Genomic DNA, 58,057 nt, shown 5'->3' on the forward strand with positions numbered 1-58,057 from the left:
GGTGTAAGTACCACACTATAGCCAGTATAACAGTAAACTTTATATATATTGACGGTGTATGTACCACACTATAGCCAGTCTAACAGTAAAGTTTATATATATTGACGGTGTAAGTACCACACTATAGCCAGTCTAACAATAAAGTTTATATGTATTGACGGTGTAAGTACCACACTATAGCTAGTCCTAACAGTAAAGTTTATATATATTGACGGTGTATGTACCACACTACAGCCAGTCAAACAGTAAAGTTGATATATATTGACGGTGTATGTACCACACTATAGCCAGTCTAACAGTAAACTTTATATATATTGACGGTGTAAGTACCACACTATAGCCAGTCTAACAGTAAAGTTGATATATATTGACGGTGTAAGTACCACACTATAGCCAGTCTAACAGTAAAGTTTATATATATTGACGGTGTAAGTACCACACTATAGCCAGTCTAACAGTAAAGTTGATATATATTGACGGTGTAAGTACCACACTACAGCCAGTCTAACAGTAAAGTTTATATATATTGACGGTGTAAGTACCACACTATAGCCAGTCTAACAGTAAAGTTGATATATATTGACGGTGTATGTACCACACTACAGCCAGTCAAACAGTAAAGTTGATATATATTGACGGTGTAAGTACCACACTATAGCCAGTCAAACAGTAAAGTTTATATATATTGACGGTGTAAGTACCACACTATAGCTAGTCTAACAATAAAGTTTATATATATTGACGGTGTAAGTACCACACTATAGCTAGTCTAACAATAAAGTTTATATATATTGACGGTGTAAGTACCACACTATAGCCAGTCTAACAATAAAGTTTATATACATTGACGGTGTAAGTACCACACTATAGCCAGTCAAACAGTAAAGTTTATATATATTGACGGTGTAAGTACCACATTATAGCCAGTCTAACAGTAAAGTTTATATATATTGACGGTGTAAGTACCACACTATAGCCAGTCTAACAGTAAAGTTTATATATATTGACGGTGTAAGTACCACACTATAGCCAGTCCTAACAGTAAAGTTTATATATGTAAGTACCACACTATAGCCAGTCTAACAGTAAAGTTATATATATTTGACGGTGTTTATATATATTGAAGTACCACACTATAGCCAGTCTAACAGTAAAGTTTATATATATTGACGGTGTAAGTACCACACTATAGCCAGTATAACAGTAAACTTTATATATATTGACGGTGTATGTACCACACTATAGCCAGTCTAACAGTAAAGTTTATATATATTGACGGTGTAAGTACCACACTATAGCCAGTCTAACAGTAAAGTTTATATATATTGACAGTACCACACTATAGCCAGTTTAAAGTTTATATATATTGACGGTGTAATTACCACACTATAGCCAGTCACAACAGTAAAGTTTATATATATTGACGGTGTAAGTACCACACTATAGCCAGTCTAACAGTAAAGTTTATATATATTGACGGTGTAAGTACCACACTATAGCCAGTCTAACAGTAAAGTTTATATATATTGACGGTGTAAGTACCACACTATAGCCAGTCTAACAGTAAAGTATATATATTGACGGTGTAAGTACCACACTATAGCCAGTCTAACAGTAAAGTTTATATATATTGACGGTGTAAGTACCACACTATAGCCAGTCTAACAGTAAAGTTTATATATATTGACGGTGTAAGTACCACACTATAGCCAGTCTAACAGTAAAGTTTATATATATTGACGGTGTAAGTACCACACTATAGCCAGTCTAACAGTAAAGTTTATATATATTGACGGTGTGTACCACACTATAGCCAGTCCAAACATAAGTACCACACTATAGCCAGTCAAACAGTAAAGTTTATATATATTGACGGTGTAAGTACCACACTATAGCCAGTCACAACAGTAAAGTTTATATATATTGACGGTGTAAGTACCACACTATAGCCAGTCCTAACAGTAAAGTTTATATATATTGACGGTGTATGTACCACACTATAGCCAGTCTAACAGTAAAGTTTATATATATTGACGGTGTAAGTACCACACTATAGCCAGTCTAACAGTAAAGTTGATATATATTGACGGTGTAAGTACCACATTATAGCCAGTAACAGTAAAGTTTATATATATTGAGTGTAAGTACCACACTATAGCCAGTATAACAGTAAAGTTTATACGGTGTAAGTATAGCCAGTCTAACAGTAAAGTTTATATATATTGACGGTGTAAGTACCACACTATAGCCAGTCTAACAGTAAAGTTATATATATATATTGACAGTAAAGTGATATATGTACCACACTATAGCCAGTCTAACAGTAAAGTTTATATATATTGACGGTGTAAGTACCACACTATAGTAGTAACAATAAAGTTTATATATATTACAGTACCACACTATAGCCAGTCTAACAGTAAAGTTTATATATATTGACGGTGTAAGTACCACACTATAGCCAGTCTAACAGTAAAGTTTATATATATTGACGGTGTAAGTACCACACTATAGCCAGTCTAACAGTAAAGTTTAAATATATTATATATATAGCCAGTCTAACAGTAAAGTTTATATATATTGACGGTGTAAGTACCACACTATAGCCAGTCCTAACAGTAAAGTTTATATATATTGACGGTACAAATAACATACAGTGGTCAGTGTTACATGTAATGATTGATATATATTGACTGTACAAATAACATACAGTGGTCAGTGTTACATGTAATGATTGATATATATTGACTGTACAAATAACATACAGTGGTCAGTGTTACATGTAATGATTGATATATATTGACTGTACAAATAACATACAGTGGTCAGTGTTACATGTAATGATTGATATATATTGACTGTACAAATAACATACAGTGGTCAGTGTTACATGTAATGATTGATATATATTGACAAATAACATACAGTGGTCAGTGTTACATGTAATGATTGATATATATTGACTGTACAAATAACATACAGTGGTCAGTGTTACATGTAATGATTGATATATATTGACTGTACAAATAACATACAGTGGTCAGTGTTACATGTAATGATTGATATATATTGACTGTACAAATAACATACAGTGGTCAGTGTTACATGTAATGATTGATATATATTGACTGTACAAATAACATACAGTGGTCAGTGTTACATGTAATGATTGATATATATTGACTGTACAAATAACATACAGTGGTCAGTGTTACATGTAATGATTGATATATATTGACTGTACAAATAACATACAGTGGTCAGTGTTACATGTAATGATTGATATATATTGACTGTACAAATAACATACAGTGGTCAGTGTTACATGTAATGATTGATATATATTGACTGTACAAATAACATACAGTGGTCAGTGTTACATGTAATGATTGATATATATTGACTGTACAAATAACATACAGTGGTCAGTGTTACATGTAATGATTGATATATATTGACTGTACAAATAACATACAGTGGTCAGTGTTACATGTAATGATTGATATATATTGACTGTACAAATAACATACAGTGGTCAGTGTTACATGTAATGATTGATATATATTGACTGTACAAATAACATACAGTGGTCAGTGTTACATGTAATGATTGATATATATTGACTGTACAAATAACATACAGTGGTCAGTGTTACATGTAATGATTGATATATATTGACTGTACAAATAACATACAGTGGTCAGTGTTACATGTAATGATTGATATATATTGACTGTACAAATAACATACAGTGGTCAGTGTTACATGTAATGATTGATATATATTGATATATATTGTTACATGTAATGATTGATATATATTGACTGTACAAATAACATACAGTGGTCAGTGTTACATGTAATGATTGATATATATTGACTGTACAAATAACATACAGTGGTCAGTGTTACATGTAATGATTGATATATATTGACTGTACAAATAACATACAGTGGTCAGTGTTACATGTAATGATTGATATATATTGACTGTACATAATAACATACAGTGGTCAGTGTTACATGTAATGATTGATATATATTGACTGTACAAATAACATACAGTGGTCAGTGTTACATGTAATGATTGATATATATTGACTGTACAAATAACATACAGTGGTCAGTGTTACATGTAATGATTGATATATATTGACTGTACAAATAACATACAGTGGTCAGTGTTACATGTAATGATTGATATATATTGACTGTACAAATAACATACAGTGGTCAGTGTTACATGTAATGATTGATATATATTGACTGTACAAATAACATACAGTGGTCAGTGTTACATGTAATGATTGATATATATTGACTGTACAAATAACAAATAACATACAGATATATATTGGTACAAATAACATACAGTGGTCAGTGTTACATGTAATGATTGATATATATTGACTGTACAAATAACATACAGTGGTCAGTGTTACATGTAATGATTGATATATATTGACTGTACAAATAACATACAGTGGTCAGTGTTACATGTAATGATTGATATATATTGACTGTACAAATAACATACAGTGGTCAGTGTTACATGTAATGATTGATATATATTGACTGTACAAATAACATACAGTGGTCAGTGTTACATGTAATGATTGATATATATTGACTGTACAAATAACATACAGTGGTCAGTGTTACATGTAATGATTGATATATATTGACTGTACAAATAACATACAGTGGTCAGTGTTACATGTAATGATTGCTCTCTATTGACTTTACAAATAACATACAGTGGTCAGTGTTACATGTAATGATTGATATATATTGACTGTACAAATAACATACAGTGGTCAGTGTTACATGTAATGATTGATATATATTGACTGTACAAATAACATACAGTGGTCAGTGTTACATGTAATGATTGATATATATTGACTGTACAAAAAACATACAGTGGTCAGTGTTACAGGTAATGATTGATATAGAGTAATAGTATATGGTATAGGTATTATATAGTCTTTGGGTATATTTTGATTCCGCTTGAAATGCTGCTTGAATGAAATAACAGCGATTTTTTTTTCACAAAGATACACAAACAAAAGACATGCGTCACATTGCTTGTTTGTCTCCAATAGTTACAGCTATTTGAACAGTTCATCGGTAAACATCGCTTTTATACATTGAAACAATTCGTTCCTCGCCGCTGTTTGTCACTACAGCTGTTAAACTGAATTCATGTAGCACCAACGAGAGGCATAGTTAATCACAAGCGTATTTTCAGTATCTGAATGTGCTTGTCTTTATTCTGGGTAATTTTCCATACGTGATCGAGTACAAGTGTCCCGGTCTTATGAATATAACTCGAATAGAAAATAAGAAATAGTTCTTCAAGTCTTGTACGGTATTCTCAAATTCTGGTTACCTAACTGTATCTGAACAGTCAATACTTAAGTGAAGCCAGTTATGTCTGTAAAGGTTTATATATATTGACAATATACGTACTTTAATGAAGCCAGTCTGATCTGTACAGATTTATATATGTTGACGGTACCATACTGTGGCCAGTCTGATCTGTAAAGATTTATATATATTGACGGTACCATACTGTGGCCAGTCTGATCTGTACAGATTTATATATATTGACGGTACCATATTGTGGCCAGTCTGATCTGTAAAGATTTATATATATTGACGGTACCATACTGTGGCCAGTCTGATCTGTACAGATTTATATATATTGACGGCACCATACTGTGGCCAGTCTGATCTGTACAGATTTATATATATTGACGGTACCATACTGTGGCCAGTCTGATCTGTACAGATTTATATATATTGACGGCACCATACTGTGGCCAGTTAGATCTGTACAGATTTATATATATTGACGGTACCATACTGTGGCCAGTCTGATCTGTACAGATTTATATATATTGACGGTACCATACTGTGGCCAGTCTGATCTGTAAAGATTTATATATATTGACGGTACCATACTGTGGCCAGTTAGATCTGTACAGATTTATATATATTGACGGTACCATACTGTGGCCAGTCTGATCTGTACAGATTTATATATATTGACGTTACCATACTGTGGCCAGTCTGATCTGTACAGATTTATATATATTGACGGTACCATACTGTGGCCAGTCTGATCTGTACAGATTTATATATATTGACGGTACCATACTGTGGCCAGTCTGATCTGTACAGATTTATATATATTGACGGTACCATATTGTGGCCAGTCTGATCTGTACAGATTTATATATATTGACGGTACCATACTGTGGCCAGTCTGATCTGTAAAGATTTATATATATTGACGGTACCATATTGTGGCCAGTCTGATCTGTACAGATTTATATATATTGACGGTACCATATTGTGGCCAGTCTGATCTGTACAGATTTATATATATTGACCGTACCATACTGTGGCTAGTCTGATCTGTACAGATTTATATATATTGACGGTACCATACTGTGGCCAGTCTGATCTGTACAGATTTATATATATTGACGGCACCATACTGTGGCCAGTTAGATCTGTACAGATTTATATATATTGACGGTACCATACTGTGGCCAGTCTGATCTGTACAGATTTATATATATTGACGGTACCATACTGTGGCCAGTTAGATCTGTAAAGATTTATATATATTGACGGTACCATACTGTGGCCAGTTAGATCTGTACAGATTTATATATATTGACGGTACCATACTGTGGCCAGTTAGATCTGTACAGATTTATATATATTGACGGTACCATACTGTGGCCAGTTAGATCTGTACAGATTTATATATATTGACGGTACCATTCTGTGGCCAGTCTGATCTGTACAGATTTATATATATTGACGGTACCATATTGTGGCCAGTCTGATCTGTACAGATTTATGCATATGAACGGTAAATATATTGATATATATTTGGTATATGTATTATAGTCTTGAGTTCAGTTTGATGCGGCTTTTCCGTTGTTTGATATCGACATTTTAAAGAAAAAAAATCACAAAAGTATACAAACAATAGATATGCGTCACGTTGTTTACCTGTCTCCAACAGTTACAAGCATCAGCAGACTTCGTCGGTAAACACTTCATTCCTCACCGCTCTCTGTCCCCTACAGCTGTTAAAACGGAATTCATGTAGTACCAACGAGAGGCATTGTAAATCACATATATATTCTCAATATCTGAGCGTGCTTGTCTTTGTTCTGGATAATTTTCCATACGTGATCGAATACAAGTGTCCTGGTTTAATGGAATCTATTACTTGTTTAAAACATAGCTATGATGTCATTTATTGTCGTATTAGTACAACATAATGGACCGCGAGGTGTCCATCCTTAAACTCAGTCGTCCATTATGGTAATAATGGACAGCTGATTAGTAAATGCTGAGATAGAAGGTTAAAATGTTCTATCAAGGTAATATTTCATTTTAAAAAAAACAGATTAATGAGCATTTCATTAACTTCTATATTTCCCACTGATGTTTACACTGATGTTTACACTGCCAGCTTGTATATTTGGCATTTCACTAACTTCTATATTTTACACTGATGTTTACACTGATGTTTACACTGCCAGCTTGTACATTTGGCATTTCATTAACTTCTATATTTCACACTGATGTTTACACTGATGTTTACACTGCCAGCTTTCACGATGAACATTTCATTAATTTCTATATTTCACACTGATGTTTACACTAATGTTTACACTGCCAGCTTGCACGATGAACATTTCATTAACTTCTATATTTCACACTGATGTTTACACTGAAGTTTACACTGCCAGCTTGTATGTTTGGCATTTCATTAACTTCTATATTTTACACTGATGTTTACACTGATGTTTACACTAATGTTTACACTGCCAGCTTGCACGATGAACATTTCATTAACTTCTATATTTCACACTGATGTTTACACTGAAGTTTACACTGCCAGCTTGTATGTTTGGCATTTCATTAACTTCTATATTTTACACAGATGTTTACACTGATGTTTACACTAATGTTTACACTGCCAGCTTTCACGATGAACATTTCATTAACTTCTATATTTCACACTGATGTTTACACTAATGTTTACACTGCCAGCTTGCACGATGAACATTTCATTAACTTCTATATTTCACACTGATGTTTACACTGAAGTTTACACTGCCAGCTTGTATGTTTGGCATTTCATTAACTTCTATATTTTACACAGATGTTTACACTGATGTTTACACTAATGTTTACACTGCCAGCTTGCACGATGAACATTTCATTAACTTCTATATTTCACACTGATGTTTACACTGAAGTTTACACTGCCAGCTTGTATGTTTGGCATTTCATTAACTTCTATATTTTACACTGATGTTTACACTGATGTTTACACTAATGTTTAAACTGCCAGCTTTCACGATGAACATTTCATTAACTTCTATATTTCACACTGATGTTTACACTAATGTTTACACTGCCAGCTTGCACGATGAACATTTCATTAACTTCTATATTTCACACTGATGTTTACACTGAAGTTTACACTGCCAGCTTGTATGTTTGGCATTTCATTAACTTCTATATTTTACACTAATGTTTACACTGATGTTTGCACTAATGTTTACACTGATGTTTACAATGATGTTTACACTTCTTTGTTTTTCACTCTCATCACAGTTGGTTTGTATGCTTGTGTGTTGTGTTAGGTGTGTGTTGAGTATAATTGTGGGAGATTCTTGATTTCGGTATCGCAGGCATTGTTGTTGTGTTTGCTTTGACAGTTCTATATAATAAGTACCCGAATCCGCAAAACCAGTCCATGACCGTTATACCCAGCGATTTTTGTTTACTGGCAGTAGGAGTTTGTTTGTGTATTTCTCTTCATATTTAGTCATTTATTCTAACAAATACTTGAAAGAGCGTGTTGTTCTATGTATATGTATAGTTTCAGCAACGAGCATTCCGCTCGGAAACCCCCGGTGACACAACAGTCTTCGCTGTAAGTGTAGACTATCTTACCAATGTAAATGTAGGGGCGGGGCATAGAGGATAACACCACATACCTCATGAGGTGTCAGTATGCACCAATAAATGAGAGGATCAGTAGAAACCTCCCTGGTACAGTCTCCCTGGGTATCCTGGGATCCTGCCTATTAGGCGGTGTATTTCACAGGTAATCGAGTTGATATTAGCGCATGTAATCGTATAAATATAGTCATAATAATTCGATATTATTCAACATACATAGCCGAAATGTCCGTTGTCGAATTTCCGATGCTCTTCTTTTAAATACACAACAATTTACTATTCAATTTAAATACTTGTCCATACTTATTTCCCGATATCGATCAAAGCTTCTGCTAAATGTGCGTGTTATAATTATAGTTGTAGGTAACAATTATCTAAAAAAAAAAAAAAAAACAAAAAACACCTGATTAATGTATAGAAATTCATTACACAGTTGATCGGTCGTGTACATGCCATCTTGGAATGTCCCTTCCGAACCATTATACGTTTTTTTTTTGGAGAGAAAAATAAACGAAACGACGAAATGTCAAATATTAGTGTAATATCTGGTTCTTAATACTTGGGTTACTGAACAATCAACTCTGCAAATGGCGTCAAGGTATACAACTGCACTTTTATTACCTTCCGTCAGAAGAGCTAACGCTCAGGGTAGCACTAAATACTCGTACCGGATTGAACCATATATCACACTCCTCCCTCTTTAAAATTACAAGTTCAATATACAAATTAAACAAAAATTAATTACATTGTATTTTTGGTCTTTGGTCTTCTGAACTGAAAGAAACGATAATTCAACATTCACTGCAAATACTGTAATTACAAACGATCTCAATCACAAGCACTTATCACTGTCAATGATATGACTAACAGCCAACGAACAAGTTCAACTTTTGTGGGGCTGACGGTTCCTGGGTGGAATGAATGTTACTTGTCGACGGTTCCAGCCGAGGAGCTGGAAACGGTGCCACGACTGCTGAGGTGTCAGGTACAGAGATAGGCACCTTAGGTGTTTCAGGTTCCTTAGACAGTATTGGAGAACGCGAGAGTGTCTCTGGTAGTACCACCGGTGTATCCACTTGCGACACCACGGGCAAATCGTCAGATAACAGTTCCTCCCCTGACGCAAAGATATGGTCGACATGGGTGTAACGAATGTTTGGTCCTGCCCGCACGAGATAAGTAAGAGGACTTAACTGTCTCACTATCGTACCCGGAATCCACTTTTCCTGTCCACCACGGAAATTCCTCACACGCACTGTCTGTTTCGGTGAGAATGTTCGAACCCGAACTCGCCCTTTGTCATGTTGTCGTTTATGCTCAGCTTGCTTCCGCTGAACGCGACTTCCAGTGTCAGGTTTCAACAACGAGATAGGTGTGCGTAGCTGTCGTTGTAGAAATAATTCAGCTGGCGATACACCAGTAACAGTCGTTGGAGTCGATCGATACTTCAGTAAGAAGTTACTGAGCCTATGCTGAATTGTGTATTGTTCATTACCATCAAAAACATGCTTTTGGAGTGATTGTTTCAAGATCTGGACTGAGCGTTCCGCTGCTCCATTTGAAGCTGGGTGATAGGGGGTTACTAGGGTATGATTGACCCCGTTCCGTTTCATGAACTGTTCGAAGTCTGTTGACGTAAACTGGGGGCTATTATCAGAAACAACCTCTTCAGGTAGGCCATAAGAACTGAAGAGTGACTGTCCACAACCACAAGAAAGTATATCTTGTCTTTCTCTGCAAAGTCTATGTGGACACGCTGCCACACTAAAGTAGGCCACGACCAGGAGTGAAGGGGTGCCACCGGGGGCATTTCCTCGTAGTCTGACACGCATTACAGGCACTGACCACCGCATCGATGTTTTTATCCAGGCCAGGCCACCACAGATAACTCCGGGCTAGAGATTTCATCCTGCTCATTCCAATATGCTGTTCATGTAGTTGGGCAAGAATACGCTCTCGATAGGCTGGTGGGATGATTACGCGCAAACCCCACAGCACACAACCCTGCTCAGTAGACAGTTCGTTCCTGTGCTGATGAAATGGTTGCAGGTCGCGATCTGACACATAATTAGGCCAACCTCGCAGCGTATATTCAAGTACCTTCGACATTACTACATCGCACCTCGTCCCCTTTGCGACGTCCTCAGATGTCACTGGTAAGTCATCCAAGTGAGTGAAGTGGTATGCCTCCAATTCCTCCGACTTCCCGTCACTTTTGACGTATATCGTATTGATAGGCTGACAAGATAAGAGTCCATCGCTACATCCTAGCAGCAGCTAAAGTCGGGACGCTGTTCTTCGGGCCTAAGATTGTAACTAACGTCTGGTGATCCGTCACCAGGGTGAACTGACGCCCGTACAAATACTTGTGAAACTTCAGGACACCGAACACCAGACCCAACGCTTCCTTCTCCACCTGAGCGTAATTCTTTTCACTCGCGGATAAAGTTCGTGACGCGTATGCAGTAGGACGCTTCTCTCCGTTGTCACAAATGTGGGATATCCCAACTCCGACCCCATACGCAGATGCATCGCACGCTAGCCGTAGTGGCTTGTTCATGTCATAATTAACCAACACGCGATCACTTGACAACTGGTCCTTACACGACCGAAACGCGTACTCGGTCTGTAAGTTCCAGTTCTTGCAAAGGCTGCAACTTGGTCGACAGATTCGGCAAATACTGACCATAATAGTTCAAAAGTCCTAGAAATGACTTCAGTTCAGAAGCATTTGTCAGACTCGGCGCGTTCTTGATCGCTTCGATTTTCGCCTCAGTGGGATGGATCCACCATCTGACACATATACTCGACGGTGTCCTCCAGGAGCCTACACTTGTCCTCGCGTAGACGGACGATGTGCTCCTCGAGTCTGCGCAACACTTCACCTAAGATATTGATGTGTTCACTGTCGCTCGGTGCCGTGACCAGGATGTCGTCGATACGACACATGGTATGCGGTACTCCCTGCAATTTCTGATCCATTACTGACTGAAAGATAGCTGGGGCCGATGCTACACCGAACGGTTACCGATGATACCTGAATAATCCCAGGTGTGTGTTTATGGTTAAATACTTCTCTGAGGCCTCGTCTGATGTTAACTGATGGAACGCCTGCGATAGATCCAACTTCGTTAACTTCTGACCACCGACCAGCTGTGCAAATATGTCTTCCACATTCGGGTGTGGATACTGTTGTTCATCTAAGCACCTGTTTACAGTCACCTTGAAGTCGCCACAAAGGCGTATCGACTTATCGGCCTTGTACACAGTGACAATCAGGGTAGCCCAATCGCTTCGCTCGACTCGCGACACAATGCCTTCATTTTCAAGCCTATGAAGCTCCTTCTCTATGGCTTCCTTCAGGAAAAAAAGCACAGGCCTAGCCTTACTGAATGTGGGCTGTATATCCGACCGAACCTTAACTTGAGCCTTGAATTTCTGTATCGTTCTCAGACCTTTCTAAAACAGCTTGTCATGCTTGACCAACAGTTCCTTGACCGACGTATCAACGCGCTGCGACTGCATTGACTGGGTAACAGGAAATATACTTGGCCAATCGAGCTTGATGTAGCTTAGCCAGTTCCGACCTAACAACGATGGACGGTTGCCACATGCGACGCGCAACAACAAGTTGCGGCTCTGATTTCTGTATGTCACCGGAACGGTTACCTCACCGCGTAACGACACCTTCACGCCACCATAGCCTTTCAGCTTGACCGTGGGGTTTTGCAGAGCTAAATGAGAGAGATGATCTGTGTACACCTTCTCCAAGCAAATAGTTACCGCGGCTCCGATGTCAATTTCCATCTGAACCGGACAACCGTTCAAATCGAGGTTCACCTTATAGCCCTTGTCAACACTAGCGACATTATACAGGCCCTATAAGAACTCATTATCCTCGAGCTCCTCGCCTCAACATACTTAGTCTTACTAATATTAGTACCGCGTACAGGCCCTTTTGACCTTTTGGTTGGAAATTTTTCCCAATATGTCTCTTTCTGACACACAAAACACTTCGCATGCAGTAATTTACAGTCAGCGGGTGTATGTTTTCAACCACAGCGAAAACACCTTTTACCTGAGTCACTGTTGGTTCCCTCGGCCTTGTCCGAGTGTGAACTTTCAGTACCCGAGTACTTTGATTTCCGAGACTTGTACTTCTGACCTTTGTTCACAACATTGACTGACCCTATTGCCGGCTGCGACATTTCCTCAGTGTTCTTAGTCGCCATCTCCATGGCTAACGCGATTTCATTAGTCTTGGCTAGGTCTAAGTCTTTCTCGGCCAACAGTTTCTTTTGTATGACCTCACTCCAAGACACACAGTCTCTAACAACGTGAAGGTGTGCCTATTAAAGATACCTGGACACACAGTCTCTAACAACGTGAAGGTGTGCCTATTAAAGATACCTAGACACACAGTCCCTAACAACGTGAAGGTGTGCACTTTAACAACGTGAAGGTGTGAGTTACCTACACACACACAGTCCAGTCTCTAACAACGTGATAGTGTTCCTATTTGCGTTACCTAGACACAGTCTCCAAAAACGTGAAGGTGTGCCTATTTAAGTTACCGAGACACACAGTCTCTAACAACGTGAAGGTGTGCCTATTTAAGTTACCGAGACACACATTCTCTAACAAGGTGAAGGTGTGCCTATTTTAGTTGCTGAGACACACAGTCTCTAACAACGTGAAGGTGTGCCTATTAAAGATACCTAGACACACAGTCTCTAACAACGTGAAGGTGTGCCTTTTAGAGTTACCTAGACACACAGTCCCTAAAAACGTGAAGGTGTGCCTATTTGAGTTACATAGACACACAGTCTCTAACAACGTGAAGGTGTGCCTATTAAAGATACCTAGACACACAGTCTCTAACAACGTGAAGGTGTGCCTTTTTGAAGGTGTGCTTATTTGAGTTACCTAGACACACAGTCTAGACACAGTCTCCAAAAACTAACAACGTGAAGGTGTGCCTATTTAAGTTACCGAGACACACAGTCTCTAACAACGTGAAGGTGTGCCTATTTAAGTTACTGAGACACACAGTCTCTAACAACGTGAAGGTGTGCCTATTAAAGATACCTAGACACACAGTCTCTAACAACGTGAAGGTGTGCCTATTAAAGATACCTAGACACACAGTCTCTAACAACGTGAAGGTGTGCCTTTTAGAGTTACCTAGACACACAGTCCCTAAAAACGTGAAGGTGTGCTTATTTGAGTTACATAGACACACAGTCTCTAACAACGTGAAGGTGTGCCTATTTGAGTTACCTAGACACACAGTCCCTAACAACGTGAAGGTGTGCTTATTTGAGTTACATAGACACACAGTCTCTAACAACGTGAAGGTGTGCCTATTTGGAGGATTAATTTCTTAGATTATTTATTACTTCGTGCAAAGGTATTACAACTGTTCTACATTTAACAATATATAAGATACAATGTTGCTGGATTATATTGCGAAGAATTATGAGGAATTCTTTGCATGTTGAGGAACATCCCATGGCACTTTATTTGTAATTAACATTTTATGATAATACATGTAGCAAGTAAGTGAATTGCATATGTTTCTAACAACCAGACTCGGTTATGGTGTTAACGACAACAGGTAGCTTCGATTGAACACGTGTTGTTGGAACTTCTTTGCCTGTGAATTGATAGTTCTAGTCTGTATTTGATGAAAGAGATGACCAAGGTAGTACAGGGTGCTTACAGTGTGGCAGCACATGCCCAAAATGCGTTTGCATGTTGGACACTGACAGTGATAATCTATGTTAGGGTAATCCTTGTCAGCATTGAATATTATCCAAACATTGTATTTAGTCTTGGGTTTGTAACGGGAAAGTTTTTATCCTCGGGTGAGGCATCAGCGTGCTGGTGCACCCGTACCTGGAAATCACTATCATTGATCAGGTGGTCTGCAATGTACACGAAGGCTTGCTCTATGTTTATCTGCTGTTACTTCACGGCCATTAGATGGATTGAATATCGGACTACGGATCAGATTTAGTCAGGCTGCAGTTTTTCGAGCAAGCTGTTCAATTATTTGAATAGAATAATGGACAGATAGCCATTCTATAAAAAGCTTTCATCGTATGAATTGTCGGCGGTTACTTTCTTTTTTGTGCTTTGTCTCTGTTTGTTATTTCCGTGTCGTGACTTAGCTGATTCCTAGTATGAAGGCATGAGTGTTTCCAAACCAGATGATTTGATGAGGTCAAGAAGATTCCTGAACCCTCTGTCAACAACAATTTTATCGCTATCATTTAGATCATATTTGTAGGTTTGATACAAAGTCTTTTTTGTTATCTTGACATCGTTTTAATTGCCATATAATGGTTATGTTGTGTTAAGAACGAAGGGATCTGGAAGGACGAAACTCATTAACTAAGATAATTAAACTTTATTTGTCCGCAATAAGATGACCTTTGCTTTTCATACTTTTCCTGGCGTGCATACACGAGCCATTCAAGACAATTGAAGCTTTATTTCCATAGAAAGCCTTTGTGAAAGCTTTGCTTCTTTTTTTGTAGATTTTGTAAACCAAGGTATATATATGCGATGGCCTTGTTCATTGCAGAAGTAACCAGTTTAGGAAACCAATACAATCAATGCATTAAGCGACGCCCAGAATTTAACTCCAACAAGAGTAATGCGTGGAATGTGGACTAATTTGTTTGAAGGATGATGCCGGTTTTTAGCTCATGAATCTTATCATGTCATTAAGTGACCAAACCTGTACATGCCTTACAGTCCTCATGTTAGGGAGACACAAAGCCCGCGCTGGGTTTGCCAATTCAGACAATCACATTCAGCAGAACATTTATAACAGTTTCTGCTTTGTCACAGAAACGTTAATGGGGTACTTTTTGTTCATGTTAACTTGCACATTTGGAAGTAAGTAACACCATTGAGATTATTTGAGCATACAGTGGAGTCAGCAGGTCACCACAATTGAAATTGTAGTCAAAGAGTCAGACGTGCAGAGCGAAGTAGAGACAATAGATAGTAGGACACATAGTGAAAACAAATTGTGCATCGCCTGTGGGAGCTTTCACCACAGATGTATCCCCAGACGGAGGTGAGCATTTATTTATACAAGGTTAATCCGACTCCGACTGAGACCTCTCTGACACCAACTGGTTTTGGTTTCATGTCGTAGCTTTTAAAGTATTCGTAACATCATCATTGAATATTGATTGGTCTATACCTTCTGTAGTACCCCGTTCTCGAAATGTACACCCTGATCCAACACAAGTCATGTAACTGGCAAACCATATAGCCGGTCATTTTCGTGAGGATGATATTTTCTCGCGAAAATTACATTAACGTGACCGCGAAAATGCAATTCGTCAAATAATGAGACACGAGTGTATTAAATGCCCTTTCACATCCAGATTGCGAAAGTTAAATTCATCATATTATAATTTGATCTTTTCAAAGGAAAATCGCAAAAATTTTGAATCGTGGAAATTACTAGCTATCAATAACAGTTCGGCATAAAATGTGTTATTATGAATTATATTTACACATACACGGGTTGTCTATGCCTTCTTGTCAGCTCTGCCAATGTTTTAATTATTTCAATAACCTGGTTTTTTACATATATATAGTGTGGGCATTGGCAATGATGTCCTTTTGACTTTTAATAATACACGTGCCGGTGCAGTGAGGAATAACACCAAGTTTTAATCATATATGTAATCACGTAATATATGGTATGATTACAAATTGTTCATCAATGACCAATAATGTAGTTATTACTTAAGTCCCTATTAAACAAATAACACGAGAAATATAAAATCATTCAATGACAACCATTTAGAAATATATTTTATGTAATATTCAATTTCTCTGAAGAGTTTACTAAGGAGTAAAATATACTTCGTTTTAACAGAGATACATTAGACCTAACTACAGTATACTGTTTAGCGTTAATAGTATTTTCGGAGTATTAACGCTGAAAGTATAGCGTATACATATTATTTCACTTATTACAGTGTCTGCATGGTGATTATATAGCAGCTAGATGAAATAGAACGTTTGCAGTATTTATGAAATTTCACCTAACGAAGGCGGGATACATCCAAAAACATTTAGATGGAACTGTTGGCTTCATTCTCGTGACGTCATTTTGAATATGTTATTCTACTCCGATTTTTTGTTTCCTAACTTAACTATTGTAACGGGAAGAATCCATTACCCTTTGTGGCTTCTAAAACGATCCGAGATACACGAGCGATAATCTACGGGAAGTAATTAACACAGTATAATGATTCGGCCGAACGAGTTGTCTCCCATATTTACTGCTAATTTGTCCTATATTAACACCGTTCAAAAAGGGTAACTCTCTGTGTGCCGCTATAAATAGCATTCCAAGTGCAATATAGTTTCAGAAAGAAAAAAAAAAGAATAAGATATTCAAAGTGTCAAAATATATTATTATTATTATTATTATTATTATTATTATTATTATTTAGGTATTATCTATTATTATAATTATAATTAATATATATGGCTACCAGTTAGCATTTGCCTATCAGTTTTAGAAGTCCGTTCTGATATCCAAGAGTTACTGCCCCTTGTTTACACTCTGTCATAACCTGACAGCCGATGGCAAGAAAGAAAGAGAACTCGAGTCAACATGCAGAGATAAGGCTGAAGATAATAGCGATACGAAAATAGTTGTCAAAACCCTATTTTATTACAAACTGGTGTAAATATAGAAGCATTTGAAACAATTGTAAGTGTTGGACATGAATACATTGTAGCAATATATTTCATATTATATGCCTTAAATTATCATCGGAGCTAATGCTAATAATCTAACTGTGTAATTATGTATTGAGGGTAACCAACAAAATGAAGAATAACGATTTCCTGGTTGTGAAAATATAAACACGATATTTTTCGTTTACAGTAATTAAATAAATATTTATGTAATAATTTCATTTTTTCGTAAAATCACATGATCTGACCGCACGTGGACGTTTACGTAATTACTGAAGCTGTCTTAAGCTATCTCCCTTAAACAAAAGTTAAAACATAACTATGATGTCATTTATTGTTGTATTAGTCCATTACATAACACAATGGACCGCGAGGGGTCCATCCTTAAACTAAAACCATAATGGACAGCTGATTAGTAAATGCTGAGATAGAAGGTAAAAACTCCCAATCATTGATATACTGATGTTCACACTGATGTTAACGCTGATATTTACACTGATTTTCAGATATTTACACTGATGTTTACACTGCCAGCTTATATGTTGAGCTCAGTTCTTCCTTGTTTTTCACTCTCATCACATTTTTGCTTTTAACATTAGATCCACTGGTATTTCTATATATTACTGATACCTTCTTGTTGTTCGTCACTGGTGCCCTTTATCCAGGACGTAAATAGTTTGTACATTGGTCCTTTCTCTCTGTACTTGCCATTTGTTCCAACAGCCCACCGAATCTTACTCTCACTTTTCGCACACTTTACAGCTTCTACCATAATTTGTAAGTCGGATGTCTGCAATGGTTCCAGTGAACATGTAAAAGGTCATGATCATTAGCCTAGTAATGTCCGAAAAATTTTACTTTTCAGTCGAAAAAATTGGATGATACCTGTTTACCTCCGTGTCTAAAATATCACTTAGTATTCCTGCACTATCTGAACCGTTCCCTTTACCATCAGAATGATCTCTTCTTGTACATATTGAGCACCAAATACGAAGGCGGAATCGGAGGACATGTTGAAAATCTAAAAAATACACTAAAAAATGGCAGATGAGAACAGAAATAATATAATGATATCCCGCCTGAAAATCTGTATAACCTGTATAATATGTCTCATGGTTGAGTGAACATTTGTTGACCAGTACTGTGTGTATTTCATTTTATCATGCTTAGCACAAAATACTACCCATTATTTTCACAAAGATGTGCTATGTTTTAAGTAGGAGAAAAGCCGGAAACTGTGCATTCTGTGTCAGAAAGAACTAATCGTAGCCCGTAGGGTTTTTCTTTAGAAAATGTTTCATTTATATTGAATGTTATTAAATTACTTATGGTAAGTTTATCGAAATCGATATTTCCAGATACTATTAATCAGTATGGTTAATTATTGTCATGGTCATATTATCCCGTGAACTTCGGCAGGTTAATAAAATATTTTATCCACTTACATCCTATAGGTTTTTGTCGGTTACCATAATACCAAATTCATAAATAAAAATATATCAATACCCAGTTTTGACAGAAAAATTAAGAAATGGAGCAAAATTATTTTAAAAACTAAAATCGACTACAACTTCATCACCACAGAAAATCAACAAAATATGTTATTTCTGAATGTGTGACGGGTTTTCTATGAAAAGATTTTTGTGGCTATGGAATTGCTGCTATAGATAGTGCTTTCATTAGTTACTTTATTGATATCTATTTTAGATGGTAATTAGTATATACTATATTACCATAAAATGCATGGAAATTTCGTCCATCTTCAAGCATTCGCATTCGAGAAAGGCTGCTCTATACGAGTTACCTCCCTTCCTTCATAGCTACAGAATCAGGAACATTGATTTCGACGGGACTCCATCAGATCTCAATGTAACATGTAATGGGAATTTTTATCTTGTATTGAGTTCCAATGCGTTTACGTATATATCAATCATTTTATGGTAGTTTTATTGTTTAGTCAATCTATCCGGACACACCCGACTTATCTGACACACTTGGGAGACAACTGTCGTTTCATTTAAATGAAATCGTGTTGAAACCGAACTAACCATATCTTCACGAAAAATGTATTTGTTTAAATACACATAAAAGGGGAACATCTTTTGGCATTCTATCGGTTTTTTCATACTGGTCTGGGTTCATTCCCTTTGGTTGACAGAACATCACAATAATTCCAACTACGCCTGGTGTAAACATTAAAACATGGATGTTTTGAGTAGTTTCATATAATTACCTCTCATTCAGGTAATTATGTTCAGTGTAGGAAAATATATGGTCTTTCTAGTATAAGTCATGTGAAATGCAAGCTTAACTTGCTTATTGTCTAACGCAGGAAAGGAGTATTGGGGAATAGCGAATGTATTGGGTAAATTTCTGACAAATTCAATCCCCCGAAATCTAGATGGAGGCGCTCTTCATATAGTATTTACCAAACCAACAGAAATTGCACTCGTTACCATTCTCGACCTCTATCGACTGTCAAGGCTATCGCTTCAGTGGCATGGAGTGAAGCTAAGGGCAGGAACTCTGGGAGATCATAATGACTCGTTGACCGATCCAATATATTGTAATCAATACAGTTGTTCAGATACAGACGATGTAAATGGCAAATGTTTCAGTGTGCACCATCAGCAAACTTTATATTTCCGAAATCTGGATATTTGATCTTTTATTTAACTCTTAATACATTGCAATAATTTCAAACTGTCCAAGAAGTCCGTTAAATCGTCTTTACTGAACTCTAGGTCAGTTTATTCTCCATATAATTCTGCCAATTTATTTCTATTTCTTGAGCAGAAAGTATTTTTTGGTTCAAGTCCAATTTAGTTTAAAGTGAAAAAAAAAACAATTCAATTTTAACTTTAACCTGTTTAAGCAAGCTGTTCAAAATATGAATGTTTTTGATCACACAAAAAAACTGCTTATGATGAAAAGGCTTGAAACAACACTTTCCTTGTTCAGTTTTGTTTATTTTGTGGGATTAAACAAAATCGAAAATATAAATATGTTAATGTCATATGCAAAATACAACAAATTGAAGAAAACTTATTCCTACGATAAATGTATAGAAATAAAGAGAACAAAAACTGATTATCACAATTGAGTTTTAATGTCATAGAACCTTTAGTATATTAGACTAGCTGTCATCTCACACAGGAGACTGACCTAGAAGTTCTGGCAGTGTACACCAGTATCACAGTCACACCCTAGTCAGAGCAAAATGAACACTATCAAATGTAAAACAATTAACAATTGAAGGGAAAACCCTACATTTTTCCCCTTGCTTAATCACTGCTGCTAAACTCAAGTGACAAGGGAAGTAACCAGAGACCAGAATGCGAAAAAATATGCAAAATAAGCTGTATAATAGCTGGCCTTTTACGGCATCTGATTCAAGGAATGACTACAGGTGTTTTGTTTTCATAATTCACAGCTTTTTTTGGCACATACCTTTTTTATTAAAGTTACTATGCAAAATATATTATTCAACAAGGTGCATCGGATGGCTATCAACCAATCAGATGTGTGCGTTTGAAGACCAACAACCAATCAAATCTATTGCATATGATGGCCATCAATTAATTAGATGTGTGCATCTAACTCTTTCATTGATCGGATGGACGTGAGCATTGAAAGGCTGCAAGCCAACAATCGGATCTCCAGAAAGTGATCTAGTAGACCCCACATCAGGATTTCACACTGGAGGAAAGTTTATAAATATATATACAAAGGAATATGAAAATGGCAAGAACATTGAATCATTTCCACCTTATCTAGATTGTCCAATCATACTATCTCTCTGCACTAATGGTCTTATCCAGTCAGCTCATATATCTAGATTGAAGTAAATATTTTAACATCGGAGGTCAGTTTTCAGGCGTTGTATATCTGTGGTGTTGTTGCAGCAAACACATAACAGCAGCATCACACCTCACCATAACAATCTAGACAAAGGCATATTCAAAATTAAACCCATTTCCAAGGAGTTTTGGTCACACGTAACATTTTGACAGTCATTTTTGGGTCCTTTTATATTTTTACAAAATTCATTTCAATCTATAAAGCTTTCTCTGCCTTCATTACTTCCAAAATTCCATTCTTCATTTCCATGATGGCATCAAGCTCAGACAGACCCAGTCTTCTCTTGTTGGAGATATCATATACACCACCTACACTTTCTGTGTGCTCTCCATGGATTCCTGAAATTAATTACAATACACTAATTAATACTGTTTGGGATTAAATGTATGGCAATATGACTAGTCATTCCAAACATGCAGAAACCAGAATGTGACTGATGTTTTAATGTTATGTCTGATGTTTGGTCAAAAGGTGTTGCCATAGAAACCTTAAAATCTGACGTTTGGTTAAACAGTATTACCATATAAACCTGTAAATCAGATTCAGTTAAACAGTACGTACATAGAAAGCTGGCTTACATTAATGCTCAGTAGGGCTTTGTCAGTAGGGCTTTGTCAGTAGCACTGTGCAAACCCATTTCACAATTTGAAAATGATTGGAAAGTTTCATTCTATTTTAACTGTTTTCTTCTCTAATGCTTGTTCATTACACAGCCTAATCATTAATGTCAGGATCAGGCTGATGACATGTATAGACATCACATGACCAAATGGCATTTAATCTTAAATGTATTGCATTCTCGACAATATTTGTGGTAAAAAGGAAATGTTAACATTGGGTCAAAATTCTGCATACAGGAGGCCACAAGAATTTATTAGTCGGAGGGAATGAACCATCACTTTGCAGAGTTTGGTCCAAAACAGGATGGCACTCATCTTCGATACTCGGGGTTTACAATCATTTTCTCTCTCCGCACTCTTGGAACATGTCATGGCAAAGTTGAAGGCACAAGGAAAGTAAACTGATTGGTTCCAAGAGGAAAAAAGAGATCCCAGAGGGATCTTGGTGCCCACCATTGTTTGATCTTTAACTGTTCTTTGATAGTTGGATCTTTTCCATTCTTTTCTCTACTTTTCTGTTTTTGCTCTTAATAATTTTGCAGAAATAGCAATGATGATCTTTACTTGCAAAAACCAATTGGTTGCCTGGCAGCCATTCTATTTTTTTTTCTGATCAGTCCCAAAATCAAACAGACACAATTAGAGAGCAAACGGAACATACATATTAAATTTGAGACCCATTCAGTATTTCTTTAGAAATAGGGATAACAATCTTTACTCAGTAAAATCAAAGATGGCTGCCTGTTGTCCATTTTGTTTCTTCTGATCAGTCCCAAACTCAAACAAGCAAATCTAGTGATAAAGAGGAACCATTACATGAAATTTGAGAAAGACTTATGCAATCCAGAGATAGCCATAACAAACTTAATTGAAAAAATCCAATCTTTCAAAATCAAAATTCTAGATGGCTGCCTCAGCCTGTTGGTCATTTTGTTTTTCTGATCAGTACCAAAACCAAACAACCAGGGATCAAGGGAAGCATACACATGATATTTGAAAAATATCTATGCCGCAGTTCTCAAGATTTAGCGATAAACCTTCTAAGTCAAAATCCAAGATAGCAACCTGTTGGCCATTTTGTCTTTCTGATCAAACCATGATCAAATCTCAAGAAATAGTGATAACAAAAATTGCTTGGGACGGCAGAGTATGGATGTAGGGCAATTTTAAAAGCCCACCATCTGATGCTGGCGGGCTAAAAGAATGACCATCACAGATTGATACACTCCTTATGACAATTACAAAGCAGCAACACCCAACTTCGTTTGACGACATCAAAGGATCACAAGTAAACTTAATTTTTCCATGAGATGTTCCAGGGGAGCGAAAGTGACTAACATCTGGACTATGGAGGATGGATGGCAGTATGTGATGCAATACTTCATTTGACAAAGTAAGAGAGGTGGATCGAATAAAGTAGCTCTCCAAACATCCAAACCATAATCACATCAAAATAGCCAGTAAATAACACCTCACCTTGTAGACACAAGCCATTCTAAACAACTGTACAATTGGATTTATAAAAATCCTAAATCTTTATAATAGGATCGATAACAATCCTAAACCCGTGTTACTGGGTAGATAACAATCCTTAACCCGTGTGACTGGGTAGATAACAATCCTAAACCCGTGTTACTGGGTAGATAACAATCCTAAACCCGTGTGACTGGGTAGATAACAATCCTAAACCCGTGTTACTGGGTAGATAACAATCCTAAACCCGTGTGACTGGTTAGATAATCCTAAACCCGTGTGACTGGTTAGATAACAATCCTAAACCCGTGTTACTGGGTAGATAACAATCCTAAACCCGTGTGACTGGTTAGATAATCCTAAACCCGTGTGACTGGTTAGATAACAATCCTAAACCCGTGTGACTGGTTAGATAACAATCATAAACCCGTGTGACTGGTTAGATAACAATCCTAAACCCGTGTGACTGGGTAGATAACAATCCTAAACCCGTGTGACTGGGTAGATAACAATCCTAAACCCGTGTGACTGGGTAGATAACAATCCTAAACCCGTGTGACTGGTTAGATAACAATCCTAAACCTGTGTGACTGGTTAGATAACAATCCTAAACCCGTGTGACTGGGTAGATAACAATCCTAAACCCGTGTGACTGGTAGATAACAATCCTAAACCCGTGTGACTGGGTAGATAACAATCCTAAACCCGTGTGACTGGGTAGATAACAATCCTAAACCTGTGTGACTGGTTAGATAACAATCCTAAACCTGTGTGACTGGTTAGATAACAATCCTAAACCCGTGTGACTGGGTAGATAACAATCCTAAACCTGTGTGACTGGTTAGATAACAATCCTTAACCCATGTGACTGAGTAGATAACAATCCTAAACCCTTGTGACTGGGTAGATAACAATCCTAAATCCCTATGACTTGGTTGATAATACTAATACTTTTTCATCTAATATACTTTTCTCAGGGTGGATTGCGATCCGAAATCCCCATTGTACCATCTTTCAATATCTTACCTCTGGGTTGCAAGTTATATTCAGCGCAGATGTCTTCCAGTTTGCTCTTGTTTCCTTTGGTGGATGGAGCTGCAGCCAGCTTGGGAACTTTGATGTGGACGCTAGCCCTGCATGTGGTGCCAAGGTTGGTGGGACAGAAAGTCACATAGCCACACTTATCGTTGTGAGCAAATTTCAGTTTCTCACTAAGTTTGCCTAAAGCCTGAAACAAAATTGACACCATCTTAAATGAAGTTTAACAAGTAGAGTCTAAAATGAAAAGTTCTTGACGCCCAACTCTATGTTAGCAAATTCAAATTATTTAAAAAATTTAGACACCTGTTTTATAGGCTAGGAGCAGCAATATGTTTGTCAGAGATCTTGCATAGCAGCAAGGAATTCTAAAATAAATACTTGTTTAAATTGACATCACTATTTTTGTTATTGGTTGTAAGTGCTTTATGCATTTCCATTATGTTTCTATGCTATCTCCTTATTCAGTCATTTTCTGATGTCCAGTTTGGCCATAACATTACATAATAGTTATGAAAATGAGGCAGTTCATTTTGTAAACACGAACACAAGAAATGACAGCGACAGAAAGGAAACCGCAAGTAAAATCCTGTTTTTCAGCACCAGATTTTGTTATTGGTGTAGCAAATGTTATTTGACTCCAAGCCAATTCGGAAATGCAAAAAAAGTGACATGATTTGCCACCAATTGTTGCAACAGATTTAGGCAGGAAGTCATTTTAGTTTACAGGCAACAATAGGTATTGATAAAAAAATCAGCAAAAGTGTTTTACCTTTAACATGACCAACTGGAGTTGGTTTATGAAGTGAAACAAATTATTAAGAAATTCTTATGAATTTGTTGATGAAATTACATAATGTATAATATTTGATATCATCAACATTTCATGTCTTCAAGAATATCTAAAGCTTTATCACGAATTATTTGCAGCAGAACATGTCTAATTTCTATATACACAAATGTATATACTTTTACCATCAGCAGAAATTGACCAATATCATTAACCATGTTCAGAAAACTGCAGCAGGCCTTACTTTGACGAGCCTCTTGTACACAGCGCCGAGGTCACCACCCATCTGCATGGAGATGAAACGGAGATGGTCCTCCTCATTAATCCAGGTGAGGAACTTCTTGTCCTCACTGAAGTAGATACCACGACCAACTGGCCAGAAGTTGTATCCTCCAGCTTCTCTCAAGAACCTGCAATATCACAATCATAATGAAAATTTCAGGTCACATACACTCTTTCCCAGCCATCAAATTGTTACAATCATTTGATCAGTATACTGGATTGAGGTTACAAGTATATAACAAGTGCTTGTTGTACATATTTCTTTCTTTCTAGAAAGTTACAAAAATAAATTTGAAAAAGCTTCAGCAAGTATTAGAAAATAACTAAGGACAGCAAAAGAAATATATACAACAACCTTAAGTTTCAGTTACCCACGTCTACTACAATAAAATATATCAATCTTTTTTCTGTGCTCATGTGTTTTATTTACGATATCACCATTGTTGGGTGTATTATTCATACTTGTGGTAGTGTAGCACTAATTACGAGACAAAACTGAAAATTTCAGAAATATATGGAAATAGTTTAATTTACATGTAGTACATAACCAGTAAATAACTGCTCGATTATCTTAAGAGAGTAAACTGATATGAACACATGTAAAAATTCAATATAACAGAAATTATCGCTATTCACATAATAAATAACTGCTCGATTATCTTAAGAGAGTAAACTGATATGAACACATGTAAAAATTCAATATAACAGAAATTATCGCTATTCACATGTCAAGTCATTCATTCATTCATTGTCACTGTAACTTAGAGTTGATAAGACAGCTCTGTATTTTTTTAATACAGAAGGATCTGTGTTGTTGATTTGTTCGTGGTTATGTTGAATGTACCACCATAAATTCAAATGAGGGTTCAGCATGATGTTTATACAAGCATGAAGTAGTCTCAGTCAAAGGTCAATGTAACAGCCAATCAAAAGGTGTTTAGAGTTTAATCCACATATATATTTTGTTTACACTAACAGATATTGCCGTTTGTTCCTAGTTTAACAGTTACAAGGTAGTGGAGTCTGTATCATAAGGTGTTTTCATACCAAGAGAAAAACTTATTCTGACCTATCATCATTTTTGAAGAGGAAGTGATCAGCAATGAGTTGTTTCTCCTCCTCTTTGTTCATGGTCTCCAAGGAAAAGTATTTGCCTTTTAATTCACCTTCCAGAGTATTGAGAGCTTCAACAGTCATTTTCTCCATAGCCTTCCTTTGCTGTTAAACAAGAAATTTCATCTTTAACATCAGTACAAACAAGAAACAGTTTTAGAAGATTTCTTCATTCAAATTCTTATCATCATCAACATAATTTCTCTTGCAACATTCAAATTACGCCCCCTTATGACATATATATGAACAAGAGTGTGGTAATGTCATGATTTCAGCCTTGGCTATAACTTCCAAAAAGTTCATACTGAAATAAACATGTAGCCCTTATCAACAGTGATCAGTTTATTTCTTGGGGAAGCCTTGTGCTTAACAGTACCCGATTGATTTCATATTTGTTGACAATATATTGTTCCTGTAACATTGGAATCAGGGCCACCATGCTATCATTGGTTTAGTAGTTAGAGTTATTACTCTTAATACAGCACCATGCACAAGAAAACCTTCACTATTAGCCATGTTGTTTTCCTTATCAGTTTCAAAATCAAAAGGGTACAACTACCGACCTCGAGGAACCTGAATATGAAAATCCAAGATGGCCACCTGTCTCAGAGCTTCAAGAAATAACAATAACAAGAATTGTTTATAGACAGACAATGGGTGGAAGACAATCCATGGATGTATGGAGATTTGAATTGGCCCACTATCTGGTGGCGAGTCTAAATCAAATTTCTGCCTATGTGTATTTTGGAATGTGATCTTGTCAAATTACTTACATCCTTAGAGGCAGCTGGAGGGAATGGGAATCCAGTGTGACTTCTACCCACTCGTACACGTGTACTGACGATCATCTCATTGTTTGGGTCCAGATCACCCAAATCCAGATTGTCCATATCTCCAAAGCATGGTGCAGGATGCCACACCTTGTCCACCTTATGGTAATCTTTGATGACTTCATCAAGGACCAAGGCAAATGTATCGTAACCTTCAGGGTCGCAGGCATAGATACCAACACCACTGTCCAAGTTCATGCATCCTGATAAAACACAAAATTTGAAGTAATTTAAAGGAAATTCCTATCCTAAGTAATCAGGACCGAGAAATCCTAATCTCAGTACAGTGGAAGGGAATTCCTACTCTCAGTAACCAGGAGAGGGAATTCCTACTCCCAGTAACAGTGATAGGAAATTCCTACTCAGTAAAAGTGATAGGGAATCCCTACCCTCAGTGATAGGGAATTCCTACCCTACTCAACAATGATAAGGAATTCCTACTATCAGTAACAGTGATAGGGAATCCCTACCCTCAGTAACAGTGATAGAGAATTCCTACCCTCAGTAACAGTGATAGGGAATTCCTCCTCTCAGTAACAGTGATGGGGAATTCCTACTATCAGTAACAGTGATAGAGAATTCCTACCCTCAGTAACAGTGATAGGGAATTCCTCCTCTCAGTAACAGTGATAGGGAATTCCTACTATCAGTAACAGTGATAGGGAATTCCTACTATCAGTAACAGTGATAGAGAATTCCTACCCTCAGTAACAGTGATAGAGAATTCCTACTATCAGTAACAGTGATAGGGAATTCCTCCTCTCAGTAACAGTGATAGGGAATTCCTACCCTCAGTAACAGTGATAGGGAATTCCTACCCTCAGTAACAGTGATAGGGAATTCCTCCTCTCAGTAACAGTGATAGGAAATTCCTACCCTCAGTAAGAGTGATAGGGAATTCCTACCCTCAGTAATAGCGATAGGGAATTCCTACCCTCCTCAACAGTGATAGGGAGTCCCTACCTTCAATAACAGTGATAGGGAATCCCTACCTTCAGTAATAGTGATAGGGAATTCCTATCCTCCTCAACAGTGATAGGGAATTCCTACCCTCAGTAACAGTGATAGAGAATTCCTCCTCTCAGTAACAGTGATAGGAAATTCCTACCCTCAGCAAGAGAGATAGGGAATTCCTACCCTCCTCAACAGTGATAGGGAATTCCTACCCTCCTCAACAGTGATGGGGAATCCCTACCTTCAGTAACAGTGATATGGAATTCCTAACCTCAGTAACAGTGATAGGGAATTCCTACCCTCAGTAACAGTGATAGTGAATTCCTACTCTCAGTAACAGTGATAGGGAATCCCTACCCTCAACAGTGATAGGGAATTCCTACCCTCAGTAACAGTGATAGGGAATTCCTACCCTCAGTAACAGTCATAGGGAATTCCTACTATCAGTAACAGTCATAGGGAATTCCTACTATCAGTAACAGGGATAGGGAATTCCTACCCTCAGTAACTGGGATAGGGAATTCCTACCCTCAGTAACAGTGATAGGGAATTCCTACCCTCAGTAATAGGGACATGGAAATCCTGCCCTCAGTAAGTGATGGGGAATTCCTTCAGTAACTGGGATAGGAAAGCCTATCCTCTACCCTCAGCAACAGAATTTGAACTTTGAATACAATGTAAAGCTCTTGCAAAACTCTTCCATCTGTAAAATAGAATTGAGGCATTCTGTTACATGACTTTTGTCAACCTACAAAATATAGGCTATGTTAACGATACTCTTTGTGCTACAATAAATCCATACGAAAGAACCTCTTTCAGATAAGGTGCAAAAATTCATAGCTTCAAATAACCTTTTACAAAATTTCGCAGGACTTAATTTTGTATCAATTTTAAAATGATTCTTGATACTTTTCTTCATTTTTCTCTAAATACTTTTATACACAGGTAGCCAAACTGATAACCTTCCTATTTTTGAAACCTTAAGCTTTGATTCTCCTTATAAAAAGACCAGCAAACATTGGAACTCTTCGTTATATTTCATGCCATTATTTTTTAAAATAAAACAATTTTAAGTAAAACTTTTCACCTTTAGTAACCTACAGCAAATAAAAAAACTTCAGGCTCACCTCCAATAAACTGATACCTTAAACATTCATAACTGAGGTTGACTTTCCTGGATTGTTTATCGCACTTTATCCATTATATAATTTAAGAAATGATTTTTTTAATCTTATACTAGATTTGAACAACCTAGAGTGTTTAAGAAGTTAAAAAAGTTTTGTACTTTTTTGAAATTGACAAAATCTAATCTACAGTCATTTTGGAACAGTTACTAGATGATGGGTCTGTTCCACCTGTCACTCTGGATGCAAGTGCTGTCTTTCAAACAACAATTTTTAAGGACTTTTCAGCAGTTCTTTTATTTACATTTATAAAGTTATTAAATCGTTCAAACTACATCCATTATCAAATCTAAATATTTTCAAATTTACCTATATTTTTCATCAAAGCTGACATCTTGAAATTGTACATTTAATAAGATCTGTTCTTTGGAAGCTGACTTACTTCAGCAAGGCAGAAACTTATATGTATAATCATACCAACTGCAATTCCAGTAACTGAAAATAAAAATTTGCTGAAAATTTCAGGACCCAGTTTGTCATTTCCAGTTTGACGAGACTTTCAAGCATGATGTAATATAGAATATAGGCATTACTACTCATGGGGAACAAAGGGAACGCTTTTTTTTTTTTTTTTTTTGCATAATTTGAGAAATGAATAAATTTTGAAGTCCTTCAAATGAGGGATTGGGTGAAAAAATTAAAAAAAGACGATAACAGGATTTAAATATGAAAATGTCAAGGTTAGTTTTGTCGGACTCCAAGACTTGAAAGCTAGTTTAAAATATACTAATTAGCACTGGTTTCTAGAAAATTTCAGAAATTTTGTACTTTTCCCTTATATCCAAGGGATACAACTCCTGCCGACTTCAGTAATCATTTGAGGGCACAAGGAAGTTACCATTTACATGAAAAATGCCAAAATTCCAATACAAGTTCCACTAACGTGTGCGTCTCAAATGCAAACATTGCAATTTACTCGGTCTGTTATTTTCAATAATTACATGTACTATGCACATCACTTTTATGATCTAAGATTATTATACACTTTCGCTTTTTCTTTAATTTATAACTAGTTTTCCTTTGAAAACTGAAGATCCAAATCTATAAGTATGTGTATCGTAAAAGGCTGCTACAAATAGCGTGTTCTAGACCTTGCGCATTGCGAGCACCGCATTACACATTTCCAAATTTGTTAAAAACACACCGCACTCGCGCACACGCATTGCATGTCCCTCACCTGACTGGATACAATCCCCAAGGTCACCGCCGATGCTAGTTTTTTTATCCTTCAATGCTTCGTATCTTTCCAGAGTTAGATGCTTTTTCAATAAAGATTTGCAATCTGAAGCCGCTGAAAGTTTAGCCCATAATTCATCGACTGGTATTTTCTTGTATTCTGGTTCCGCAGACATTTTTGTTTTTTGTGCAAGTTGCTGCTGTTCAGAGATGAGCTGAGTAGTTTGTGTGTTTAGCTGGTCGAGGTACCTCCGATACATTGTACAGCCTCTCGCGTGCTTTTATACAACAGTCGCTCAGGAAAATGGAAGATCTCTCCTTTGATTGGTTACGCTCCTAGCAACGTAGAGAGATTAGCTCGGCGGAAGCGGGCAGTCCGCGTTTACTGGTTAGTACAGTGTGGGTTGGCGAGCGTAGCACATGAAAAGCTCGCCCTACCTGAATCGGCTCGACTATATATATACCTGGACTGAAATATACAACAAAGAAAGTTCATTGATCTCAATTGATTTCTTGATACTGGGTGAATTTACTTTACATATTAGTCAGTTCACATGTGTATACACCCATCCTGTTCATGTGTGTTCGATAGATATTGCTGGACACAGAAATGGCTAGATTAGTCCACCAAGGTAAAATGGTCGTATTTGGATTTAAGTCGATAAATTTTTATTCGACAGAGACCTGAGCATAGGCCTTTGGGAATCAAGAATCGCGAAAATCTTTAAATATGTACTATTTTAACACTATGTGAATCGTTACTAGTGTGGGCTTTGCATTGAAAAAATTCAAATGAAGCACTTTTAGCATAAAACACATCTAACTTTTAATCTCACAAAGAACTTAGATATATATTACAATATACGCATACCTTAGACCGTGAAACTAGTAAACAACGTCGCCATTTGCCCCACCTTATTGATTTGTTTTTTGTGGTTCAAGTTCACTACTCTGGTGTTTTTGCACTTCGCTTTGTAACGGTTATATTTCACCATTTCAGAGGTTATTTATTTCATCAAGAACAGAAAGGGGAACGCTCGAATATTAAAAACAATCATAGGTATGAAACAGATAAATGTTAGCATGTGATTGATAAAGACAGACACTAACTAAATTTAATATTTTAATCACTACAAAACTTACACGTGTTAATTAACATTAAATACACTCGATGAAATTGGGTCAGTTCATTCACTGACATATTACAGGTAAAATAGGTCCATTATAAGACTCCCTGTCTACCCAGTAAGTGTTTGTGATACCCCGTTCCTGTTTATTCCTTCCCTGTCTACCCAGTTAGTCTCTGTGATACCCCCTCCCTGTTTATCTCTTCCCTGTCTACCCAGTAAGTGTCTCTGATAACCCCTCCCTGTCTACCCAGTATGTGTCTGTGATATCTCCTCCCTGTTTATCCCTACCCTGTCTACCCAGTAAGTGTTTGTGATACCCCCTCCCTGTGTATCCCTTCCCTGTCTAACCAGTAAGTGTCTGTGATACCCCCTACCTGTCTACCCAGTAAGTGTCTGTGATACCCCCTCCCTGTTTATCCCCTCCCTGTCTACCCAGTAAGTGTCTGTGATACCCCCTCCCTGTTTCTCCTTTCCCTGTCTACCCAGTAAGTGTCTGTGATACCCCCTCCCTGTTTATCCCTTCCCTGTCTACCCAGTAAGTATCTGTGATACCCTCTCCCTGTTTCTCCTTTCCCTGTCAACTCAGTCAGTGTCTGTGATACCCTCTCCCTGTTTCTCCTTTCCCTGTCAACCCAGTAAGTGTCTGTGATACCCCTTCCCAGTGTATCCTTTCCCTGTCTACCCAGTAAGTGTCTGTGATAATTCCTCCCTGTGTATCCAATCCCTGTCTACCCAATAAGTGTCTGTGATAACCCCTCCCTGTCTACCCAGTAAATGTCTGTGATACCCCCTCCCTGTGTATTCCCTCCCTGTCTACCCAGTAAGTGACTGTGATACCCCCTTCCTGTCTACCCAATAAGTATCTGTGATACTCCCTCCCTGTTTATCCCTTCCCTGTCTACCCAGTAAGTATCTGTGATACCCCCTCACTGTTTATCCCCTCCCTGTCTACCCAGTATGTGTCTGTGATACCTCCTCCCTGTTTCTCCCTTCCCTGTCTACCCAGTAAGTATCTGTGATACCCCCTCACTGTTTATCCCCTCCCTGTCTACCCAGTAAGTGTCTGTGATACCCCCACCCTGTTTATCCCTTCCTTGTCTACCCAGTAAGTGTCTGTGATACCCCCTCCCTGTCTACCCAGTAAGTGTCTGTGGTACTCCCTCTCTGTTTATCCCTTCCCTGTCTACCCAGTAAGTGACTGTGATACCCCCTACCTGTGTATTCCATTCCTGTCTACCCAGAAAGTGTCTGTGATACCCTTTCCCTGTGTATTCCCTCCCTGTCTACCCAGTAAGTATCTGTGATACTCCCTCCCTGTTTATCCCTTCCTTGTCTACCCAGTAAGTGTCTGTGATACCCCTCCCTGTTTATCCCATCCCTGTCTACCCAGTAAGTATCTGTGATACCCCTCCCTGTTTATCCCATCCCTGTCTACCCAGTAAGTGTCTGTGATACTCCCTCCCTGTGTCCACTCCCTGTCTACCCAGTAAGTGTCTGTGATACCCCCTCCCTGTTTATCCCTTCCCTGTCTACCCAGTAAGTGTCTGTGATACCCCCTCCCTGTCTACCCAGTAAGTGTCTGTGGTACTCCCTCTCTGTTTATCCCTTCCCTGTCTACCCAGTAAGTGACTGTGATACCCCCTCTACCCCTGTGTATCCCTCCATTCCTGTCTACCCAGTAAGTGACTGTGATACCCCCTCCCTGTGTATTCCATTCCTGTCTACCCAGTAAGTATCTGTGATACTCCCTCCCTGTTTATCCCTTCCTTGTCTTCACAGTAAGTGTCTGTGATACTCCCTCCCTGTGTATTCCCTCCCTGTCTACCCAGTAAGTATCTGTGATACTCCCTCCCTGTGTATCCACTCCTTGTCTACCCAGTGTGTATCTCTGATACCAACTCCCTGTTTATCCCCTCACTGTCTACCCAGTAAGTGTCTTTGATACTACCTCCCTGTTTATCCCCTCCTTGTCTACCCAGTAATTGTCTGTGATAACCCCTCCCTGTCTACCCAGTAAGTGTCTGTGGTACTCCCTCTCTGTTTATCCCTTCCCTGTCTACCCAGTAAGTGTCTGTGATACCCCCTCCCTGTTTATCCCTTCCCTGTCTACCCAGTAAGTGTCTGTGATACCCCCTCCCTGTTTATCCCTTCCCTGTCTACCCAGTAAGTGTCTGTGATACCCCCTCCCTGTCTACCCAGTAAGTGTCTGTGGTACTCCCTCTCTGTTTATCCCTTCCCTGTCTACCCAGTAAGTGACTGTGATACCCCCTCCCTGTGTATTCCATTCCTGTCTACCCAGTAAGTGTCTGTGATACCCTTTCCCTGTGTATTCCCTCCCTGTTTACCCAGTAAGTATCTGTGATACTCCCTCCCTGTTTATCCCTTCCTTGTCTACCCAGTAAGTGTCTGTGATACCCCTCCCTGTGTATTCCCTCCCTGTTTACCCAGTAAGTATCTGTGATACTCCCTCCCTGTTTATCCCTTCCTTGTCTACCCAGTAAGTGTCTGTGATACCCCTCCCTGTTTACCCCATCCCTGTCTACCCAGTAAGTATCTGTGATACCCCTCCCTGTTTATCCCATCCCTGTCTACCCAGTAAGTATCTGCGATATTCCCTCCGTGTTTATCCCTTCCCTGTCTACCCAGTAAGTGTCTGTGATACCCCCTCCCTGTTTATCCCTTCCCTGTCTACCCAGTAAGTGTCTGTGATACCCCCTCCCTGTTTATCCCTTCCCCGTCTACCCAGTAAGTGTCTGTGATACCCCCTCCCTGTCTACCCAGTAAGTGTCTGTGATATCTCCTCCCTGTTTCTCCCTTCCCTGTCTACCCAGTAAGTGACTGTGATACCCCCTCCCTGTGTATTCCATTCCTGTCTACCCAGTAAGTGTCTGTGATACCCCCTCCCTGTTTATCCCCTACCTGTCTACCCAGTAAGTGTCTGTGATACCCCTCCCTGTGTATTCCCTCCCTGTTTACCCAGTAAGTATCTGTGATACTCCCTCCCTGTTTATCCCTTCCTTGTCTACCCAGTAAGTGTCTGTGATACCCCTCCCTGTTTATCCCATCCCTGTCTACCCAGTAAGTATCTGTGATACCCCTTCCCTGTGTATCCCTTCCGTCTACCCAGTAAGTATCTGTGATATCCCTTCCCTGTCTACCCAGTAAGTGCCTGTGATATCTCATCCAGGATTTGACATTTTAAGTTTGTTCACGCTGTCGCTGTCTTTTGAACACTGAACAGATCCTTCTATAGCTATGGCGGTTCTTAAATGACTGTACTAGTTAGTAAGACATCGATAAATATGTGTACGATCTATTTTTTGACTGATCGGGAAATACAGAATGGCCTCTACTTGCTGCACTTCTATTTTTCATAACTTGATCCGATGTTGTGCATGATCATTTTTGGTACTGGATGGAAAAACAGAATGGTCGACAGAGAGCCATTTTGGATTTTGACCGTTTAAGTTTCCTTTTGTTTTCTCTTGACAAGGACAGGACAGCTCATTTTCAAATTTCATACGGGTATATTGATGCCGCTTGGTCATTTTCTTTCATTACCAGCTTTTCGGAAATGAAAGGACATGCATAAAATTAAAGACCTTTCATTCGGTATTTCACATCTGTCCGTGGACCTAAACCTCCTTGTGTGTAGACAGGAGCAAAATTTCATCAAACCATGTGTCTTTTTGTTGCGATCTGTGTAAATTTTATATACAGATGTGTCTACTTCATGTAAACGTCCAACTCATCGTTATGGTGTGATTGTAAATGCGTTATGGAAGAATGCTTTAGTGGTTGGAATATATGTACACAATAAACTAGTTTTAAAGTAAGTCACTTGGTTCCTCGTTCCACACGCTCAATTTTAGAACTGATGGAAAAGTGACCGACAATATGATAAATACTAGGAAAGAAGAGAAACGAATGGAAAGGATGCCACTTAAATTTATATAGAGAAATAAAGACATTCCGGTGTCTGGAATCCAAATCCCATATGGACCTCATGCTACTGTAACTTTAAATCTTATCCGGTTCGGGGTTAAATATCCTAATCGGTTCGAGGCCGGGTTCCTATTGACAAATATTCCGAATGACATAGTCTTTAAATGGCCAGGGTTTTGTTTAATTATATTTAAGACAATGCACTGTGTTGATTGTCCTATTATTCTACATGTATATTGTATACTCTTGTACTGTCATGTGATATTCAAAAATCAATATATGCTGGACACTGGGTCTTGTAGTATTCTATTAAAATTCCAGTGTCGGTACATTCAATGCCATACTTCCATGACCGTCCTGCCGATCCTTTCTGTTTATTGATAATTAAAATAAGTCATTCGACTAAGGTAGGTAAGTTGATATTAATTGGTATGTACGTTTTCATACATGTTTACTTACGCTGAAATACACTTGGAAAATATATAAGCTACATACTTATGATGTCTTAAGACTGTGGATTGTTGTTGACCTTTTAAATTTGATCAGTTTGTAGCATAACAAGTTACATTGGTAGACATTTTAACACTCCAGTCTCGTGTTGGAAGTAGTGTGTACAGGGAGGAATGGGGTGTGGTGGGGAAGAGGGTATGTTGTACTGAGAGAGAGAGAGAGTAGGAGAGAGATTAAGATAGAGAGAGAGGGGGGAGAGAGCGTAAGAGAGAGAGAGAAAGATAGAGAGAGAGGGGGAGAGAGGGAGGGAGAGAGAGAGATATTGTGTCAATGGGAGAAGCTGGAGGACATATATACTGGGAGAAGGGTTTGGTGTCGCTAGAAGGGTATATGGTGTAATGGGAGGGGGATCCTTAGTGTATTAAAAGAAGGATATGAGGTGTCGGTTGGAGGGTTTAACGTAATGGGAGTAGAGGTGTGGCGTCTGTGGAGGGGGTTGTACTGGGAGGAGGGTGTGTTGTGTCGGCGAGGAGAGGGGGGTTGTGATGTCGGTGGGAGGGAGGGTTGTGGTGTCGATGGAGGAATGTGGTGTAATTGAAAGAGATGTGGTGTCGGTTGGAGGGGATTGTGTGGGGTGGGGTGATAATGTACATAGCTACTGTCCCCGGCTGGTCACCGTGCCCATGTTCGATAACTGAATGGACGTATTGCTGTCCACAAACAATTCTATATGATTACCAGCTCCACCAAATGGTAGTTCTCTGCTGTCTTTAACCAGGTAGCAATCACCAGATCTCACACTTTGATAACCATAGAAAAATGTAATATCAATACAATTTTATCAATAACTCATGCGCAGACACTTCTTTTGAATTTGATCTAAACCAAACACCAGATAAAGCTCCACTCTATCGAAAAGTACAGAATGCTTGATAGACCGACTATAGAAATTGGTAAGGCACTGCGCCAACATTCATTTGTCAGCCTGCTAAAGGTTGGCGATTAATAATGTATGGAGTCCCTGTATATATCGAACTTTCCAAGTGTGGAGCATTCTAGTGTGATTCTTACCAAGGATACGAGTGTCAAACATCAGACAGTATTGTTTAAACACACGGAGCGATCGCACTCATATTTCACCGCTAAAGAATTCATACTTCATTCAAATATTAGAAGATTTCGGAGGGATACCTTAGAAACATGAACTGAAACCCATGTTTAAAGGAGATAAATTTGTGAATTTGAGTGAAGCATCGCAATAATATTGGACCAGACACTCATAATACATAATGGTGTACAACTATACAAGGCCTAGGGCCCCTATAGCGGCCATGTACAATAGCCCTGGACCGTGTTACGGTCTCCCGGGAATGACTGGTAGACGAGACCACGATCCACGGAGTGGCCATCTAAAGGCAGCGTCCTTTTCTTTTGGAATTCGTCACGGGAAGATGAAGGAGGACAGTAGTCCTGGTCCTTGTTACTTCCTCACAAAGTACTATCGTGATGGTAAGGATGGAACCCCACAATACTCTGTGTACAGCCGCCAGAGGGAACCCGCCATTTTTAATGGCCCTGGTCCGGGATCGTACAGCCCGCAAAATGCCGGACCACAGGCCCGCTTCCGTGCTGCTTCGTACAGCTTCGGGGTCCGACATCGAAACAGGAGGACTGACGACGTGCCTGCTCCTAACAGATATTCTCTCCCATCTATGACAGGAAAGACCATACAAAGCGGTAAGAAGCAGGCCCCAATTTACTCTATGAATGCTCGCCAATCCCGGGGACACTTTAGTGAAGACCTTGCCAATGCCCCCGGCCCCGGAACATACAATACCACTACACCCAGTACGTACAAAGAAAGAGCCCCAATATACAGCATGACGGCGCGCAATGCCATGCCTGGAGACAGCACACAGAAGCCCGGTCCAGGGGCTCACTCCCCCGAGGTGGTTAAAATCAACAAACGAGCGCCTCCAAACTTCAGCTTTGGAATTCAACATTCGCGCTACATCGCGCCGCTCATTGTTGAAGCGGATTAGAAGCCATGTTGTTACCGTTCTAGCGACGTTGGTAGTGATATTATTTCGCAGAGTACCACCTTGTCATATATTGTGTAGAATGTCATTCCATATCGTGTCTTTGAGAAAATCCTTGAAATCGTGGATGGTATATACGGAGACTGTTTCATGAACCATCTTTTCGGAAACGCGCAATGTGTGGAGGAATTGAGAACAGCAACAGATATTGTAACGATTATGCTTAGTGCCTTGTAAACTGTGATAAGACTGGAGTGATTTCACTAGTTATACTCTATTTATTTATTTTTTCATGGTTATTTTTGTTTAAATGAAACGTACCAGAATCTTCACTACGAGTCTTTCTGAATCAGGCTGTTGTTTATTATCGTACTTGTAAGAATGTGTCGGTGAGTTACTGTAATCTGACGGTCAAGTCTGGCTTACGTGATATTGTGTCGTATTTCGCCTGAAGTGAACAGGTATGATGATTTCTATTTATAGCTGTGATCCAGTTATGTGCTCAGTTCGGAATTCTGTGCACAATAAATTGCTCAATGTTAATCAACTTAGTAGTATTATCTTTTTTTTTGTTTACCGATTTTAGCGAAATCTCTTTTTGCTGCCTGCAGTACACTGAAACAGTTTCAAGCCAAGTTTTAATGTTGTCATTACGGAGTTTAAGGTGTGACTAGAAAGTAACAGATTTCTGTACTTAAGTTTTAACGTTTATATAGACATTTTCGCGATAAAACAAATGTTTGCCTTAACAAAATGAAAATACGGAATTATTTACAAATAAGACAAAATAAAAAATCGTAAATGCAGTTTTAACACGACCAAAAACAGATTTCCACGCAACCGTGCGAACATGTTTTGTCGCCATTTACGTCCGTCCAGTACTTGACAACCATGTAATATACTCGATGTAATTTCAGGCTCCACCGCGATTGATACTTGGGTACAAGGATTTCAACAAGATGTGGATAAATATGGACATCTCAGCCTAGGGACGTGGATGATTATTAATGTTGTCTGTGTACGGTTACCTACTGTATACTATATTTAAGCGGAGAAATGTATCTATAGTAACCTCATGTGTATCTATAGTTACCCAGTGGATTTATCTATAATCACACCGTATATGTATCTATAGCTACCGCGTGTATGTATTTATGATTACCCCGCGTATGCATCAGTATATAACTCGACCATGTAGCTAGTTTCCCCGTGATTGTATTTATAGTAACCCCATGTGTATCTATAGCTACCCCGTGTATGTATCCATAGTTCCCCTGTGTATGTATCTGTATTTAACTCAAACATGTATCTATAGTAACGACGTGTATGTATCTATGGTTACCCCGTGTATGTATCTTTATATAACCCGAGCATGCTGGTAGTTACCCCGTTTATGTATCTAAACCTACTTCGTGTAAATATATACAGTAACCCCGTGTATGTATCCATAGCTACCCGGTGTATGTATCTACATTTAACCAGAACATGTACCTATAGTTAGCCCGTGTATGTATCTATATATCCCATGAATATGCAGTCATAATTACTCTACATATCGATAGTTGCCTATCTATAATATCTCAAGTAACCTCGTGTATACATATCTATAGTAAAAAACGTTTTTTATCCATAGTTACCCTACAAATACATTTTTATCCATAGTTATCTATCTATCTATAATATCTCTAGATGCCTCGTACAGTTTCCCTGAATTGTTGGACATGCAGACATTATCAGGTCTTGGTTACAGTAACTAGGATACGTTCTGACGGTTACCACGAGTTATAGTTAACAGTTATATGTACAGAGAGTAATGCGAGTGCTCCAACAGTTACTCTGAGAACCTCGAGTACCCTGACTGTCACCCCGAGTACCCCGACTGTTACCCCGAGTGTCCCGACTGTTACCTCGAGTGCCCCGACTGTTACCCCGAGTACCCCGTCTGTTACCTCGAGTATACCGACTGTTACCCCGAGTGCCCCGATTGTTACAGCGAGTACCCTGTCTGTTACCTCGAGTTCCCCGACTGTTACCCCGAGTGCCCCGACTGTTGCCCCGAGTGTCTCGTCTGTTACCTCGAGTATTCCGTCTGTTACCTCGAGTACCCCGTCTGTTACCTCGAGTACCCCGACTGTTACTCCGAGTACCCCGACTGTTACCTTGCGTACCCCGTCTGTTACCTCGAGTTCCCCGACTGTTACCCCGAGTGCCCCGACTGTTATCCCGAGTACTCCGTCTGTTACTTCGAGTACCCCGTCTGTTACCTCGAGTACCCCGTCTGTTACCCCGAGTTCCTGGTTACAGTTACCAGGAATACGGACTGACAGTTAGCTCGTGCGACCTGATTTTTACCTCGAATGCCTAAATTGTGACCGCCAGTTCTGGATTAATACCCCGTCCAGTTGGTAATGATTACCAAGAATACATCATGGTTACGCTGAGTACTTGGTTATACTAAAGAAATAAATACCGACAGTATCCCCGAGTACTCGATAATTGTTACCAGGAATACGTACCGATAGTTACCCTGACAACCCGATTATAGTTACCAGGAATACGTACCGATAGTTACCCTGACAACTCGATTATAGTTACCAGGAATACGTACCGTTAGTTACCCTGACAACTCGATTATAGTTACCCGGAATACGTAAAGATAGTTACCCTGACAACTCGATTAAAGTTACCAGGAATACGTACCGATAGTTATCAGAAATACGTATCGATAGTTACCAGGAATACGTACCGATAGTTACCAGGAATACGTACCGATAGTTACCCCGACAATTCGATTATAATTACCAGGAATGCGTACCCTGACAACTAGGTTACAGTAACCAGGAATACGTGCCGATAGTTACCCTGACAACTAGGTTACAGTAACCAGGAATACGTACCGATAGTAACCAGGAATACGTACCGATAGTTACCCCGACAGCTAGGTTACAGTAACCAGGAATACGTACCGATAGTTACCCTGACAACTAGGTTACAGTAACCAGGAATACGTACCGTTAGTTACCCTGACAACTAGGTTACAGTAACCAGGAATACGTACCGATAGTTACCCTGACAACTAGGTTTACAGGTTACAGTAACCAGGAATACGTACCGATAGTTACCCTGACAACTAGGTTACAGTAACCAGGAATACGTACCGATAGTTACCCTGACAACTAGGTTACAGTAACCAGGAATACGTACCGATAGTTACCCTGACAACTAGGTTACAGTAACCAGGAATACGTACCGATAGTTACCCTGACAACTAGGTTTCAGTAACCAGGAATACGTACCGATATTTACCCTGACAGCTAGGTTACAGTAACCAGGAATACGTACCGATAGTTACCCTGACAACTAGGTTACAGTAACCTGGAATACGTACCGATAGTTACCCTGACAACTCGGATATATTTAATTGATAGTTACCCTGAGTGTTTGGTTATGGGATCATGCTGTGTGTATAATGTGTAGACTAAGTTGTATTCGTACTTGTAGATACCTCGAGTACGTACCAGTAGGTAATCATGTACCATATACAACATCGATAAGGGAAAAAGATATTGATATCTAACGAATGTCTGGTGATAAAGGTAGTTGTTTCTCATATGTCAATAATTTGTTCTTCCGTGGAAAATCCTATAATTACACCAGGTCAGTCTAAATATATGAACAGAACGAGAAACTGACACGGAGACAGTTTGAAAACACATGACCAATAAGGTCGAGTGTTACGGAAAGGAAAGCGTCATCTGGTCTTCGATGCCCTATCGTCAGGTGAAGTTTGTCAGTCGAGGCCGCGGTAGCTGAGAGGTTACGGTGTATGACCGTCTTGACCGTCTTGAATTATCCTGGCTGTCATAGGACTAAATTCAAAGTAAAATAAAATCTTGGTAATGTCACGTCCTTAAATAAGTACAGGATGAACAATAACGAAACCACCAGGCGTGTTAACGAGCATCGATAGAATCTTATTCACGTCGCATAAGGATATACAATATTTCACAATATTTAAGTTTGAAATTTAAGATTAAGCATTTTCTCAAATGCCGAAATATATAACCGAAACAAAAGTATAAGAGAAAAAAATATACTGGAAAGGTTCATCCGGTTCTTCTTAACTTTATAAATCAAATTCCAAGATGGCCACAGGCACACTGTAGCAATTTTGTTAATTTGATCAGTCTCAGAAGTAACCAACTTAAGTCCATGGAATCATGCACGATATTTGACAATGATCCAACTAGTACGGAGACATCATTGATAAGAATTATGAAGAGACGACGGTTGCACATTGAACGTGCTATGGAAGGCGATTTGACCTCCCCATCTGATGGCGATGAAAGCCTCATCGTTCAGTCCACCATTATTTTTTTTTTCTCTGATGAATTAATATTTTATTATTTGAATACGGGAAAGGAAGTTAAGTAGCAAGCCCATTTAAAGTCCTTGCGAGTTTCATTCTACGTCGACAGAACACAGATATGCGTTGGTGGGAGATGAACCACGTAGACGAGAAACCTCTTATCCAGCCCGCAGTGATTGATAGAAATATTCAATTATAAAAAAAAGTCCATTACGAAGCTATAATAACACCCACCTATGAATAACATTAACAAAGTCTGTGGCAATATGTAGAACGGTAAACAATGTTGATTAATGTTCTTTTTTCTGCCACTTTTATTTTTCACAATCTCCATTCACGTTGAAATTTTGCGCTGCAAATTCTGTATTATCTCTATAGCAACAAGCCGGAAGTGTTGAATAAGATGCGCTACCGTCCTTTTTAAGTCCACACATTGAAATGATGAGATCACTGTTATCATCTATTGTAATTAATTTTTATGTTAATCAGGTTAACGTATCTAACAGGTGTTATTTACGGTGTTCACACGGTTATCAACATCGACGTTATCGTCGTTATTCCAGAGTTTATTCCACATCGACAATATCAACGTTTTAAAAATCCATTATATGTCGATAAGAGTTCTAACGTGTGATCGCTGACATGTTTACTGAACCGTAGCTACCAGTATAATACCTTGGGATACTTACATACATACGTGGGACATTTAAAAATGGTGTTGGAGGGGCGTTCGAGTCAGTACATGCAACCTACATGAATAAATTTACACACTACATTAGAGGTCCTCGCTCACGTAACACGGATAACATATAGCAACTCTTGTTTTGATTGAATCCCGCCGTGTTTACAGTGTTGGTAAGTGTCAATTCCGTGATAGACCTATACGTAAAGTTGAATATACACGAGTACCGACTCGGTCGTGTTCATATCACATGAAAGTTTAATGAGACTGGATGCCAACCGAGGAAAATTTAATTTGGAAATTCCATACAGGTGTATCTGTCCAGTGAAGATGTACTGAGTTTTCAGCAGGTGAGACGGACATTTATATAAAGATGGCGTATCGTCTGACCCGACCCCGGGCCCCCATAGCAGCCACATTCTCGAGTCCCGGACCCGTTTATGGATTGCCTGGTCTAGTAGGTCAGAAGTCCCACGACCCTAGGAGTGTTCATGTGATGAAACCTGCTCATACCTTTGGGCATCGTGTAGGACGGAACCAAAAGGACCGTAGTCCTGGGCCAAGTAAGTACTTCCCGAATTCAAAGCTGTACCGGACAGGAATAGATGGCACACCCAAGTATTCTATTAGTGGGCGTCATCTTTCAAAGTCAAAACACGGCAGCCCTGGCCCAGGGGCATACAACCCAGAAAGGTCAAAATCCAACCCTAGAAATGCTTTCAGTTTTGGGGGTCGTCATCGTAGCAGAAAATCCGGTCGAACAACCGGCACCAAACTGCTATAAAGTGCCCGGTGGTATTGGTAAGACAGTGCAGAGTGGTAAGAGACAGGCTCCTATGTACAGTTTAGGTACCAGACGAGCACTAACTGCAAACCACGGTAAATCACCAGGACCAGGAACATATGGGACGACTAAGTCTGAAGTGTACAACCCACGACCCCCAGCATACAGCATCCGACCAAAATGTGGGAGCATAGGCGATAAGTCCAGAAATCCCGGACCCGCTGCATACCAACCAAACAGCCAGTCCCGGGGGTCGGGATGTAGCTTTGGTATGCGACACTCGAACTATACTACTCTTCTCATTGCCGGCTAAAAAAGGTTAATTAGATAATTTGTATATGTATAGAATATAGAAGTACAATGGAATCACCCACTAATAAACAACGAGTGTTCACATCCAGAATTTTATCTACGAGGAAAGCAGAAAAAACAGCAACGTATCTGCATACCGGTAGTATCAATTGAAAATGTTTCATTTACCGGAAGTTAATTCGAAGAAGACAGATTTTGGTACCAAAGGCCAAAACTGTCGGTGCTGGTTGAGAGATGGATGAGTAGTACTTGTGATGCTTTAGAGTTCTTCGTGGTCTTGATTCTACTCAATAGAGAAGAGGAATGGTTTAGAAAATATTAATCGGAAACAGTCAATATACACATGTGTATATTTATATGGGTTATTTATACCCTTACCTGTGATATCATCTGTGTTATGGCAATATTAAATGTAAACAGACGTGTGTCACCACAAGAAACTTCCGGCTCGTTACCACGTACCTGTCGGCACGGTTAAACACAGTTCACCATATATTGTGTGATCAATGTGTGGTATCACGGCTATGTGCTTTAGGATAACACGTGCAGAAGTGCTCCTATGTTTATTAGGATATTTATTTTACCTAACATATCATTAATATCATAGTACAATGGGATCTGTATGGTTTTTACTGTTTTGTTCGTCGTGTAGTTACTTACTGAAGGCAATAGTTTTTTTAATGTTATAACTTTCAATTGTTAATATTAGTTAACCGAAAATAAACTTAGTTAATACTCATCTACCATTTTGTCATGTCTGTACCATTACTTTACTCATCGTGGTCGTTATATTATTGGCTATGGTATTGTTATATCATGTAAATTATGATCACCTCTAGTTAGTCACGTGTCAGCCGATTATGTTATTTATAATATAATATCCTCTCTATTCATATGACACGTGACTTTGCTGTCTATGTAAATTATGGTTAAACATACTATTTAGTCATTAGTCTCGTGTCTTAGTCAGCTGATTACATAAATTATGATAAAGCATCTCTTTAGTCATTAGTCACGTGTCTCAGTCAGCTGATTATATAAACTGTTATAAAACAGCCTCTCTATTCATATGACACGTGTCTTAGTTAACTAATTATGTAATCTATGATAAAATATCATCTCTGGTCATATGTCACTTGTCCTTTTCTGCTGATTGTATAAATTATGATAAAACGTCTCTCTAGTAATTAATCACGTGTCTTAGTCAGCTGATTATATTTAAACCATGGAATAACATCCTTTCTGCTCATAAGTCACGTGCCTTAGTCAACTGATTATATTTAAAATATGGCATAACATTCTTCTCTGGTCATAGGCACGTGTCTTAACTTGTGTTATGTAAACTATGAGAAATCATCCTCTCAAGTCATAAGTCACGTGGCTTCATCCCCTCTAGTCAGTAGTCACGCATCTTAGCTGACGATATACACTATGATAAAGCATCCTCTTTGATCATCACAAACAATGTAAAACAAACCAATTCGTTTTTATGGTGGTGTGTCAAATCAGAAAACAGTTACTGTCGTATGTAGTACTAGACATAGTTATTTAAACATATTTCATAAGCCACTGTATCGTATAACACAGTTAAAAAAATTGTAACACGTCAAGATACAACTGCATATCACCAGTGCTAAAAGATAGACATACTTACAACCATTTACGTGTCCTTTATGTTCAAAGTGTCCTTCATGTTCATATTGTCATTTACGTTCAACGTGTCCTTTATGTTCAGTGGGTCAATTATGTTCAATGCGTCCTTTATGTTCAAAGTGTCCATCATGTTCATATTGTCATTTACGTTCAACGTGTCCTTTATGTTCAAAATGTCATTTACGTTCAACGTATCCTTTATGTTCAAAGTGTCCTTCATGTTCATATTGTCATTTACGTTCAACGTGTCCTTTATGTTCAAAGTGTCCTTCATGTTCATATTGTCATTTACGTTCAACGTGTCCTTTGTGTTCAAAGTGTCCTTCATGTTCATATTGTCATTTACGTTCAACGTGTCCTTTGTGTTCAAAGTGTCCTTCATGTTCATATTGTCATGTCGTTCAACGTGTCCTTTATGTTCAATGAGTCATTTACGTTCAACGTGTCCTTTATGTTCAAAGTGTCCTTCATGTTCATATTGTCATTTACGTTCAACGTGTCCTTTATGTTCAAAGTGTCCTTCATGTTCATATTGTCATTTACGTTCAACGTGTCCTCTGTGTTCAAAGTGTCCTTCATGTTCATATTGTCATTTACATTCAACGTGTCCTTTATGTTCAATGGGTCAATTATGTTCAATGCGTCCTTTATCCTCAATGTGCCCTTTATGTTTAAGATGGCATTTGTATAAGCTCAAATTGGAAGTATACAAACGACAAATCACGAAAAAATAACCTAACACTACAGCATCATCGTTATTATGTATCATTCAAATCTAATTATCCAAAAATAACTTAGATACGTTGTATCTATTGTCTACATTTGAACAATAATGTAAAAAGTGTTTTCTGAATGTATATTATAAACCATTTAATTGCAAGTGTAAAATCCCATTCATAAAACCTTAGCGGAGATTTGCCAGAGGTGTCTTGCAGTTATATCGACTTAAACTACATGAAGAAAAGACATCATTATTTATACTAGCATTACATTACGTCAGAACTTTGACGTCAAAATGCAATGGACAGTGGCGGATAAATGCAAATGTATTAAATATAATGACTTTATCAAATACTACACGAGTAAAAACAATACTTTGGCGTACACCGGAGAATGGTCTTGCGCTCGACTACATTGAGCGTCGTCAGTCCCAATATATATGTAAGCGAGACAGTCAGGTTGAGATATCGCTATGACGGAAGAAAAATGTCACGGACTTCGTAATCTGGAATCAGATAAGTTGTATAAGATAAATCGTAGAAAGCACACCATTAACAACCCAAACAATGATAAATGACCTACAAGGGTTTGAGTACATCACCAACACATCTTCACATCATCGAAATCCTCTATTTCTTCGGACAAACTTCGGAAGGCGTTGTCATATATTTTCTTGTACCACTTCAGGTCACCTAAGGTAGTAGTTATTGTACAATTATATATCTGGAAACTCAATAAGCACGTGCTTTCATTGATAGTTGTTTTAAGACAACAAGAAAAAAATGCCAAGTGAAATAGTGAAATTTTCTATAATCAGTTTGAAAGTAATGTAACGCATACATAAGATTGACCAGTGTGTGTACAAAGTAAGAAATACAATGCTTGTTTACTGTATGTACTCTTGTACTCTTATGACCTTGATAAAAATATGCCATTCATGTGTGTATGTGAATGGCATATTTATACACGATCCATTGATGAATTATAAAATCGGTTGAGCCCCCATTTCCGGCTTTAGGTGAATTTCACAATCGTACATGTTTCAAGGCACGACAGCATCTTCCAAATACTGCAGTTGTTTTAAACATGAGAACGTTTCACGTGTTGACAAATTAGCCACAGTTAGAGGTTGCCCCGAGGCTTTTGTTTAACGATGTTTGGTATGTGTGAGTCACTAGTCATCCAGTGTTGTGATAAAATATGGAAACTTGTTAGGATCAAACTCGCGTGTTATATATTTTATATCAGTCCTACATTATTGAATCTCCTGAATATGTTTCCTTATTTGGAGATTTACGTTCTCAAAACATCAAAGTCAAATATGACGACGAGTTCACTAAAAAACTTAACTACATTTAGTGGCCGTGTACCCTGATGATGATTTCACACAACAGCTAAGATCACGTGAGGATGGTGTGTGTTGATGATAGAACCGCACAACAACAAAAGTCACATGACGATGGTGTGTGTTAATAATAGAACCATGCAACAACAAAAGTCACGTGACGATGGTGTTTGTTAATGATAGAACCATGCAACAACAAAAGTCACGTGACGATGGTGTGTGTTGATATTAGACACCATCAACAACAAAAGTCACGTGACGATGGTGTGTGTTGATATTAGACACCATCAACAACAAAAGCCACTTGACGATGATACCCAATAATAAGAAGACCACAACAGTTAAAGTGGCGATGACAAGTACAGGACCACACTTCAGCTAATGCCATTGACGATATTTATCAGTAATAAGACAACACAGCCGCTTAAACCATGTAAAAATGATGTATAAGGACCTCACAACACTTAAGGTAATGACTGCACAACATCAAAGGTCACATGACGATGGTGCCAAATGATGATTGGATCACGTGATGGTTAAGATGAAGGAGCAACATAACTCAGGCCATGCGATCTTGTTCAAAAGAAATAATTTTGCAAAATTGGGATTTACAGCATTGAGATTTTCATAATAGAGGTCTTCAGAACGCTACGTCTGAGAATTATGACTATAGCTCTAAGCTTTATGTACTGGAACGTAATTTTTAAAGAAGCGCACAGGCAGAGGAACTCAGTAGAATGTGGCAAGATAAGTTTGTTTACCGTTCCTACCCATGTACAGCATTGGCTATATCTTACATGGTAATTAAAAAATCAACAGCAGAACCGAAAGGCAATCACTGGACTATGTTCACGCAATTGCATGTAAAGGATTTAACGAGCAACGAAATACTCGTTCATTACTTAATGAAATAGCGTATTGATTTCAATTTTGACTTTGAACACTGTATGGTTCTGTTACTTGCTACGTTGAGAATATTAAAGTTGAACATCTCTTTTCTGTATTCATGCGTCATGAACACGACCGAGATACATTTTGTGCAAACTCTATGGAACATTCAATGAACGCAATACAATTAGATTTCATAGATGTAGATCCTCCTTAATATCACGTGTGATATTTTAATTTTCTATTGAGCGCACCAATGTACAATCATTACACAAAATACCGTACCATCCTACACAATATCGAATTTTTCTTGTATCAAAGTATCGAAGTCTGGCGTACTATACAGACTGAGTATACCGGCGTGAAAGTAATTCAATATCGAGATTACCTAATCTATATACCGAAGTCCAGAGACATTTCTTTGTGTAACCGTAGGTAGCTTAGACGAAAGTATACAATATATACATACTTAAGTAGGCACTTGTATTTTAAATCTGATAAATTAACGTCTCACCTTACCCTACATACTAGTATTTGATCACGAAATAGAAATAATGGACACGCGTAATTAATCTTCCTTATAGAAGTAGGTGTTGGGCCTTACTTGGCCAATTGCACCTGTCACAGGTACTGAGATACAAAATGTGCACCCTGGTCGTAATAATATAATAATGTTCTTTGTAGGGAGTCAGTCGACTACAAAAAAACAGTCGTACTCCGTACTCAGATCAATGTGTTGTATGGAATACTGTTGAAACAGCCAAAAGTATCGAATGTTCGTCGTGTACGTCACAACGAAATACGACGAGAGTGTATAAGTGACAAGATTAGCATAACTCGAAGAAGAGCACAAAGTTCGCTATCTTGGGTCTGAACTGTGTTGACAACCACACCAAAAGATGATTCGTCAAAGAACTTTGCCTCCTTACGGATACAAAACCAAAAAAACAACACGATACAACAGCCCTAAGCAGGGAGGTAGGATTGTTTTCTCTGTCAATGCCACTAGAGTAGAGGGATACGCAGATCTAATGGGATTTAAGAATACTGAGTCGAGCACATTTACCGAAAACAAAAGTTCATATTTGGATTTCCCATATTCTGAAGACTTCAGGTCATCGGGCATAAATCTTAGAAATGACATACACGTGCTTCCTGGTGAAGGATATATCCGCATTCCTCGGAAACTACAAGGGACAGTAACCGAAGTTGTGGGTTTAAAAACGAAACAACCCAAATCTGCTCTGAAGACATCCCAGTCAGATAGAGAAAAAGTAAGGTTTGGTCACTGGAGCGACAGCATGGTGCCACCGTTAAACAAACAACAGACATCGTCATACCATAGAGACTGTCGGACCCTCGGTATTATACGAGGCGGTGGGGACGTGGTGACCGACATCCGGGAAATGCCCGTCCGGTCTGTCACGTTTCTGTCCGACACCGAAACGTCTAGTACAAATTCCCATTAGACCAGAAACAGCACCAAAGAATGTGTTTAGTACCTACAGAGCGACTAAAAGAAAAAAATATCAGCAAGCACATCACTTCACACATATTGAGCTTCCCAAAACTCCATTGAGCGTTTTACACCAAATATACAGCAAATCGACTTCAAACTGAACAACGTCTGACATCCAAGCGCCATTGGGAGGGAGAAATAACGACTTGTGACAGATATGACATAGAACTATGCACGTTCTTAGAGTCTATTCAGGATGAGTGTGAAAAATCTATGACATTCTTAGTCTAGCCATTCAACTGTTTCCATTATGAGAGCTAACGGATGTTAAGCTACAGTGACTTGTTGTACTGTATTGTTTAGACAAATTAAGTCCGGCTAGACAGATACGATTCAGGATTCCAGTGGGCAGTAGATCATAGAAATGTAAATGTGTCCTGCCAGAAGTGCTATTGTCAATGTGCTTCAGTGTATCAATCATGTTTTACAATGTCATTTTCATAGTTAAAAAACTTGTATTATTATTTGTAGTAAACTTCTGCTGAATGGAAACCTTTGGTGGGAGTTGCTATGAAATATATCATGTTTAGGTGATTTAGACCAAAATTTCTATGTGTACAGAAACCAATGTGTCGATGTTGATGAAGGTTTAGTTCTCGTGGTCCCGATTCTACTTAAAATGAAGAGGAAACGAGCAGATTATTATTGCCCCGAGAGCGCTAACACATGCATAGGTAATGTATGAGACAACTTAGACCCAAATCTATAGGGATTCGCTCATGGACATATATATATGGTGAAAATATTGACATTGTCAGTGGCGTAGCAAAACAGTAAGGTTAAAAAAGTAGGGCAAATATATCTCAATGGAATTCGAGTGTATGTTTAAGCATACAAGCATACATTATTGCTACGCCTCTGATTGTATTAATGGCCAACTTCTCTATTCAAATTTACGATGTTATTTATAGTCAGCCCGTCAAGAAATCTCGTGACCGTCCAGAAACAGAATGTAAAAAACTGTAGGCGAAGTAACAGATATGTACAGTAATGAAATGATTGATAAACTTGTAGCATATTGTATATTTCGGCAGCTCGACCGGGATATTTTCATATGGTCACCTTAAATATGAATAAATACCATATAGAGAAACACTTCAGAAGTACACACGTGTGTTAAAAACGATTTAAATCTGAAATAATCTTAAAACACAATTCCTGAACAATTTGTTATGTTGATAACACAGACCCTACAGACCATGGCGTGATGTGACAGTAAATAAATGGGGTGTAAGAGAGCTTGCTTAATGATATGTGATATATGTGACTATTTGTAATAAACTCCTTATCATCATGTCAACGTATAATTGAGATGTTGATTACAATTTCAGCAATTAATCATATTCCAATAGCGATTATACTTTGGTGTAGCATCTTAAACAGTTTCATTCAAGGTGCTACCACAGAGAACTTATAAATCATATTTGTAAATAACTATACGGAATTCAGTATAAGTATGGCATTGTTGGTTTCTTACATGTGCTCTTGTACCAAACACTATCCCCGTACACTACTCATCCAAGTGCATATGATACGAACTTTGATGCATTCATTTACATGTGCTCTTGTACCAAACACTATCCCCGTACACTACTCATCCAAGTGCATATGATACGAACTTTGATGCATTCATCTTGTGATTTAAATCATATTTGATTGCATTGTCATCTACATATAACTATATGTAGTTTAACCAAGTGCAATAAAAATCACACGATGAATATATACACCGTTTTGAACTGAAGGAATAGTAATGATTTTTTTTTTAATTACGAAATTTGCTGCTAATAAAACTACAATAAATAGATATGAGTGTTGTACAACACCTCTCAATAAGTATGTTTATATCTGATTGTTATACCTGTGGTCAGAGAGTAAACTGCCATTCATCTGAGAAAGGACAAACCTTTAACCCTAGCTGGTGTAAACTCAAATATAATTTCGTTAGAATATTCATCAAGGGATGATTCATGGCTGGTCGGGACACGTTCGATCTTCTGGTCGCACCTAGGTCAACCAAATCCCGCGAAAGTCAGCATATGTGTACACATCACATAAACGGCTTTACCTGATGTCACCTTGAACACACGTGTAAAAGCCCTCAGATAACGGTCTATTTGTAAATCACCTGTGTTTGGACAGTTTTAAGGACAGTAGAACTATATTATGAATTGAATTATTTTTAAATACGACAAAATGTCACTCCATTTAAACAGTTTTATTTTATCTGACGAACATCAGTCTTTCTATATTAATCATGTTTTACAATAATGATGTTTTTCACAAAAATAATTTTATCAAGACAACTGAACTGCAATAGTCATCAATCAAATATAACAATAATATATTTATTGTTAAAACGTTGATTTATCGTTTGTCATAAACGTTATCGGTGCACGATTTTGTTTGGGATTCAAATATAACTTCAATATTCAACGCGAAACAGCCGTTGCCGTAATGTGTTCGGGTCTAGCAATGCAAGTTATACAGACATCCGTAACTTTTCACATTCTGGCATTTAAAAACAGCTGAACGGGATACTTTTCGCTTTCACTAAGTTGGTGTTATTGGACATCGATTGTGGTTAGGCTGTATAGATAGGGCTGTATGTCCTATATCAGAGTACACTTGACCCCATACTGTTATGATAACGGTCAACCATCCCATTTCACTCTGGTGAAATTAATTGGACGATTTCAATAGCAAACTGCCAGAAAGTCCATCCTTTGTCAGATTAAATGACATGCAGTGACGTATTACAACACTACAACACCATACCAATGACAACTTTATAACCTTGGGATAGAGAGGTTGTGTCTTGTGACTAGAAACATTATTCTCGTCTCTGGTCTGGTCTAAAATCTACTTAAGGATAAGTCAGAATTGCCTGTTTGGCAGTTTGAATTCTTCTCAACAATTGTGACACACACAAATTCCAGTCAGCGGTCATTTCTTCATAATGATTATTTTAATACATGTTGCTTTAACTTATATCAATAACGATGCTTTTCATAAGCTCCCATCACTCTCTAATTTTCTACTGATCATTGATTGGCTCTCTGGCACATGATTTCTGATATACACCATTCATTGCTCATGCGCAATCAGACTGGAAACATATACCACATTAACGTCTAGCTCAGACAGAGAAATCTCAAAATGAAATCTAAGAACATATAAACTGTACAATGTATAGGGGCGAAAGCACATTATCAGAACTGATTATAAGGCAGATATTTCACTTTTAAATATTCCTTGCAAGCAGAATAAGATGCAATTAATTTATCGCCGTTTCTTTGTAATGATTGGTCCTCACTGGATGTTGATTAATAAGCGTATCTAGATGGTATGACAATCCCATTGACCAACTGAGGATCCTCTTACATGATATATCTCCCCGGGCTATGGTAGTATGGATTTTAATAATAGCATTGCGACCTAGTACAGTCAAGGTCAAGAGGCTTTATCACGATTGTGATTGCATTTGTAAGTCTAAGTTAAGCTTCTCGTTGTCAGTTCTCTCATGCTTGTTTACGTCGTAAGGTGTCTCGTGATGGTAGAATCACGCTGTGAAATGTCTCGAGGTGGTTTACGTCTTAAGGTGTCTCGTGATGGTAGAATCACGCTGTGAAATGTCTCGAGGAGGTTTACGTCGTAAGGTGTCTCGTGGTGGTAGAATTACGCTATTAATGTCTCGAGGAGGTTTACGTCGTAAGGTGTTTCGTGATGTTAGAATCACGCTGTGAAATGTCTCGTGTTGGTTTACGTCGTTAGGTGTCTTGTGATGGTAAAATTACGCTGTGAAATGTCTCATGCTGGTTTACGTCGTAAGGTGTCTCGTGGTGGTAGAATTACGCTATCAATGTCTCGAGGTAGTTTATGTCGTAAGGTGTCTTGTGAAGGTAGAATTACGTTGTGAAGTGTCTCGTGTTGGTTTATGTCGTAAGGTGTCTAGTGATGGTAGAATTACGCTGTGAAATGTCTCGAGGTGGTTTACGTCGTAAGGTGTCTTGTGATGGTAGAATTATGCTGTGAAATGTCTCGTGTTGGTTTACGTCAGTAGGTGTCTCGTGATGTTAGAATTACGCTGTGAAATGTCTCGTGCTGGTTTACGTCGCAAAGTGTCTTGTGATGGTAGAATTTCGCTGTGAAGTGTCTCGTACTGGTTTACGCCAGTAGGTGTCTTGTGATGGTAGAATTACGCTGTGAAATGTCTCGTGTTGATTTACGTCGGTCGGTGTCTCGTGATGTTAGAATTACGCTGTGAAGTGTCTCGTGCTGGTTTACGTCGTAAGGTGTCTAGTAAAGGTAGAATTTCGCTGTGAAATGTCTCATGCTGGTTTACGTCGTAAGGTGTCTTGTGATGGTAAAATTTTGTTCTGAGGTGTCTCGACTCGTGCTGGTTAACATTGTCAGTTGCTTCGTGCTGTTGACTTGCACTGATTTACATTGCCACGGGTTTTTTGTGCCCTTCGTGCAGTTTTACCTTCTCGAAAACGATGACTCACGTCTGCGGTAATATTATGTAACGAACTTAATCCATGTGTGTAAGGTAATGCCAATTCCTCCTCAGTGATATAAAATCAATGATATTGAAATAGATTTTTGTTCGTTTTGAAATGATACATGTTTGTATGAGCTAATTGAGCTAGATTTCATTCCATTTTCGTAAGGTATTGACTTCTAACTTTCTGCAGGTAAATTACACGTAGCAAAAGTACCAATTTCTACAGCATACATCAGCAAAATCATATTTTTGAAAATAGGTGAAATAACAACGATACGCGAGTTGAGGTAAGTCTTGTTAGTTGGCTGCAAAAAGTCTCATCGCTGTCAAACTTAATCAGGCACCAAAAAAACTTAATACAATGTATATCACAACCGATAGTATGTGCACAATTATGCGTGTTGTACAGTTTCGCATCGTGTAGTATTATTCGCGTATGTTATAGCCAAGTGTTGTTGAACCGTTAGGGTGCTTCCAAAATATGGATCAATTACTGAAAAAAACCAGTCTCTTATATCCACTTCTCAGCTTTTCCCGCCAACACAAAAGGCACGTGATGACAGCAGACGACTCCCGCTGCTGACAGCGCTATTTGGAACGCTTATCTCACCACAACATAGAATCAGAACGTGTATCGTAAACCTGTCAGATATAAAACACCGTGGTCAGTATGAATGCCACGCTCACTGACCGTCATGATCGATATCAACTGATCTGGTGGTCGCTTATGTTTTATGATAGTCGATCGGATATTGCACCATCACTTTGGTTGAGGATAACGGGGACTCCCACACCGATTCCTTCAATAACCCGTATCCCAGCAGGCAATTTGTCTCTTCAATAGCTCGCGCCATTTTTGGCGATAGGATGTTCACATCATAGGCATAAGGCAGAATGGTTTTTGGCAGACGATTGTATAGTGTTGCTAGCCAAGGTCAAGGAAAGCGAAACATGTAAAACACACGCCCGCACACAGGGACTAGTATTTAACATTAATTAGTTCCCATTCTCAATACAACTGAGAGTGGTGGGTGTTAGGAAGGAATGTTCTTTGTAGTAAGGATGTGTAACACGTAGTAAGTGCCAGCGATGGTGGAATGGCGTGTGTTGTTTGGTTAAAACGATTGCATTCTTCTTTCATATACGATAGACATGATTTGATATTGAGCTGAAATCTATTCACAACATTTCATAGTTGTGTCAAATAGCGGGGGGTTGTCTGACCGAGGTAACGTTGTGTCTTTCTAAAACAGTACCTTGTATCACAGGTAGATATTATTTTGTCTATGACACGAAAAGGTGTTTTTTGTTGTTGTCTTGAAACGGTTAATTTAGTTTTAATATAAATACACACCCCTCTCCACGTTTCTGTCTCAAACACTAGCTTTCTTTAACTGGGAAAGCTATCATATTTCTCTTCCAAAGAACGTGTCACCATGATAGACAATAATGTTTATGTCAGCAATGTCATGAACATGCATATTTTATGTGAGAAAGAATATTAAGTATGAAACATCCGTAACTGTGTTATTAGCGGTTTACCACAAGGGACTTGTTGCGAACATAATATTTAGTTAATATTGCTGTACGTATTATTTATCAATAATTCATCGCCAAAGTTGTGAATTGTAAAAGTAATATCACATCGACATTATTTGATAGAAAATAGCTGATCCGACAAAACAACGAGCTTGACAAGGACGCTTCCTCATCACACCATTTCTGTTGTATGTTGATTTGACATATTGATCGTACAGAGGAACAGACGGAATTTCTGATTTGGTGATGGAGACTACTACAAATATGGGAGTTGTTATACATCGAAGTCGGGTTTCGCAATATCATTGCAACATACCACTTAAGTTTTTAGTATAACATCAAACACATTGTTTCAGTACGCTACCAAGCACAGTTTCTAGGTAACATCTATATGTGATTTCATTATACTGTGTTTGGGATATCCAGGTAGTTGTTTACCTAAACCTATCGCGATTGATATAAGACACGGAAGTCTTGGTGTCAAGACTACTGAGCATGCTAATAAATCTGTTGTGCTGGCAGGTTATTCCCCCATTCCAACCATTATTGTGAGTCCAAATGTACAGGGAGGGACGTCTAGTTCGGTAGACGGCGAGAGACGTAGATCTGTAGAAATCAGGAGTAAGGTGAATGTGAACTTCCCTGTATCATATAGCATTATTGAAATATGGTTAAAAAAAAACCACATTGACACAGGAAATTTGGTGTTGCTGCCTAAGGAAATATTATGTGTGAACGTCACATGACATTTACACGTGTAAAACACATTGTAATCACGGGTCTTATGACTTTACTGTGACGCAACTAGATCACCTCTCTGATTCCAGCCGTTATCTGTGTACATATAAACTAACAAACAGTATAAAAGTCTGCTACATGTAAACCTCTCGCGCTTGTACACGTGCGTGTGCCTGCTGGGCTGTACAGCTGGCGAAAAAAAAAAAGATCCATACTTGTATCATTTGTGTGATGTGCCAAACATAAACCACTATCATATCGGTTATTATAGAATTGTTAATTTAGATTTAGATACTGTAAAACACAAGTTTCATTTTTCGGTTATAGACTGGTTAGCTAATATTGTCCGAGAAAACGAAGAAAGTGTGCAAC

General features: G+C 38.4%; 3 protein-coding genes and 1 pseudogene across 3 annotated transcripts; 2 read left to right on the forward strand and 2 right to left on the reverse strand.

The window, feature by feature from the left end:
• Nucleotides 1-9,868: 9,868 nt before the first annotated feature.
• Nucleotides 9,869-10,858, reverse strand: LOC132561339 (uncharacterized protein K02A2.6-like). Its single transcript, XM_060226062.1, has one exon. The coding sequence runs from the start codon at nt 10,856-10,858 to the stop codon at nt 9,869-9,871; it is 990 nt and encodes a 329-aa protein (XP_060082045.1).
• A 9,976-nt stretch (nt 10,859-20,834) lies between these two features.
• LOC132561323 (arginine kinase Oct f 2-like) lies at nt 20,835-31,340 on the reverse strand. The gene is made up of 6 exons (XM_060226046.1): nt 31,067-31,340; nt 27,695-27,954; nt 26,878-27,026; nt 25,771-25,936; nt 24,725-24,926; nt 20,835-21,943 (listed from the first exon to the last, which is right to left on the reverse strand). Exons 1-6 carry the CDS (start codon nt 31,323-31,325, stop codon nt 21,801-21,803), a joined length of 1,179 nt encoding a protein of 392 aa, XP_060082029.1. The 5' UTR covers nt 31,326-31,340; the 3' UTR covers nt 20,835-21,800.
• Nucleotides 31,341-37,879: 6,539 nt separating this feature from the next.
• Nucleotides 37,880-38,632, forward strand: LOC132561331 (outer dense fiber protein 3-like). Its single transcript, XM_060226053.1, has one exon. It carries the CDS (start codon nt 37,880-37,882, stop codon nt 38,630-38,632), a length of 753 nt encoding a protein of 250 aa, XP_060082036.1.
• Nucleotides 38,633-44,053: 5,421 nt separating this feature from the next.
• On the forward strand, nt 44,054-44,777 carry LOC132561306 (outer dense fiber protein 3-like; annotated as a pseudogene).
• The last annotated feature ends 13,280 nt before the right edge of the window (nt 44,778-58,057 follow it).

The sequence above is a fragment of the Ylistrum balloti genome, unplaced genomic scaffold, assembly GCF_031769215.1.
Source record: "Ylistrum balloti isolate Yb309-2 unplaced genomic scaffold, AGI_CSIRO_Ybal_v1 Utg371194, whole genome shotgun sequence".
Lineage (NCBI taxonomy): Eukaryota > Metazoa > Mollusca > Bivalvia > Pectinida > Pectinidae > Ylistrum > Ylistrum balloti.

Bases quoted from the DNA above. Each gene is read 5' to 3' on its own strand.
- LOC132561331 (XM_060226053.1), top strand. From the start codon at position 37,880: ATGGTGTACAACTATACAAGGCCTAGGGCCCCTATAGCGGCCATGTAC.
- LOC132561323 (XM_060226046.1), bottom strand. From the start codon at position 31,325: ATGTATCGGAGGTACCTCGACCAGCTAAACACACAAACTACTCAGCTC. The intron at 27,955-31,066 runs GTGAGGGACATG...GTGTTTTATCAG, and splicing joins TGGGGATTGTATCCAGTCAG to GATGCATGAACTTGGACAGT. The intron at 25,937-26,877 runs GTCAGAATAAGT...GTGATATTGCAG, and splicing joins CTCTTCAAAAATGATGATAG to GTTCTTGAGAGAAGCTGGAG.
- LOC132561339 (XM_060226062.1), bottom strand. From the start codon at position 10,858: ATGCGGTGGTCAGTGCCTGTAATGCGTGTCAGACTACGAGGAAATGCC.